We start from the raw sequence: 72,089 nt of genomic DNA, 5'->3' as shown, positions 1-72,089 counted from the left end.
AAGTGCTTAAAGGATCCCATAAGTTCCAGCAAGAACCTCAAATATTGTCAATGCTCCTCCAGTAACCCTACTATAGGAGAAAGAGCTTTGAGGCACCTAAATTACATTTTGAAGTTCCTTGAGTATCCAACAGGATATTTGAGGCTCCTTTAGTTTTTACAGTGTAGTATTGTTTAACACCAATTACCAGTGTGCACATTAACATTCTCATGTATCTCAAAAAAAAATAATTATTTATGTCCAGAGTTCAGATAGCTTTACTGCTTGAAAGTCTTTGTAAAGTTAAATTGAACTGCCGTCTTCCCTTGTAAGTGTAGCACTCCTGAAAAGGAGTATAATGATTAAAGAAAAATGAAATAAAAGAGAGTGCAGCAGTGCTTCTTTGTTGTTATATTTACTCAGAATGAAGTGCTTCACGGGCGCGCACCACCCACTGAAGTGTGCGGTGACCTATTTTTTTACAGTCTATGGCGGTGACGCAATCACGCTGGTATGCCAAGCGAAAATAATTAATTTAATAAATGCACATATCAAAGCACAAATAAGAAATTGAACAGTATATAAAAGTATTAGAAAAATAACATTTTAGTATATTATAATGGAATTGAAGAAATTGTACAAACATAAACAGCTTGTACCACGAGTCGCATTAGTGTGACGTCAACTCCCCTCTTCGATTGATTGGCTAGAGGAGTATCTGTCAATCTAGAACTAGCGGACCAAACGCTTAAGCCCGCCCTAATTTACATGAAACTCACACGACTGTGCAGCAGTTCACACTCACAATAAAAATACAATATAATTTAAAACAAAGACAAGCTCATTATACAAAGGAAATAATATTACAGATCTAGACAAACTGGGTTGCTTATAGTTAAAAGAATGTCAAGAACGATCATTTAGGCTAGATGTATTTTTCACATTTTTGGTCACAAAATATTTTTTTATGACACGAGTCAGTTTTGATGGCTTTGCAATATTGATAAAATGTTAGAATATTAATAATGAAAAATGACGCAGTTTTAATCTCCCTTTTGGTTATTTCAATACTTAATTGACGACAGAACACGACGTACATGCTCGTAGTTTCTTTTGCGTGATACAGGGCGCGCTGCATTTGCGCGTGATATTGAAGAGTGCACGCTGCGAGCACACGGCTGATACGACAGGAGAGTTTTACTGACATATAGCAGCAAAGCAGCAGCAATGCCAAAGCACAGTGAAATAAGGCGACTTATGATTTCGGGGGTTTACATATAGGCTATTGTCCAGTTTAATTTTTGTCAGTCAACTTTTCAAAAAACATTCAAGGCTACACTCAAAACATTCGGGGCTGAAGCCCCGGCAAAATCGTTAACGCATGTGCTGAGGGGGTGCTAGATCATTGACAGGGGGAGCTGCGCAATTATATATATATATATATATATATATATATATATATTGTTGAACATTGGTTACCTTGAGTGTGCTCTTATTATGACTATTGTCTAAGGGGGTGTGAACCTAAGGGGTGTGGTTCATTCATTGTGGCTGTTCAGGTGTTGCAACTTAATAAATGACTGCATGCCCCTGTGTGTGTGTGCACGCCAGTCAAACGAAACCCGATGGCTATGTGAGTTTATTCCTCCGTCATGTTTTAGTCGGCTTTCTACCCTTTATGTTACGATGGCAGCTTCAACAGGTTATGGGCCCAGAAAGGAGTTTGGAAGCCGGTGGAACCGTTTATGCTTTAACGGGGATGAGAAAAATTATGAACTGTGGGAAACTAAGTTTCTAGCGCACCTGCGTCTGCTCAGTTTGAAGAGCACCATACTGAGCGAACCACCTGATGATGACGGTGTAGAAGAAGACGTAGAGAAAAATGAGGATGCGTATGCAGAACTGATTCAGCTGTTGGATGATAAAAGTCTTTCCCTCGTGATGAGAGATGCAGCGGATGATGGAAGAAAGGCGCTGAAGATTCTGAGAGAACACTATGCTGGTAAAGGGAAACCACGAGTGATCAGCTTATACACAGAGCTTACGTCTCTCCAGAAAGCTGTCAATGAGAGCGTCACAGATTATGTCATTCGCGCAGAGACCGCTATTACAGCGTTGAGAAATGCGGAAGAGACTTTAAGTGATGGCTTGTTGATCGCAATGGTTCTGAAGGGCCTACCAGATTCTTTTAAGCCATTTTCCATTCATATAACTCAAAGTGATGAAACGATAACTTTCACGGAGTTTAAAACAAAGCTGAGGAGCTATGAGAGCATAGAAAGTGTTTTTAGTGCTGCTTGCTCAGAGGATGACAGCGTGATGAAGGTGAAAGCAAGAGACGGGTGGAACATGAAATTGACCTGTTTTAACTGCGGACAGAAGGGACATAAGGCTGTGGAGTGCACTTCTGCTACGAGCGAGCATAGAGAACAGCGACAGTGGTGTCATCTTTGCAAGAGTTCCACGCACAGGGATGTGAATTGCAGACGGAGAAAGCGGGACAACACGAAGCGGGTGGTGGATGAGGAGGACCACACCTTTGCTTTTAAGGTGGGCCAAGTGGATGCCGTCCTGGTCAGCGGAGTGAAGGAAAAAGGCCTTATGGTTGATACAGGAGCCACGTCGCATATCATTCGGGACATCACACAGTTCAAAGACTTTGACAAAGGTTTTGAGCCACACAAGCACATCCTAGAGCTGGCTGATGGAGAGAGGACCAGCGGTGTCGCCTTGAGGAAAGGTACAGCCAAAGTTCGCCTGAGAGACAACAAAGGTTGAGTGGTGGAAACGATGCTGATGGGGGCGCTGTACGTCCCATCTTTTCCACAGGACATCTTCTCAGTCAAGGCAGCGACGTCACAGGGAGCGACGGTCATTTTCAAAAAAGGTCAGAACAGACTTGTTCATAAGAACGGTGTAACATTTGACATCCAGGTGTATGATAGACTGTTCTATTTAAGCACTGTTACAGACGATGTTGATCAATGTCATGGATGTTATGATATATACACATGGCATGAAATTCTTGGTCACTGTAATTATGAGGATGTGTTGAAGCTGGAAAATGTTACAAAGGGGATGAAAATCAAAGGTAGAACTGAACTGTCTAATTTGAAATGTGAAGTGTGTACACAGGGTAAATTTGTTCAGAGTAGGAACAGGGAGGCGGATGAAAAAGCAAAAGTTCCTCTTGGACTTGTGCACACAGATCTAGCTGGACCCAGGGCCGGCCCGAGGCATAAGCGAACTAAGCGGCTGCTTGGGGCCCCCTCGCCACCAGGGGGCCCCCAAGCGAGTTTTTTTTTTTTTTTTTTTTTTTTTTTTTACATATTAATTAAATTAAACAAGTGACCTAAATTAATGAATGGATTAATAATTCAAGACAAGAAAATTCTGATTTCATGATCAATATACCTGCCTACAACTGCTGCTGTGTCTGCCAGTGTTTGAGTCATATGAGCATAACCTCGCGTGCATAGACAATTCGTGCGCAAAGTCACGGTAATGTTAAGCCATTTCACACAAATTTGATTTGATCAATGATTTATCCTTTAAATTTAATGATATTCAGAACAGAACAAGAATAAAAAAAAACTATAAACAAGCCAAAACGAAATAATTTAAAGCAAAAGTGAAAGCGGATCTCTCTCATTAGAATCAAAATGTTTCAACATTCGCGATGGATTTGGATGGTAAACTATTCTCTATTATAGGCTTCTTTGTACTTCATCCACGTTCCAATATCGAGGGAAAAAATCATTCTCTTCACATGCGCAAAAATGTGCTTGGAAACATCACAGTGGAGTGGTGCTTAGGCTATGCAGCGCTGAATGGTACGAATTGTAGGCTATACTGACTATTTAAAAAGAGCAGTGTAATTTTTATATGTTAGTTTGGCTATTTTATTATTATATTTTATTACGGCTATAACAAACAGGCTGCGATGTCAAGATTGCAGTGCTGGAATATGTTGTGTGTGTGTGTGTGTGTGTGTGTGTGTGAGGCGCGGGTGCGATCGAACAGTGGAAACATAAACACATACTCCGTCATGTTCATATAAGACATCATTAAAACTGCAAAGGGTTGCAAAACGTTGGAGGATATTTTGCAAATAAATTTTTTTTAATGTTTTTTGACAATTTGTTTTCAGAAGTTTCAAAGAGTTAGTAAAAGAGTAAAGAAAAAGTTAAAACATTTTTATTTAAGTATCTATTTTTTATTAAGTAGGCTATTTATTTTGTATTAATACATAACCTCATTGTATTCATTTATAATGTAACATTATAGAGTGACATTGTGTCAATAATCGTCAAGCACAGGTGACTCCGCTTGGTGGGAGGGGGCCCCCAAATCAAATTCTGCTTAGGGCCCCCAAAAGGCTCGGGCCGGCACTGGCTGGACCCATGGAGCCAATAGCAAAAGATGGTTTCAGATATATCTTGGCATTTACTGATGACTATTCAGGTGCAATATTTACATATTTTTTGAGAGCAAAGAGTGATACAGTCAAAGGAACAGAGAAGTTCATTGCTGATGTTTCACCTTATGGTAAAATTAAATGTATGAGATCTGATAATGGCACAGAGTTTACATCCAGGGAATTTCAGTCCCTGCTCAGTAAAAATGCAATTAGACACGAAACCTCAGCTCCCTATTCACCCCATCAGAATGGGACAGCTGAGAGGAGCTGGAGAATTTTACTTGATATGGCAAGGTGTATGTTAATCGAGAGTAACTTACCAAAAATCTTATGGACGTATGCAATCCAGACTGCAGCTGTTATTCGCAACAGATGTTTTAACGGACGTGTAGGACAGACCCCATACTATATGTTGACTGGAAAGAAGCCTGATCTTTCAAGAATGAAAATATTTGGGTAAAAGTGTTATGCATACAAACAGAACAAGAAAAAGTTAGACTCTCGGTGTGAAAAAGGGATTTTCGTTGGTTATGACAAGAATAGCCCTGCATATCTAGTTTTCTATCCAGACTCAGGAAAAGTGAATAAGAGTAGGTTGGTGGAGTTCATCACAAAGAGTTGGACAGAATGCCACACTCAGACAGATCAGTCAATGTGTGAAGAGGAAGTGCGTAGGGAGAGCGCTGAAACTCACCTACCAAAACCTGAGATAATGGAAATAATAAATTCCCAGGACATAAAGTCTGGAACGTGTGACCCAAGCCCCAATGCAGGTGAAAGAGAAAGTGTTGAGAGCAGACGTTATCCACAGAGAGAGAAGAGACCCCCACAATATTTGAGAGATTATGAGTGTAGAGTGAAATGTGATGATGACCATGCACTATACTAACAAGTATTGATTATTGTTATAGAGTTGCATGTGGTGTACCCCATACTCTAAAGGAGGCTATAAGTTCACCAGAGTCAGAATTGTGGAGTAAAGCTATGCAGGAGGAGATGAACTCTCTTAAAGAGAATGATACGTTTACCCTTACAACACTACCTGAAGGTAAAAATATAGTGGGAGGCAGGTGGGTCTACACAGTGAAGGAAAACCCAGTTGGAACAACATACAAAGCTCGGTATGTGGCGAAAGGGTATAGTCAAGTTGCAGGCATTGATTATAAAGAAACTTTTTCTCCAACTGCTGGCATGACATCAATACGTGGTTTAATGCAAATTGCAGCTCAATATGGTTTAGAACTGCATCAAATGGATGTAAAGACCGCATATTTGCATGCCCCTATTGATACTGAATTATATATGGAACAGCCGGAAGGATTTGAGGTTAAGTCAGAAACAAGGGAGAGGCTTGTATGTAGACTTAACAAATCATTATATGGTTTGAAACAATCAGGGCGGAATTGGAATAAAATGCTAGATGATTTTCTGATTCAAAATTTTTTTTCAAAATCCTGCTGACCATTGTGTTTACAGTAAACAAACTGGAGGTGAGAAAATCATATTGATAGTTTGGGTTGATGATCTTCTTATTGCAGCAAGCGATAGTCAGATACTCAAAAATGTGAAAAGAATGTTGGAGGAAAGATTTAAAATGAAAGATCTTGGTAAATTTACACATTTTCTGGGTATTGATTTTGCACAAGGAGATGGTGAAATAAAAATGAACCAGAAAAGGTTCATTATTAAGATCTTGGAGTAGTTTGATATGATTAATTGTAAACCAAGGTCAACTCCATGTGAAAACAAAATGCATTTTGATAATGACGGTGAATGTGTTGATCCAAAATTGAATCGAGAAGTGGTTGGTAGCTTGATCTATTTAATGACCTGTACTAGACCGGATCTAGGTTTCATTGTCAGTAAGCTGTCACAACACTTTTCTGAACCAAAGAACCAACATTGGGTAGCTGCTAAGCATGTATTGCGATATTTAAAGGGAACTGTGAATAAGGAATTGTGTTATAGGAGAAATGATGTAAATCTTAATCTCTTTGCATTCAGTGATGCTGATTGGGCAGCAGACCAAAATGACAGAAGTACCACCACTGGTTACTGTTTTAGTTTGTCTACCACTGGTCCTGTTATTTCTTGGAGGTCTAAGAAACAATCCACAGTTGCTCTTTCCACATGTGAAGCTGAGTATATGGCTTTGGAAGCTACTGTACAGGAAAGCCTATATCTTGTCCAGTTACTAAATAGAATGGACAATGAATGTATGTACACACCAGTGACAATTTATGAGGACAATCAAGGGGCAATTGCTTTGTCTAAAAACCCTATATGCCGACAAAGGTGTAAACATGTTGATATTAAGTATCATTTTGTTCGATCTGCACTTGAAGATGGAAAAATACCAAATGACCAAACCTGTAACCAAAGTCATGCTTGATAAGTTTGTGTGTTTTATTTTTGGTGTGATGTAAATGTACATGATAGCTGTATGTTATTCTGCCTAAGAGCAAGTGGGGGTGTTGAACATTGGTTACCTTGAGTGTGCTCTTATTATGACTATTGTCTAAGGGGGTGTGAACCTAAGGGGTGTGGTTCATTCATTGTGGCTGTTCAGGTGTTGCAACTTAATAAATGACTGCATGCCCCTGTGTGTGTGTGTGCACGCCAGTCAAACAAAACCCGATGGCTATGTGAGTTTATTCCTCCGTCATGTTTTAGTCGGCTTTCTACCCTTTATGTTACGATGGCAGCTTCAACATGTATTAATTAATAATAATGTTATAATATGTGTGCGTACAACAAGCAAGATGTGCATTTGTAAATCCAGTGACGCATGCATTGATTTTTATTACAGTGTCGGCTGCAAAGATGAAGTTGACGATCGCCATATTCGTAGTGAATGCGCCTATAGAGAGAAATGCACATCATGGATTACATAATCAGAGTAACCTTTTTCTTTTCGTTTTGAATTATTTCGTTTAAAGACATTTCAAGCTTTGTGTATTTGATGTATTTATCATGTCTGCGTGAGGCATACACTGAGTTTCGTTAAGTTAGGATGAGATGCGCTCCAGTTCACGTGCAGTGCAAATGACCGCGCGGGCGCCTCCATGATTATTGTCTGTTATATTTGCTTCATTAAATACAGGCAATTGGTTGATGAAAAAATGATTAAAATTAAGATACAATTTATACAAAACGAAATTCACTTTAAAGAAAGGCTTTCTACAAAACAAAACTTAATGAAGTGGTCAAAATCATGTCTGACCCGCTCCATGTCTCTCGATATATTACGCATCCCATCTTACTTGTGCTGTTCACTTTTCATAAATCAACATAAACGGAAACAAAATAACATCATAATATTTGAACAAATATGAAACTAAATGCGCTTATTTAATGGCTACAACAGTATAGTAGGCCTACAGACTCTCTGCAAATTGCTGCACATTCATTTAATTCTGAATTTTTCACAAACAAGTTGAAAGGCATTTGTTCAAATCAAGTTCACGGATAATTGTGCGTACATTTATTAATCATTATGATACTAAAATCATAACAAAGTAGGCTATGCAAATCAGATGAGCCCAGAATATGAACGCAACGTTCATGCAACGCAACAAATGCATACACGTTAAGCATTTTCCTCCCATAGAAAACCATTATAAGAACCCTTAATGTGGCTTAATGCAGATTAGAATGTCCCCTTATTATGGCGAAATTACGAGATATTATGTCGAAATAACGACTTTGACAGATTGACGTAATACAACAGAGTTTCTATTGGCCTAAAGTTAAAGCGGGGGGAGTGCTGATGAACACAATGCGCCTGTTTAATTGACTTTTATTCATTCATTAGCTGTGAGACGTGAAGTTAAAACCTGAGGGAAATGTTTTGGTAGATTGATGTAATGTAAAAGCCGAATGTTCATTGGTCTAACGTTACACACGCGGGAGTAATGAATGACGATGGGCCCTGCACTTTCTCCGGGTATGTTTATATTTTATAGCCAAGTCAAGTCAAGTCAAGTTTATTTATATAGCGCTTTTCACAACATAGGTTGTATCAAAGCAGCTTCACAGTAATAAATTAAAACAATACATCAATGTTTGTTTCTAGTGGAACATCCACGTTTGGTAATGCTGATCAATGGTATCGTTGATTGATTAATTCAATTAAATATCCCCAAATATCCCCAACTGAGCAAGCCAAAGGCAACAGTGGCAAGGAACCGAAAAACTCCATCAGGTGACCTAATGGAGAAAAAAAAACCTTGGGAGAACCCGGGCTCAGTCGGGGGCCAGTTCTCCTCTGGCGTTTATGAACTAAAGACCGGATTTAACTGTAAGATTAAAAGTATTATATACTGTAAATGCCTGGCTGAAGAGATGCGTCTTTAATCTAGTTTTAAACTGGGAGAGCGAGTCTGAGCAACGAACAGTATCCGGAAGACTATTCCAGAGTTTTGGAGCTAAATGTGAAAATGCTCTCCCTCCTTAGGTGGATCTGGATATCCTAGGTATGACCAAAAGCCTTGAATTTAGTGATCTTAAAGAGCGCGATGGATTATAGGGCGATAGAAGATCGGTTAAATAGACTGGAGCTAAGCCGTTTAGGGCTTTATAAGTCAGTAGCAATACCTTGTAATTAATACGTGACTTTATAGGTAACCAATGTAGTGATGATAAAATTGGTGTTATATGATCATATTTTCTTGATCTAGTTAGAACTCTAGCGGCGGCATTTTGAACTAACTGTAGCTTGTTTATTGAGGATGCAGGACAACCAGCTAATAAAGCATTACAGTAATCTAGTCTCGAGGTCATGAATGCATGAACTAACTTTTCTGCATCAGAAACAGATAGCATATTACGTAGCTTAGCAATGTTTCTAAGGTGGAAAAAGGCCGTTTTTGTAACATATGAAACATGATTTTCAAAAGACAGGTTGCAGTCTAATATAACACCCAGGTCTTTTACTGTAGAGGATAAAGTAACAGGACATCCTACTATGTTAAAGTTGTATTGTGAGAGGTTTTGTGAACCGATAAGTATTACCTCTGTCTTGTCTGGATTCAATAAAAGGAAATTGTGCGTCATCCAATCTTTTATATCTTTAACACACTCTGTCAATTTGGATAATTTAGCGTTTTCATGCGGCCGTGATGAAATATATATTTGAGTGTCATCAGCATAACAATGGAAACTAATTCCATGTTTCCTTATAATATTTCCAAGTGGCAGCATATATATTGAGAATAATAGAGGGCCTAAGACAGATCCCTGCGGCACTCCATAGTTTACTGAAGTTATGATCGATTTTTCTCCATTTAAATAAACAAAATGGTAGCGGTCAGATAAATACGATCTAAACCAGCTTAATGCTTGTCCTTGAACACCAGTATAATTTTGTAGTCGATCTAAGAGTATTGTATGATCTATAGTATCGAACGCAGCACTAAGATCAAGTAAAACTAGTATTGAAATACAGCCTTACAGCCTAAATCTAAATCAGATTTAATGTTATACCTTGACAAACTATACATCATTAAAAAGATATAATACTCAAGTTTCAGTATTTGACCACTATTGTATTCTGAGAAACTTATAGCGACAGTTATTTCTAAATTTCTGTCAGGAGTTATGAAATGAAAAAATGAGTCGATACCTTTAATATGAATTATGCGCGTCAGCCGCTTTCATTCATAAAAAACTGTCGTCATGACAGCGATACACAAAACAACTTCCCTCAGGGCTTTTAGCTCAAAAATGTGCAGATTTGGAGAAATATTGATAGATTCTCATAGGTTTACATCAGATTTCTATTGACAGGAATAATATTTATTGAATTTATACCCAAATGCGTCGATGTAATCTTTATGAGCGTTTGGCACTCTCATTTACTGGGTTTTCAATTCATACCAATAGCCTGAGGGCGCTATAAGCACAATAATAACCCATATATGGGACATGAAGAAGAGCCATAATCATGTGACATTCCAGGACGTCACTGATACACACAAAGCTAACAAGAGATCGCGCTGTATCATGCAGATACAGATATTTTGAAGACAATAAACATGATTGCAATGATATTTGAGTTACCTGTGTTTTTCAAGCCATGCCAGGTATTTTCATAATAATAGATTATATGTATAATGTAATGCTAATCTATAGACCATCATTGTGCAGAATATGATCAAATAGTATATTTTCTGTCTGATTTTTTTTATCTGATGTCAAATTAGATCACAGAAGATTATTTAAAACACTTCACTTGCGTTTTAAACTAAGTTTGAAGCACAAACATGGTTTTAATCTCATAAATTGTCATGTAGCCTATTGATGGTGTGCTAAGCTAACATGCTAGCTAGCTCTAGGTGCTTCTATCTTGAAAAAAATGAACTAAATACAGAGTTTTAGACATCATCTTCAGATTTTAAACATAAAATGTTTAGACATGTGGCTTTAGCTGTAGTGCATTTCTAGATTGCTACAGGGTCAACTTCAATTTTATTTTCATGAAGATGTTTCATAAAAATAAATTTCTAATAACTTTACAAAACTTTAAAGCTATTTATAACAATTTTTTTCATTATGACAATAATTAATTCTACATTTACAATAAACTGCCAAGTGTCAGCTTTCAAATGAGATCATACTTGTGCTTTTAGTGCAAAGGGTTCATGAACTGTATCTGTTTCAGTGTGGGTATGTCATTTCTGGGGATTTTTCAAAAGTGGGCTTGCATCTTAACAGGTTAACGAGCGCAGTTTCAGTGCTATGATGCGGCCTGAACCCAGACTGAAACTTTTCATAGATGTCATTTTCTTGTAAGAAAGAGCCCAGTTGAGAGGACACAACTTTTTCTAGTATTTTAGACATAAAAGGTAGATTTGAAATGGGTCTATAATTTGCTAGATTATGTGGATCTAATTGTGGTTTCTTAATGAGAGGTTTTATAACTGCCAGTTTAAATGTTCTTGGAACATAACCTAATGATAAAGATGAGTTAATAATATTGAGGAGAGGCTCTTCCACTACAGGTAACACTTCTTTCAATAGTTTAGTTGGTAAAGGATCTAATAAACATGTTGTTGTTTTAGATGAAATGATAAGTTTATTTAACTCTTTTTGTTCTATAGTTGTAAAGCACTGTAATTGTTCTTGCGGGGTGATAATTGAGGCTGAATAATAAGGCGCGATTGAGGATTGAACGTTTACAATTGTGGTTCTGATGTTTTCTATTTTCTCAGTGAAGAACTTAATGAAATCATTACTACTAAACTGTAACAGAATATTTTGTTCAGGAGACATATGTTTATTTGTTAGTCTAGCCACGGTGTTAAATAAGAACCTAGGATTGTTATGGTTGTTTTCTATTAGATTGCGGAGATGCTCAACCCTGGCCTCTTTTAGGGCCTTTTTATAACGTGACATACTGTCTTTCCATACGATTCTAAAGACCTCTAAGTTATTTTTTTTTCCATTTACGCTCTAAATTACGGGTTTCTCTCTTTAGAAAATGCGTAGTATTGTTGTACCATGGTGCTTTACTTTTCTCTCTGACCTTTTTTAGTCTAATGGGTGCAACAATATCCAATGTACCAGAGATAATGGTGCTCATAGTGCTAGTTAATTCCTCAAGTTCATCTGTTTGTTTGGGTTCACTGAGCAGCTGAGACAAATCAGATAAGCTATTTGAAAAATGATCTATGGTGGATGGAAGGATTGTTCTGCCTAATCGATAACGCGGCGCAGCATGATATATTACAGGGGTACGTAATATGCAAGTTACCATGTAATGGTCAGTGACATCTTCACTTTGTGGAATGATATCTATATCGGTTGGATCGGTTCCATGTGATATAATTAAATCGAGTGTATGATTAAAACGATGAGTTGGTCCGGTAACGTTTTGCTTAATCCCAAAGGAATTTAATAAATCTGTAAACGCAGCCCCTAGCGCATCATTTGAATTATCTACGTGGATATTAAAGTCTCCAACAATTAATGCTTTATCGAAATTAATTAATAGGTCTGAGAGAAAATCTGCAAACTCTTTTAGGAAATCAGCGTAAGGCCCAGGCGGTCTATATACGGTAGCCAAGGCTAGAGATAATAGGGATGTTTTTCTAACATCTAAGAGCGTAACATTTAGTACAAGTACTTCAAACGAAATAAACTTATAGCCCGTTTTCTGAGTAACATTGAGAATATCTCTATAGATTGTTGCAACACCGCCGCCACGACCAATCAGACGGGGCTCGTGCTTATAGGAGTATCCTGATGGAGTAGACTCATTTAGACCGAAGTAATCATTTGGTTTAAGCCAGGTTTCAGTAAGGCAAAGTACATCGAAGCTATTATCTGTGACTATTTCATTTACAATAACTGCCTTAGGTGTGAGTGATCTAATGTTTAGAAGACCTAGCTTTAGAAATTGTTTTTGATTACTAACAGCAACATTTTCTGTTTTAATAACAATTAGATTTTTTCTAGATCCTGCAGTAGATTTATTATTTGATCTCACTAAACGCGGAATAGACACAGAATTTATGCTATGTTCAACACTATTTATATCAGTTAATTTGGTGCAGCAGAGACTATGATTTGGACTTTTGGTTACTAGTCAAAAGGTATTTAACATTTTGGAGATGTTATCTGACAGAAGATCCGATCCGAATCTGCTTGGGTGTAAGCCATCAGCACGGTAAAGCCTAGGACGCTCCCAAAACAGATTCCAATTATTTACAAAGAGCAGTTTCTGCTCAGTGCACCATGACATTAACCATTCATTTAGCACGAATGATCTACTAAACTTTTCATGACCTAGTCGGTACGTGGGAAGCGGTCCTGACACAATGATCGTTATATCAGGCGATGTGCTGCGTACCGTATCGATCAGATTCCTGAAGTCTTTTTTCAGAACTTCCGTCTGGCGCAGCCTGATGTTGTTCACCCCTGCGTGCAGGACAACAGTTCCGACGCGCTCGTTCAGAATCTCGGGAACGCGAGCGGCGATTTCAGAGACACGAGCACCAGGAAAGCAGTGACTATGCACCTTACTTTTATTTAACGTAGGGTGTACGTGTCGAACGATGGAATCGCCGATGATCACAGCATCGCGTTCTGTTTCGCGAAGAGGGGAGAAGCGGTTTTGTGTGGATATCTCGAAAACCGGGAGGGTCGGAGAGAGTTTTCTTGGTCTAGACCTGACTCGCGACTTCCGCTGCGGAACTATCCAGGCTTCGTGGTGGCATGTTGGAGCCGGAGTGAATGAGACCATGGCTGATCGCGACCTTGACCTCGACGCTCGGGACCGATGTTGAGAAATGCACGGAGTAGACGAGGTCGGAGTCAGCGGGTTAGTAACGTTAATCTCTGATTTGTGTGCATCGGCGCGTGATGTTTCAAGAGCCAAACGCCGGTCTATCAGCTCAGCTTGTCTCACTAAAAGGTCGTGGATCTGTTTCTCAACAGCTTCCAGCTCAGACTGCACCGCGTGCAGCTCAAATGTGTCCTCACCTGCACCAAAAGGTAGACTACATACATCTGATATATTCGCCATTTTAACAGATGGACAGTACGTTAAGTTAGCAACGACGCTACCAGTGATGCTATCAATATTAATACTAATTTATGGCTTAAGTCTTGGAAATAATCCGTCTTTTTAGTGGTACGGGTGTAGAGTAGACGCACGATAGGCGAAAAAAAAGATGTTTGTTTGTAAATGAATGCGGAGAAGACGCATTCAGCCGTGATCCACGGACGTAACCTATAAGAGTATCCAGCGTTGGATCATTAGGCTTGAGACTCGTCTGCTCAACAGTCCGCGTTGTAACTATGAGGTGAGGTAAAGTAGAAAATGTTCGTTGTAAGTGAGTTTAAAGAGAAATCAAGAATTATAAATCAATCGATGGAGCTCCAAAGACAACAACGCGTTCAGACGCGACGCATGCGCATAGCGAACTTTCCACGGACCCCCAGGCAGTGCGCCACGGAACCCTAGGGGTCCGCGGACCCCACTTTGAGAACCACTGGTGTAAGCTAGCCCTATTGCGTCAAATATCCACCTGGATAGGCTCTGTTTCGAAGCAGCTAGTCCCTTAGAACGCCTGCTGAATGAAACAAAGAGCTGCTCCATCTGTCTGAAGGCAGACGAGCGAGACACATAAGCTCTTAATGCCCTGACTGGGCAGAGGAAGCTTTCGTCCTCATTTCCTTCAGTGACCGGTAGGGCAGACAGGGAAATGACCTGTGCCCTAAACGGTGTATTGAGGGATTTAGGAACATAACCGCGCTTAGGTTTGAGTATAACCCTAGAGTCATTAGGCCCAAACTCCATGCACATCGCGCTCACTGAGAGCAAGTGTAAGTCCCCTATGCGCTTCACTGAAGCGAGAGCCAGAAGAAACGCCGTCTTGAACGACAGGTGTTTAAGATCAATCTTCTGCAAGGGCTCAAAAGGATGACCTTTCATGGCTTCCAGTACCGTAGAAAGGTCCCATATAGGGACTGTGGGAGGTCTGGGAGGATTCAGTCCCTTAGCTCCTCTAAGGAAGCGAATGACTAAATCGTTCCTTCCGACTGGCCAAGCGACGCGAACAGGTCTGCGACGCGAACAGGTCTACTTCCGCTCTGCCAAATTTCTTCCACAGCAGCTGGACTGTCTGTGGGTGCAAAGACCATTCTCCTGTCAGAACGTGGTTCCTGGACAGTCTGTCTGGTCCTATATTCAGGAGCCCTGGCACGTGCACTGCTTTCAGCGAGAGCAGGTTGCTGCGAGCCCATATCAGGAGGCGTCTGGTTAGCCTGTACAGGGTCAGGGACCTGAGGCCGCCCTGGCGATTTATGTAGGATACCACCGACACGTTGTCTGAACGTACTAGGACGTGGTACCCCTTTATTAGGGGACGAAAGCGAGTGAGCGCTTTGCTCACTGCTAACATCTCGAGCACTACAGCGCCGCAGCGAAAGGAGCCGACTGCGCGCTGAATGTCCAGTGTGCGCTGGGATGACAGGCGTGCTGTCATTGACAACGAGTTCAGTTCTATTCCCAGAAAAGATATAATCTGTCTGGGGAATAGCGAACTCTTTTCCCAGTTTACTGTGAGACCGAGATTCTCGAGGTGATCGAGTAAAATGGTTCTGTGCTCCACGATCTCTGAGTGAGATTGGGCTAGAATGAGCCAGTCGTCCAAATAGTTCAGCACTCGTATGCCCTGGAATCTGAGGGGTACGAGCGCTGCGTCCATGCACTTCGTAAATGTACGGGGTGCCAGGGACAAGCCGAAAGGCAGGACTGTGTACTGATATGCCTGGCCCTCGAAGGCGAATCTCAAAAATCGTCTGTGACGTGACGCTATCTGTATTTGAAAATACGCGTCCTTTAGATCTATTGACACAAACCAGTCCCCTCGGCGAACATGCTCGAGGATTTTTCTGGTCGTGAGCATCCTGAACTGACGTTTCATAAGTGCTCTGTTCAGTTGCCGCAGATCTAGTATGGGTCTGAGACCCTGGTCTTTCTTGGGTACCAGGAAGTATCTGCTGTAAAGCCCCCCTTCGCTTTGAGCTTGAGATAAGGGTTCTATAGCCCCTTTGCTCATTAGTTTCAGAATTTCGGCTCGAAGTAGATGTGCTACTTTCGATTCTACCATGGTCTCGACGCGTGCCGTGTGGCGGCGAGGGCGTCGGCGAAACTGTAGCGAATAGCCTTCTTTTATGATGTTTGGCACCCATTTCGAAACCCCGGGAAGCTTCGCCCACGCATCTGCACGGGTAACTAGGGGCTGGGTGCGAAGCGCGCTCTGATCAGCTCGCGATACAGCGGCTTCGGTGAGCTGTGACATAAGCGTCGCGCTCATGACATCTGAGGCAGGGGGCACGCTTATAACAGCGGGCAGAATGCCCGCGCTCGACTCCTCTGTGGTGGTTAACCGAGAGGGGGAGGGCTGGGCGAGTTCCATTGGGACTGTCATGTCTGTGTGTGGACATGGGCGCAGGGTAGCGGGCACATTTACCACCTTTATAGCATCGCTCGCCTGAGCAGAGCGCCTGCATACTGGTTTCGTTTTTACAGAAACCGTGAGGCATGTAGGAAGTAGCGTTTGTGGGCACTGGGTCATGGGCACGTCTGCTACGTTTAATGCGCAATCGATCTGAGTCGATTTTATGTGCGCGAGCCCTGTGTGAGGGGCTGTGCTTGTGTGTAGGAATGGGCACTGAGTAGTGGGCATTTTTTCTACACATGAAACACCATCGGCCGTGGCCGGGACACCAGAAAATACACTCTTTAAGGGATTTATCTGGGTAGCCATAAAAACGGCTTTTGTGTGCAGGCAAGCGGGCAATGGAACCGGCTTGTTGGCTGGACCAGTCACATTTCTTGGAACTGGACGAGCGGCAAGCTTTGGTGGAAGTCCGGCCGCAGCGGGACTTGGACACCGTCGCTTTCCTAGGCGTGCTAGGGCGACTTCGGGGCCTCTGGCTTCAACGCAATCCTTGGCCGCGGGCCACGCGGGACAGGGCGGCAGCCGGAAGAGCGAGAGCGCGGTCTCGAGCTCTGGGTCTGGCGGCGTTGTGAAGAGGAGGCGGTGGGCGGAGGCTTAGGCTGTGAGCTCTGAGCAGACGGTTTCGCACGGCCTGCTGCAGAGCTGGAGCGCTTCGGGAGGAAGTGCTTCATGGCCTGGGTCGCTTTCTGTTCCTCAGCGAACCTGTCGGTGAAGTCTTTGACCGAGGTTCCGAAGAGGCCGGCAGGGGAAAGCGGCGCGTCGAGGAACGCGGTGCGCTCCGACTCAGACATGTCTGAGAGCGTTAGCCAGAGATGTCTCTCAGACATGGTGAGCGAGGCCATGCTCCGTCCTATGGCCTGTGCCGCAGACTTGGTAGCGCGGAGAGCGAGGTCTGTAGCGCTCCTCAGGTCTGGCACGCAGATTACGTCAGGTCCTTTCTCGTCCAGCTTGCGGAGAAGATCAGCCTGGTAAATCTGGAGCGTGGCCATGGTGTGCAACGCTGACACGGCCTGCCCGGTGGCGGAGAAAGCGTGGCGGAGCAGGGATGACGTCGTGCGGCAGGCTTTTGAGGGCAGCGCCATCTTAGCACGCTGTCCAGCGGAGGGCAGGCATAAGTGCGCTGCAATAGCCTCTTCGACCGGCGGCAGGGAGTGATATCCTCTGTTCTTGGTGTCGTCGACAGCGGAGAACGCCAGAGAAACAGAAGATCGTGTCCTGGCCGAAAAAGGGGAGCTCCAAGACTTAGCGACTAACCCTAATTGGGGGGGGGGGTCTCTAGAAAAAAATCATAGAGTTTTTAAGAGTTTAGAGATAGCTGGCACTCAAAGGAAGATGGTCTCTAGACTCCATTTGTCTAGAGACCATCTTCCTTTGAGTGCCAGCTATCTCTAAACTCTTAAAAACCTTATTACCTTTTGTTTTACTTATTTGAAAATGAGACATTTGTACCAGTCGCACTGAGACATTTCAAATGATACCAAACATGTATAATATTCAATGACGCTCTGTTTGAAGGGCCGTGTCTGTATGAGACTTCAGTGTAAACGCCCACAGCTGTGATTGGCTGTGAGTCTTCAGTGTAAACACCTACAGCTGTGATTGGCTGTGAGTCTTCAGTGTAAACGCCCACAGCTGTGACTGGCTGTGAGTCTTCAGTGTAAACACCCACAGCTGTGATTGGCTGTGAGTCTTCAGTGTAAACACCCACAGCTGTGATTGGCTGTGAGACTTCAGTGTAAACGCCCACAGCTGTGATTGGCTGTGAGTCTTCAGTGTAAACGCCAACCGCTGTGATTGGCTGTGAGACTTCAGTGTAAACGCCCACTGCTGTGATTGGCTAACAGCTTTGCATATGAAATAGCTAGTATTACATGTGGAACTCTCTCGAAAACTGCTCTCAATGTTAACTACTTGTGAAAAGTGATATTTATAGCATTACAATCAGAGCTATGGCATTATATTAACCCTATGGGGTCGGCGGTCGCGCTGGCGCGAGTAGCTCGCTTTTTTCTTATCAGTGCAAAAGAGACTCAAAATATTCTGTTGATTTTGATCTTACATATAAGTGTTGTACATCATTCGATTCTGTTAAGTGTGTATTTTTTTTGTGTATACTCATAATAAAAACAAAGTGTTGTGCTTTCGCCAAATAAAGAAAAATAAACATGATGCGAGTTCTGTCTTCTCTCTGTCAGTGAAGTCAAGTCCGAAAATGAACTGTACCTCAGCGAATACTCAGTCACACAGGCATACAGGCACACAGGCATAAAGCTTGAATGCTCTTCTTTTAAATAAAGTAATTTATATAAAAAACTAATATTCTCAGTTTATGTAATCTGTATGAAAAGAGAGAGATGTCAGTCGCTCCCATTTCAGCTCATTATTCAGCTTATTATTCAGCTCATTATTTTCTGCTAATGTGAACACGCCCACGGAGAGCACACCCTATTCAACTGCAAATGATCGAGGCAATCCATGCAAACGTGTCAACGCTCACATCAGCTCGATAAAACACATCAAGTTTAATCAGACTAAGATCATAAGATCAATATGTTACAGACTAAATATGAATGTTTAGACAAGATTTCGTTGATTAGTTTCGGATAGATTATTATAAAGTGTTTACTGTAAAATAACTATACTATACTGTCACATCAAATAAGCTTTTGTTCGCCAATTTCTGCTCATATGTTAAATATATAGTATGGGATGTTTTGTCAAAAATAAAGCAGGTATATTTAATCATCAACTAAGATGTTATAATAGTATTTGTTCCAATATTCAAATTAATGAATCCTTAACTTTGAAATACGTATGATAAAATGCATACTTTTTACAGAGAAAGATTACACTTAAAATATTGTTAAAATTGTAATTGTTGTTGATTTACATGTGAAAACTTTTTAATAAAATAGCAAAAAATATATTTACAAGGTAGATGTAAGCAACATCTTAATAGGTCAATATAAGCCTTCTCATTCAATTATTTATTATTGTTTTTTATTAGTTATACATTTGGGGAGAGGATATATTCCAAAAAATTCTGAAAAGACAGTATGAGAATTAACTGCATAGTTACTATTAATGTTTACTTTGGTTATTATACAATTTGCATGCATACAAAAGTCCTCACATTCTTTACTTGTGGTACTCTCAGTGACAGACCTCAATGAAAGGCTTATGATGCAGCTCATTATGCGGGTCATTGTCTTCTCAGGTGTGAATCACTTCATTGTTCATGATCATTCACGCCCACACACATATTGCCTTTCCAAACAAAACGTGTCTTACAAAATTTAAATTTGTATTGTTTTATTTGAATGATTAGGCAGGATGATTTTCAGATAATTTTGAAGCAAAAACTCTAGGTGACAACATCCATTAGTCAAACGTCTTGTGGACACATATTTAGTATGTGTTTTTTGGCCTTATTTCAGAAACTTTCATTTTTAGTTTTTTATTTAATAACTATGCATAAGCATTATTCTCTCAAAAATACAAACATGTACATACATGTTGCTCACATATTATGGTAGCCCTGTTTGTGCTAAATAGAGTTCAATTACACATTTGCCATTAATATGTTTATTTGTATATGGTATTTTAAATACGAATTTATTGTGTGCTGTATTGTTTTATTGTTATATGTGTGTTTGAATAATTGGGCCGCCTATCTTTGCCAGGACACTCCTGTAAAAGAGATTTTAATCTCAGTGAGGTTCTCTCCTGGTTAAATAAAGGTATACTACTACTACTACTAATAATAATAATAATAAGCAGCAACTGAAAGAAGCACAAATGTCAGGGCATGTCAAAACATCTCAAGGATCCCAAAAACAGCTTAGATCCCAGAGGGTTAATATTGCAGGAATGTACTGATTTATGTCACTAGATGACAGCAAAGTTGTAAAAACATATCTCAGAACTAGTCCAGTCATTGTAAGCCAAAATGGGGGTCAACCTTGAACAAATTGCAACAGAAGCAAACTCAATTGATTTTGTATCCTAAAATGTCCTGAGTAAGGAAAAAAGGCCACGAAGAATCCCATTAGGGGAAAGTTTCGAAAAAGACCTAAATATAGCCTATTTATACACTTATTCATTCTTTTTCTTATGTGAATAGGGTAAAATTTTTAACCTTTAGATATCACCATGAAAATTACTGAGTTGATTACTTACATCAAGACAAACAAAAAATGTATTACACGTTTTTTTTAAATAGTTTGTTAACATGGACAAACAGTGCACAATCTAATTACGTATGTGCTAATTTGTATAAATACCACAACAGATCTAAACATTGTGTATAGTCAGGTGAAAATGTCTTGTTGAATCTTGGTGACACATAACAGTAAAATACTTAATATTAAGGTCTAAGTGGAACCCATTAGGCTACCCATGAGCATTAATACATAGAGGCAGGAAGAAGTACTTTAGAACAATTTGTTCAACCTTTTTTTATAAAATGACTGGACTAAACCCACATATTAAGCAATACCTTTTCTTCCCTGAAATCCAACATCCATGACACACTTTGATTATTTTTTGCTTTGGTCTTTATTGTGATTGACAAAGCTATTAATAGAAAGACAAATGTATTAAGAAGGACTACTGTATCCTTTCAAATGGCTACACTGTTGTCCACATTTTTGGGGTTCAGATAGTTGTAGGGAAGCTCCAACTTCTTGTTCCGCTCCTCGATGAGATCTGACAACTCCCTCAGATCCTTTTGAAAATCTTCAATGAGCTTGCAAGGGACCTCTTCATCATACAGATTTTCTGGGAAATATCCCAGAGGGTACTACAGACAGGGTATCAAGATTGTAATCGTAAATAGCATGTTGATAAGAAACATGTTTATAACAATGTTTAACACACGTATGCGTATGACAGCACTAATATTCTGTTAGAGCCCACTGCAACACTATGCTTACTGTTTGCTAATCTGCTTTGTAATGTAACAGTCAGGTAATGCAAACTAGAGGAATGAAAGCAGTGTAAGTAAGCCATTGTCATCTGGAGTAAGGCCTAGTCCACACGGACACGGGTATTTTTATAACCGGAGTTTTTCCTCCTGTGTTTTAAAAAAAAATCCCGTCCACACATGCTCGGTTTAAAAGAAATCTCCGCCTACATGAAAGCGCAAAAACACGCTATCAAGCGCTGTCAAGAGCATGCCACACCAGCAGGCAGTATATAACCCTGATATAACCCTAATCATAAAGCCACGTTGGCCAATCAGAAGCCTGAATCAGAAGCAAAAACCCCGGTTTTACTGTCTACACGACAATACTGCAACCGGCGTTTCTGAAAATCCTCACCCTGGCAGGGGTTTTCAAAAATGTTCGGTTTCAGTGACCTGATACTGCGTTTCCATGTGGACGAACGGCCGAACCGCGTAAAAAAGTCACGGTTATAAAAATACCCGTGTCCGTGTGGACAAGGCCTAATATGATGGCATTCACAAGAACGCCATTCAGATTGTTAACTTTTTCAAAACAAAATTGAATTGCAGTCTTTTAACTAGTGCTGTCAAAGTTAGCGCGTTAATAACGCGTTAACGCAAAATCATATTAACAGCATTCATTTTTTAACGCGCGATTAACGCAGCGCGTATTTTCTGTTTGATCCGTGGCCCAACCCCAAGTTGGAGAAATGGAGATACACAGTGTTGCCAACTTAGCGACATTGCAGACCCCTTTAGCGATTTTTTTTCCCTTCTAAAAAGCGCCCAAAACTTATTTAGTTTCTGAGAATCTACCGGTACCGCCGGTACTGCTCTCCCAGCACGCGCGCGCACCTCTCTCTCTCTCTCTCTCTCTCTCTCTCTCTCTCTCTCTCTGCGTCTCGTGCTGCAGAGAGCAGCACTTTAATTCAGTTAAACACAGATATTATGTTGCTTCTCTAATTTTACATGCAAGTATAGCCGAAATCACAGCACATATATTGTCTTTATCTAATGCGTATTTGATTTCATCAGATGACGGCTCGATTATCAGGATTTTTGTGCAGATTAACATCTTGGAAGGGAGAGCTGGTTATGTCTTAATGGGTTGCGTTTCAGTCACCATTTCATATTCATTCCGTTGTTTGACAACAGAAACAGTAAAATATACCAATGAAAACAGTTTTATTGAGAATTTAGCTTCATCAAAATGGGCACAGAGAGAGACAAACTAATGTAATAATAAATAATAAATGTACATTTAGCATTTTCAGAAGAGCTGCCCTGTCATGCAAAAATCTAAACATGTTTGTGTTAGTAAATTGCTCAGTGCAAAGAAAGAGAAGTAATGGGAACCTGGTATTTCTTTGTTCTTTCTACATGTGTCTAATAGACATGAACAAGTTCTTTGAAAAACATCTATTACCTTTGAAACATGTTCATGCTCTATGTTGACTATGGTTTCAATAATAATCATACATTTGCATTAAGCATCCATATTTATCCATGCCCATGTTGATTAGAGTATTACAAACTTGAAAAGTATTAATTTAAGGTACATTTAGAACAAATAAAAAATGTGCGATTAAATGCGATTAATCGCGAGTTAACTCATGACAATCATGCGATTAATCGCGATTAAAAATTTTAATCGATTGACAGCCCTACTTTTAACATGTGCCCTGATGGTGTAAAACTCACATGGTCTGCAGAGTCCTTGCTCAGGAGTCTCAGGACAGCCATCCCATTCACCGTGGTGCTCACATCAGGTAGGGTCTCCAGGATCGTGTCCTCAGTGGTCTGGCCTTTCTCCTTGGGAGGGGGCTTTCTGAGGGCAGTGGGGTAGTTAGGCATCCATCTGCCAAAGTCAAACTGGGGGGAAAGAATTGGTGAAAAATGTGAGATATAAGCTAAATATTCATAAAGAATAACAAGAGCACATAATTAACATTACTCAGGCCATGGAAAGTGGATATGGACAAGTTTTTTCTTGTCATCATGGGCTACTTACTCTAGGGCAGTGGTTCTCAAACTATTTTAGTCATGCCCCCCTTAAAGGAGCATTTCACCTGTGGGAACATTATCTTTATTGAAAGTGGGTCATGTAGTCATTTGTATGGAAGACAACAACACCACACCACATTGCACAGCTCCGCAAGCCACTCCCACTAATCCAGTTCACAACACAAACGTCTGTGTCCTCGTCTGATTCAGAGATTTCATCCAGGAGAAATTGGCATCATTGAAATTCTTTGCAGTAGACGGACTCCATCCTTGGAGCAGCAGCCACCTTCTGTTCCTCCATCATCCTCAGTCGCTATATTGCGGCTCGTAAAGATAGCCACGAACAGCTGATTCGAGCATCAGACTTTCGAAATCCTCTTCTTCCATATCATTCTGAGTACCTTCTGCCATTGTCGTAACTTCACATCTGGCTCCACAGCGCCTGTTAGCTTAGCTTCCAAACACGATGGCTGATATTGCTTTTAGTTTCTACGTCCCACCCACTGATCTGTAATAGGGCTGTAGCGTAAGTGGGTCCCACCCCCTGGAAGAATGAGGAACGAGTGTTTGTAGTCTCAACCCCTCTAAGAAGATATGGGACTTCCTGCTTAGAATGACAGTATAGATGACAGAATCATTATAAGCAGGAACTGCAACACTGAAATCCGTATTTCTCCCGTCTCAGAGGAAAATGAGGGAATAATGCACGACCATTCAAAAATATGACTGGGTTTCTAATGATACAAAGCTTAATGCAAATGGGTGAAGTGTCCCTTTAAACACTTTAAAAAATCTGGTGACAAGTCAACAGTCTTAAGAATGATTCAGTGGAATTGGTGTTCAGTACGGCTCTATAAAGGCAAAGCGCCAACCGCTATTCACGCACTTGAAAGCCATTGTAACGGCTGTGTTCTGTTTTTCTGCTGATCTCCTTATAATAATTCTTTACGATTGTTGCTTGTCAGACTGTATGAACATGTTTCTCGCTGTAAGATCTCAGTTGATCAATCAATGACACGTTCGGTGATGTGAGCTGCATTACATTTTGGTCATGGCTTGTCTTGCAAAACAAAGACATTTTGACGGTCGTTGTAGGAGAAGTCACACAGCAGGACTGAGATTCAAATCTTCTGACACTGCCAGAATTTCGTCAGAGGTAAAATGTGATCGGAACGGTCATTAATCGTCTTTCTGTGAACATGTCAAACTAACGATCGAAGACTTCAGATTTTAGTCAAGGATCAGAGGAATCTTTTAGGATTTGGTAAATTTGTATCAGACTTCCAAATTGTGGCCAATATCACAGTGTGCACTTGGCTTAACACACAGATCACAAAACCGCCGCGGTTACGACTGTAACCTCGGTTCCCTGAAGAGGGAACGAGCATTGCGTCGAGATTGACGCTATGGGGAACGCCTTGCGTGATGATGTCTTGAAGCACATGTAAAATCAGTCCAATGGTGTGGCGGAACGTCAGAGGCGGGTGACGTCACGTACCAGGAAACTATAAAGCCTGCCCGAAAACAGAAAGCGAAAGCTTCGTAAAGTCTGAAGTAGCCGCTGACAGGCATGAAGGAGATATGGCAAGGTGACGCAACGCTCGTTCCCTCTTCAGGGAACCGAGGTTACAGTCGTAACCGAGGCGTTCCCTTTCAAGGGAACTCGCTTTGCGTCGAGATTGACGCTATGGGGAACGTCTATACCAACGCCACCATAGCTACAAATGTCTGTCCTGTGTGGAATCGAGTGAGCAGCACTAGGAAGACAAAACCTGAGACCCTGGTGTAGAGTTCAAGTCCAGAGAATAAAATCTGACGAAGGTGTGCGATGAGGACCAGCCTGCCGCATCACAAACATCCTGAAGTGAAACTCCTGAAATAAGGGCCTTGGAGGCCGCCATACTCCTTGTAGAGTGAGACCGGACAGCCATAGGGGAAGGCTGTCCGGCCGCCTCATAAGCAAGTGAAATGGCTTCGACCACCCACTTGCTCATAGTCTGCTTAGATGCCGGGGACCCCTTGCTTGGGGACCCGAAACACACGAACAGTTGATCTGTTTTACGCCACAGGTCAGCTCTGTGGACATAAGCATCTAACGCCGAACTGGGCAAAGCAAATTATTTCTTTCCTGGTCCGCATTCTGAAAGGGAGGAGGACAGAAGGCCTGCAGAATGATGGGTCCAACCACATTAGTGGTCTTGGATAGAGAAATGCCTTGACCATACCAGGTGCAAACTCTAAGCATGAGGGGGCAACCGACAATGCCTGTAAATCCCCTATTCTCTTAAGAGAAGAAATGGCGAGGAGGAAAAGAGCTTTCAAAGTTAAAAACCGGAACCTACTCTATGGGTTCAAAGGGAGCCAGGGAAAGACCTTGCAAAGCAACGGCCAAATCCCAAGTGGGCACCCTGGAACGAGCTGCAGGCCTCAGCCTCAAAGTGCCACGGAGGAAACGAGATACCAAAGGGTCCTTCCCCACAGACATTCCACCCAAAGGAATATGGTAAGCACCTATGGCCGCCACATAAACCTTCAAAGTGGACGGGGTTAGACCTGCAGTTAACTGGTCCTGCAGGAACTCCAGCACTGTACCAACTGGGCAGTTAACTGGGTCCAACCGACGGTCACTACACCAGGAAGTGAAAACTCTCCACTTCAGGGCATAAAGTTTCCTCGTGGAGGGAGCTCTGCAATGTAGAATGGTCTCTACAACCTCAGTCGAGAGACCTGACTCTATGAGCTGGGCCCCCTCAGAAGCCAAGCCCACAGCTTCCACAGTTCTGGTCCGGAGTGAAATATCGAGCCCTCCGCTTGGGACAGCAGGTCCCTCCTGACGGGTAGCTCCAGAGGTAGCCCGTCAAGGAGAGACACAAGATCGGGGAACCAAACTCTGCCCGGCCAGTGCGGGGCTACAAGAATTAGGTGAATCTGGTCCCTGCAAACTCTTTCCAGAACTCCCGGGAGCAGAGCAATCGGGGGAAAAGCGTATAGACGTAGCCTCGGCCACGTCTGTACCATAACATCGAGTCCGAGAGGAGCTGGATGCGTGAGGGAGAACCAAAGTGGACAGTGAGACGTCTCTCGAGACGCAAACAGATCCACTTGTGCTCGGCCAAACACCCTCCATATCTGATCCACCACCTCGGGGTGGAGCCTCCATTCGCCTGGCCTCAGCCTCTGTCTCGACAGAATGTCTGCTCCTAAATTCTGGTCCCCAGGGATGTAAGCTGCTCTGAGCGACAACAGCTTGTCCTGGGACCACAAGAGGATGCCAACTTGTATAATGGGCGTGAGCGCAAACCCCCTTGATGATTTATGTAGGTGACTACCCATGTGTTGTCTGTGTGAACTAAAACATGGTGTCCCCTGAGATCTGTGAGAAAATGCTTGAGAGCCAGAAACACAGCCAACATCTCCAGGCGGTTGATGTGCCATGATAGATGATGGTCTCTCCACAGACCCTGAGTTGAACGACCCTGGAAGATCGCTCCCCAGCCCGTGAGGGAGGCATCCGTCGTTAGCAGCTTGCGACGACAGGGAGCTCCCAGCACGGGGCCTTGGGACAGGAACCAAGGTTTCTTCCACATAACCAGGGCACGTAAGCAGCGCCGCGTGACCTTGATTTTGTGAAACGGGTTGCCCCTCGGGGAAAACCCCTTGGTCCTGAGCCACCACTGCCGGGGCCTCATGTGCAGTAGTCCAAAAGGTATCACGTTGGAAGCTACTGCCATAAGGCCCAACAGTCTCTGAAACTGTTTGACAGTGAGTGACTGGCCTAGCTTCATGCTTTTTACAGCTGCAAGGATGGACTCTATGCGTGGCGGTGACAGGCGCGCCTGCATCGACACTGAATCCCAAACTACACCCAGAAAAGTGGTCCTCTGAAGTGGAGTGAGCACACTCTTCTTGGCGTTTAACCGTAACCCCAACTCTTTCATATGTGCGAGAACGACATCTCAATGCCGAACCGCCATCTGATGCGACTGAGCTAGAATCAACCAATCGTCGATGTAGTCCATGATGCGAATACCCTGAAGGCGCAGGGGCGCCAGAGCTGCATCCACGCATTTGGTGAAAGTGCGGGGTGATAAAGCTAGGCTGAATGGAAGAATTCGATATTGGTAAGCTTTGCCCCCGAAAGCAAACCTCAGGAACTTCCTGTGATAAGGACGGATGGAAACATGGAGATATGAGTCTTTGAGATCTATCGTGACAAACCAGTCCTCGGACCTGATCTGTGGCACGATCTGTCTCAGTGTTAACATTTTGAACTTGAGCTGCATAACTGACTAGTTTAGAACTCAAAGATCCAGAATGGGACGCAATCCCCCGTCCTTTTTTGGAACTATGAAGTACCGACTGTAAAACCCGGCTTCCCTGCTGGAGGGAGGTACATATTCTATGGCCCCTTTCTCTAACAGAGTGTTCCCTTCTTGTTCCATAACCAGAACCTGCTCGGGGGCCACCACTGTGGATAGGACCCCCATAAACCGAGGTGGGCGGGACCCAAACTGTATTTGATACCCTTTTTCTACGGTCTGCAGGACCCAACGAGAAACATTTGGCAGTAGCTTCCACGTTGTCAAAGATTCTACTAGAGGTACCAGTCTCACAAGACTTGAAAAAGGGCTGTAGCGTTGAAAAGTCGGTTCGTCGCCCTGTAATGGCGCACCAGCAGGGAACGACTGAACGGACTGCTCTAATACCCTCCCCAGAGGGGGCGGGCATCTCGAGGCCACTACGTCTTCGGGTGGTCCTTGAGATATGTGCTCGCCGGAGACCGCTGCGCCCTGAAACACCATAGGTGGCAGGGTTGGCAGAACGGTCCCCTGAGGGCACCGAAGAGAGACGGGCACCGTAAAAAGAGGTGTTGACCGCTCTACTTCAGGGGGGACTACCCTCATTTTCCTGAGCCCTCGGGCGTCAGGGTTTCTTCCCCGCAGCCTTCTTGGCGATAATAACGGTCCGCAGATCCGTTCTACCCCTCGAAGGCTGCTGGGTTTGAGAGCGCCCTCCGTGTCCCCGTGATTTTTGTGGTGGAGCACGGGAGGAAACGCTCTGTTTCTGAGTGGCACGATGTGATGCATGTGAGCTCATTTTGGATGTGTGAGGCTGCTCCCGCTCAGCAGCCTCTTGATAAGAGCAGCGGGGAAGGAGTTTTTGAAGGGCAGCTGCCTGCTTAGATGCTTCTTGAAATTTCTAAACAGCAGTACTGACAGCATTACCAAAGAGACCTGACGTAGAAACAGGCGAATCCAAAAGAATATTCTTTTCTTTCTCTTTGATGTTACTGAGGTTGAGCCACAGATGCCTCTCAGTGGCCACCAGGGCTGCCATAGACCGCCCGATGGATTTAGCGGTCTCCTTGGTGGCCCTGAGAGACAAATCTGTGGCTCTACGAAGTTCACAAACAACCTCAGGACCAATCCCCCCGCCCTCATCTAGATCGCTCAATAATTCAGCTTGATAGGCTTGCAAAAGTGACATGGTGTGAAGACACGCTGCAGCCTGACCAGAAGCGGAATAAGCCTTACCCACCAGAGAGGATGTCACTCTGATGGGCTTAGTGGGCAGAGCTGGAGCCTTTAGGGAAGATGCCGTCGCTGGAGAGAGATAATTCGCGAGCGTCTCCTCCACCTTCGGCATTTCCCCATAACCATACTCTTTATAATTAGAAATGGAAGAGTAATTAGATGTTTGTGCAGTGTACACTCTGTATGAAACCAGTTTCTCTCATCGGGGTAAAATGGCAGGCTCTTGCGCTGAGGCTGTGATCTAGTAGACAGGAACCGTTCGTCGAGCTTACTTTTAAAACGAACGTCCTGCCTATCAGCTGGCCACTCAATACATAATCTTTCAACTGCTCTAGTCACCACCTCTAAGAGCTCTTCAAATGCTTGAGACTGAGGTGGCGAATCCTCAGACTCAGCATCAATACTGACAACATCCAGCTCCTCAGAACTGGATAGTTGCAATATTGGTGCCTCTATCGGGGCGGAAGGAACCGCAACGCGTGCTTCCGAACCCCGAGAAGAGACACTAGATCTATCAGGTGAAGGCTGAGATAAGGCTGAGCCCGTCTCAAACCCCGCTGATACATCCATTTGCGAACTCCAGGTCTGTGATCGGCGCCGTGCCTCGGCAGTGGCGGGACCAGAGCCCTGGGAAACGCGAGCCTGAGCGTCCTCGCTAAAGAACGCCAGGCGGGATTGGAGCGTACGCAAAGGGAGCGCGTCACAATGCTCACAGCCAGCACCCTCGAGTGCTGACTGGGCATGCTCTTCACCCAAACAAGCAACACAAAACATGAGTGTCCCCACCCATTAAATAACGCGGGCAGGGGTGCACACACTGTTTGAACTGCTGCTTGCTCGCCATGACTTTATATATATGTGACCCGTCACGGAAACCAAGGACACAAGTCGGCAGCACAACTTTCGAGCAAAATGAGAAAGAAGCGGGTTTTTTTCAAAATTGGTGATTTTCGTTTTTTTGCAGAATCTGTAAGTTGAGATCACGAAGAAGCCTCTCCATGTTTGAGATAGCAGTATTGGTATATTTAAAAGCGTACATTTTGATGTTGAAATCGCCTTGTTTTTCGGAGATTCTAGCACGCAGTAGGGGGCGTGTCATTGTCGGTGTGCATTTCCATACTGAATTGCCGGCGTGGCTACTTATTATGCAGCGCTCGGGCCGGCTCTATCTGATTTCAAAATTCAATGAAGATGGACATCGATTTAAATAGTAGCTTACATGGGGTTAAAATGGGGTTTAATTTGTCGTTTAATGAGATGTAGCCTAATACATGTTGTCAGTGTCAACACATAGATCCGCCAATGTAGTCAACGTGCATATGAATGGTACAGTGGTAGAGCATTCGCCAGCCGTGTCAGAGGTTGAGAGTTCGAATCCGCCCTTGAATAAGTTTTGTTTTTCTCGTATAGTTTTTTTTCTCTCTTCAAAACGATTATGTTCATCAGTGGTTGTATATCAAGCAGGGACATGCAAACGTTTGAATTATTTTGTTATTTCAACAGAACAAATAGAGAGTATCCGCAACGGATTGAAGCGCGCGTCGAGTGAATACAATGCAGTGTGCGCGCGAGCCACACGAGTAAACACTGTATCTGCACCACTGATCGCAGCAGCAACGAGCACTTTGATCACTTGATAAAAAAAAAAAAACACATTTCAGCGCTAGTATCTTATTTAAAAAACGAACTAAATGAATGCTCTGCCAGTTAACTGGAGATGTTTTATTTAGAGAATTTGTAGAATTGGTACATTCAGGGGGGAGGGGGAGACGGGGGAGCTTTACAGGGGGTATAACTTATCTAAATGAGATGTAAATGAGCCCTATTGTCATTCCCAGAAGCGTGAGAACTTGCCAATCTTTAGAAGCAGATTTCTACCATTTCAGTTTTTTTGAGTGCCTACCTTCAAATGGCCACAACTTCTCCAAATATTATCAGATTTCCATGTGTTATACATCGTTGGAAAGCTGGAATACTACACTTTCAGAATATGTAAATAACTCAAAATGCCCCAGAACCGACTTGTGTCCCTACTTTCCGTGACTGGTCACATATATATAGATATGATATAAAGACAAACAACACCAAATAACGGGACAGTTTTCACATAGAGCGCTACTGAAGACAGAGAAGCTTTCGCTTTCTGTTTTCGGGCAGGCTTTATAGTTTCCTGGTACGTGACGTCACCCGCCTCTGACGTTCCACCACACCATTGGACCGATTTTACATGTGCTTCAAGACATCATCACGCAAGGCGTTCCCCATAGCGTCAATCTCGACTAGGGCTTGCATAGACTAGTCGAGTAGTCGATAGATCGACTACTTCAACCACTAGTCGACGCTGTCGGAAACAATCGACTACTCGAGCGTCCATTAACCATAAATGAATTAAAAATTGCGAACGTCACCAACAGACACCACGCGTCAGATGTGTGGAAGTATTTCATCAAGGATTACAAAAATATTGTAATTGGCCAACTCTGCAAGAGGCCGTTCACATATATTGCGTCTAAAACGTGTGGAAAGCGCGTGCGGCCGTGCCGCTGTCTCCTACAAGTGCTTGCGCTCCCGTGGCGTCTGTCGTCGCTATGCAACCAAACTGCGCTCTCCATGATGACGACGAAGAAGTTATCATTCAGCAAAGGATTCATTTATTTCTAGCCCTTGCATTACTAGATCTATTTCTGGAGATGAGAAGGAAAAACCCGCCTGGAAAAGCTAGCGCACCATGTTTCTTTCATTATGAGCGCGCTCACTGCGCGCCTACATTTGAAATAACGACCTTGAGCGCGGAAAAGACGCGATATGTGAACGGCCCCTAGAAGCAGACGTCTGAAATGAAAGGCAAGAACGGCTATTTATTTGGCTTTAGACTGTTACATGAAAATTTAAAAATGAAATGTCATAATTATAATGTTTTGAGAGTTTACTTATGTAATTGTTGCATTAGGCTATAATAAATGTTTATTGATAAGATCTAGCTATTTCATTTACAGTAGCATGAACGACGAGTAGTCGAGTAACTCGAGTATTGTTTTGATAAGAAATCGACTAGCAGAAATCAGTAGTCGTGCAACCCCTAATCTCGACGCAACGCTCGTTCCCTTGAAAGGGAAACTAGAACATAACTATATACATGAATCAAAGCACATGAACACGTGACACTAAATATACAGCTAGAGGATTGTGTGGAGCAATTCGCTGGATTTGAGAAAAAGTGTATGAGATTAGGATCACGGACTACAGCTTTAATGGCTCTGTGTGATTGGAAGTGAATTGACTTGTACTAACTGACCTGTCCATTGTTTACAGCGGCATGTTGGGCTGATGCAGTGAAGATCACCATGGTAACAAACTTGATAAGCTCTTTCAATGTCTGAAAAGATGATGGTATTCCTGGGAAGAAGAATGAAAGGCTGTTTCTCTGGGGAACTCCGTTTAGGATGTTTATACATAAACACTCACACACACACACACACGCACGCACACACACACACACACACACACACACACACACGTACACACGCGCGCACACACACACACACACACACACACACACACACACACACAAACACACACGCACACACACGCACACACACACACACACACACACACACACAAACTGAAATGGAGAGTGGAGCCATAAACCAAACTACTTTTGACTATTGACCTGGTTAAATTATTTTCCATAAAACAGTGAATTACAGTGGGGGTGAATTACAAAAGAAGGTTGTGCCTCAAAGCAAAAATGTCTATCTTATGCTGTGCAAATACTGAGCTGAACACAAAATAAAAAGAAAGGAAACCTTTGTTGGAGTAAATGTCCTAATATGGCAACAATTCCGTTGGAAATGCATACTCATTGGTCATGACGCTTTATTTATTCTACCAGAAATCACACTTGCAGCATCTTCAACTGCAACAGCCTTGATAACGGACTGATAACAGACCTGAGGAATCTCTTTCCAGGAAGCCATTGGTGAATATCTCACTGATCCAACGGTGCAGCTCTGTGTCCTTCTGCACGTGTGCATCACTTTGATAGTAGTGTGGCAAGAAAGCTGCAACAAACCTGTAAGCAAACTCACAGTCAGATGTTTTTCAGGTTTACATTTTTTTGTAGATTTGCTTTGCATTTATTTTTTAAAGTCCCTGTAAAGGCAATTCTAAAAAAAAATCTAAACACATTATAAATGTTAGAAATGTATTGACAAAGACATTACAAAGACTGTGAACTGTGAATTACTGAATTGTGGAGTTAGACCGTTAAATGGTAACTAAACCCTAAAACAACTTTTTTTAGTTAATGATCTGTAAGACTGGGGCTTTATTAATGCTGTTCATTGATTCAAGTAATTTTTTTGACATTTGGGTTTAAAGTGTTTTAATTCTACAATATATGGTGTAAAAACATCTGAGTGCTGCCCTCTTCAGGTTGAACAGTGGCTACTGCAGTTGAATTTTCCTATTGGAAGTTGTGGAGGCCTGTGACTTCAGAGGGAACCAGTTAACCACGCCCTTGCCTACAGAGAGATGCATCTCAGATGCACGCCACCTCTCCGCTGGGCTCTGCCTACTTTTCCAGCATTTTTCAAATATTGCCAGTGGGTGGAGTCAGGCTCTGACCAGGGGTTTAGTTACCCTTTAAACAGTTTTTCACCGTTGCTGTGTTCAGGATTTTTTGGGCGGGGCTAAAACGGTGGCTCAATGATGCACTGGAGACGCTGAGCACCTGGCCCCGCTCCTACTGTCGATGACGCACTGGAGCCACTAAGGCTGCCCCCTCCCCTATCAGTTCGCCGCTCAATCGCGAGTTACAGTCAGTATTATTTACTACAGCCTACAGTTTGCTAGCTAGCTATGCCTTTGTCACGGAAATGCGTATTACCTGGATGTGAACACTTACGAAACAGATCGGTGTACTTATTTAAATTCATGAACAATGATCATATCAACAAGAGGTGGATTAATTTTGTGAAGAGCCACCTTGATGGAGAGCTGAGGATCACCACCAACACCCGCCTCTGTAGTGATCATTTTACACGGGATAGTTTTATACACTTTCGTCGGAGACAACTGGAATTCTATAATCCGCTGTTACTGGTGAATGGGGCAGAACCGACTATCTCCCACCTCTGCCTTCATCCTCCCGTCGGGCCGACAGCTGGTGCCATGATCGGCGGTGCGTGTCCCCGAGTCAACTTTCCCGCAAGTGGGTGTGGTTTCAGTGCAGCCAGTGGACACGCCCCCAGCGTTTGAGAGCAGAGACCACTGCTCATTTTTTCAAGATTTTGATAGCTTATTTTATTTACTTGGCTGCTTTTTTTATCATTCAAATTTGCCTGGGTGGATAGTAACACATTTTTCTGTGGTGTGACAATCTCAGAACACATACTTAATTTTGACTTTACAAAGACTTTAAGCAGGAATTTATTCAAAGCGGTTTACAACACGGTATATTTACATTTTGCTTACTGAATAAACCCATGAACGACACTATATTTAGTTGACACGTATAATCGACACTATACTTGTTGAAATTTGAACCAGAAAGTGCACCAGGATGCATTAGTTCAGCCCTAAAACTGGATGTATTATGTAACACACACAGAGAGACAGAGTGAGAGAGAGAGAGAGAGAGAGAGAGAGAGAGAGAGAGAGAGAGAATCATAATGCCTTTAAATAAAACACTAGACTAAACTCCACTGGTAGTCATACTTGTTGATGATATTCCACAGTTTCATCCCGTCATCTCTGTAGTAGTAGTGGGGTACATTCTCCAGGCCTCTCTCAGAGATGTTATCAGGAAGACAGAGGGCGCTGTAGGTCAGGGAGGCAGTAGCACGCTTCAGCAACTTTTCCAATGACTCTCCACCTACTCCTGCATACTAAGAGTAGTATCATTAACGGAGAGAAGACATGACATAAAGTTAGGTTAAAGGTTACGGTAAAAACTAAGTTCTGTCACCACAAATCCCATAATAATTTCCCCAAAAATTAAATAAAAAATAACAAACGTAGTAAAAGAGTAGATTGTTAAAGAAGTCAGTCATTACAGAAAACATTAAAGATCCATTTTGTATTTTTTTTTTAACAATCTCACAAGATATATTTGCAGGTACTGTAACTGATGTGTGGCTGAGGGAGACCAGGACAGAGGCTTGGGCTTGCCTCTCAGGAGGTTTGTTAATGGGAAGACGATGGAGCTGAAGTTCTTGATGAAGCATTGATAGAAATGGGAGAAACCGCTGGAGTTCTTTGATGGTTGTGGACCAGTTTCGAACAGCATCTACCTTGCTCTGTTTAAGATGATATAGTTGCTCACCAATGGTTGAAACTCCTTGTGGTCGACCAAAGACCTTTCGGAAGTGCCTTGTGAAACTATCCAGGGATTGAGTTACAGGTCCTGCTTGAGTCCAGAGAGTTTCGGCCCACTGTAAAGCTCGCCCCAACAGCAGGGATGTTGGCAGATGTTGTGGCTGTGGAAGCGCTGAGCGCGCAATTGAGTCCGTCCACGATCTCCTGAAAAGGATCTGGAGAACTCATGCTGCGTTAAAGTGGGTCTGGTCTTCTGTAATGGATTGACTCAGATAGATGGAATATAATCAAGAAAGGGTTTATTGCAGTATAGCGAAATCAGTGGAAATAGATGGGAGATGTCAATGGAGATAATCACTGAAGAGAATGGCTTGGAACTTTACTGCAACATGGACGATGCAGAGAATATGCAGGGGTGGTGACTTTAGAGTGGGATGAGGAGCACACAAAGAGGAGACAGGTAGGTAAAACAAAAGGAAGGACACACGGGGTGAGGAGAAGTGAGACTTGGAACGCAGGAACATAGAATATGCAGAGAATATACGGTTGTCCCGATCTCAGCCTGTGTTCATGTCTTGTGTGAGGACTTTTTTGTTATTTCCTGTCTTGTGCCATGTTTTGTAGTTTTTCATGCTGATTAGTCTCCCGTGTTGTATTGTTAGTTCCCTTGGTTACCCTTGTATGTTCCCATGACAATCAACCACACACCCCCTTGTTACCTTGTTAGCCTGTGTATAAATTGCCCTTGTGTTTCTCTTGTGGTTTGTCAGTCGTTGTTTGCTGTACCATGTTCCTGTCCTGAGTTTATTTGTTTGCGCTGTATTACCTGTTTGTATTGTTATTAAAGTAGTGCTTGCATGTAGATTCTTCATCCCTGCCTCTCTGTTACAATGGTGTAGACTGTGTTGACAGTTGCCATGGTTACGGCTATGACGTGATGATGTCAGGGGCGCGGGGATGGTGAATACGTTACCATAGTCTGTATTTGTTATTGCTGGATGTGCTAAGCTACAATAAAGGCTAGTGTCTTCAACACGGAGATTGTTATTTCACACACGCACATCTACATGGTGTCAGAATGGCTCAAGGACTCCGCCGGATCGACCCGCTCGTCTTCAATGAGGATATCGCTCACAACTGGGAGAAGTTTAAGCGGGAATGGCGCGTTTACAGCAACGCCGGACTATCAACAGCTAGCAAAAAGGTGAAGGCCTACACGTTTGTCAACCTTGCCGGCCCGGAGGCGCTGGATAAATTCGACACGTTTGACTTCGAGAGGGACGAAGATCGAGAGGACCCCGACGTCCTCGTACAGAAGTTTGAACAGCTATGCCTGCCAGTAAAAAACGTAATTATGGACAGACATGCATTTAACACAACCAACCAGAAACAACATGAGTCAGTCCAATCTTATGTTTCCACACTGAAAATAATGGCCAAGAAATGTGAGTTTGGTGCACTAAATGATGAACTGATCAGAGACCGTCTGGTCTGTGGGATCCACAGTGACCCTGTCCGTGCACAGCTTTTAAAGGAGAAGAAGCTGACATTAAATTCTGCCATTGAAATCTGCATGTTACATGAACAGTCTGAGAAGGGCAACAGAGAGTTAAAGAAGGAAGCAGAGGTGTGCACAGTGCAATTCAACCCATGCCCAAACTGCGGTGGGCAACATGCACCTGACCGCAGCAGATGTCCAGCTTTCAACAAGCGCTGCAACACCTGTGGGAAGCTCAACCACTTCTCAAGATGCTGCAGATCAGGAAGACCATCCACCGCCACCAGACCAGCACAGCTCCCGCCCCCCACTGTACGTAGGGGCAGATACGCACACGTGAGTGAACTGGACATGCAACCAACACAAGAACCGACTGATGTGTTCCACTGCGAGAGCATAGAAATTTTTTACTGTGAAAGCATTGACCAACCACAGGATGTGCGTGAGCGAGATGAAAGGTTTGCTCAACTATCTGCATGCAACACTGGCAGACAATTGATTGTGAAGATTGACACTGGGGCCAAATGCAACGTAATATCCAGGGCGTTGCTACAGCACATTGATCCTACTGCTCACATTAATCTCAGCAAGAAAGCAAACCTCGTCGCCTATGGGGGTCACATCATCCAGACTCTTGGTGCAGCAGACGTGAACTTTATTTGTGGTTTGCTGCAATTCCAAGTCGTGGACAGGAACGTTAAACCGCTGCTGGGTCTCAGAGACAGCGTCAGACTTGGTTATGTAACTTTTGCTCCAGAAGTGCATGCCGTCATCCAGCATGAAACGCCAGAGCTGTTAGAATACAAGGACCTGTTCGACAACAGCACCATTGGCAGGCTGCCTGTGGTCTACCACATGCGCCTGGATGACACTGTGCCCCCCACCATATGCGCTCCAAGACAAATGCCGCTGGCCATGAGGGATAAGATCGTGGCAGAGCTCCACAGAATGACCAAGTTGGGAGTTATCACACCGATTCAGGAGCCCACTGAGTGGGTATCAGCCATGGTGGCCGCGAAAAAAAGAGACGGCAGCATCAGGCTGTGCATCGACCCTGTAAACCTCAACAAAGCCCTCCTCAGGCCCCGTCACCCCCTGAAGACCGTGGAGGAGGTGATCGCCGACATGCCAGATGCCAAAATGTTCAGCATTCTGGATGCTAAGTGTGGCTTCTGGCAAGTGCCGCTCAGCAAAGAGTCCTCAAGACTCACCACCTTCATGACTCCCGTGGGCCGCTATGCCTTCCTCCGAATGCCCTATGGCATCACCACAGGGAGTGAGGTTTTTCAGAGGTGCATGGAGCAGCTTTTTGAGGGGCAGCCATGTGCAATTGTGATAGACGACATCTTGGTGTGGGGCCGCTCAAGAGAGGAGCATGATCTGCGCCTTCGCCAAGTCATGGACAAAATACGGGCTGTCAGCCTCAAACTGAACCCTGACAAGTGCCGGTTCAGGGTCACAGAAGTCCCCTATGTCGGTCACCTACTCACCGACCAGGGTGTTAAACCTGATCCTGCCAAGACAGCTGCTGTCCGCCTGATCCCCCCCCCCAAAGGAAAAGCACAGCCTCCAGAGGTTCCTAGGTATGACCAACTACCTGGCCAAGTTCATACCGGGTTACAGTGAGCTCACTGCACCCCTGCGTGAGCTCTTGCGTCAGGATGTGGACTGGTGCTGGCTGGAGCCCCACACGGCGGCATTCACCAAACTAAAAGAGGTCATCGCCAACCCCCCGGTGCTGAAATACTTTGATGTTCACCAACCTGTGGTACTGTCAGCTGACGCCTCGCAGCATGGACTGGGTGCTGTCTGCCTCCAAAACAACAGGCCAGTGGCTTTTGCTTCAAGGGCCCTCACAGAGACTGAATCGCACTACGCTCAAATTGAAAAGGAGCTCCTGGCCCTTGTCTATGCCTGCACCAAATTCCATCACTACATATACGGACGGGCTGTGACCGTTGAAACTGACCATCAGCCCCTCATCACCATACTGAAAAAGCCACTACACACTGCCTCTGCACGCATCCAAAGGATGATGCTGCGCCTACAGCGCTATAACCTCAATGTCACCTACAAGAGGGGCAGGGAGCTCTATGTCGCTGATGCTCTTTCCTGTGCATATCTGCCCTCCACTGACCAGGCTGAGGAAATGGAGGACTACGAGGTCATGGTGGTGGACGTCCTCTCCTCGCTCAGGGTCGAGGAACTGAAGCGTGAGACGCTGGCTGATCCTGTTTGCCGGCGTCTCTCAGAAGTTGTTACCGCTGGCTGGCCCACTACATTTAAGGAGGTGGCACGTGACCTGAGGCCATTCTACGCTATGAGAGAGGAGCTCACAACTGTCGATGGCTTGTTCCTCCGTGGTCAGCGATTCATCATTCCACACTCGCTGCAGCGCTACTATGTGCAGCAGCTGCACCAGGGCCACCCTGGTCTCGAGGCCACCAGGCGCAGGGCCAGGGAGACCATGTTCTGGCCCACCATCTACAGTGACATTGAAAAAGAGGTCTCCAAGTGTGGCCCCTGCAATGCTCTCAAGCCACACCAACCCAAAGAGCCCCTCCAATCACACGTCGTCCCTGACCTACCGTGGTCCCTCACAGCAGCGGACGTTTTTGAGTGGGAGGGAAAAGAGCATCTGGTGCTTGTTGACTCCTACTCGGGGTGGTTCGAGATAGACCGGCTCCCTGGAACTACAAGTGCCATACTGATAACCAAGTTTAAACGCCACTTTGCCACTCACGGAGTACCACAGCAGCTCATGACAGACAATGCCACCTACTTCACAAGTAGAGAGTTCCAGGAGTTTGCTTGCAAGTGGGATTTCTGCCATGTCACCAGCAGTCCCCAGTACCCTCAGTCAAATGGACTTGCTGAGAGGGCTGTGCGCTCTGCAAAGCACCTGCTGGAGAAATGTGCACGAGACGGAACAGACATAGATGCAGCCCTCCTCAGCCTGCGTAATACACCCAGAGATGGACTGCCGTCACCAGCTCAGCGCCTGCTTTCCCGGCGCACCAGGGCCTTCATTCCCATGACTAAGGCCATGTATTCACCTAAAGTGGAGGTACATGTTCAGACGGCCCTGACACAGGCGAGACAGAAAGGAAAAGCCTACTATGACAAAGCTGCTAGGCCGCTGGCTCCACTGCGACCTGGGCAGACAGTGAGAATGCAGACACAGAGAGGCTACGACAGACTGGCGACAGTGATAGGAATGGCACCGCAACCCAACAGTTACCAAGTCAAGGCTGGAGATGCCACATATGTCAGGAACAGACGCCACCTACTCCAAACGCCTGAGACCTACGCCTCTGCCCCCTCAGCAGAGGACCCGCCTGCTGCCGCTGAATTCGCACCTCCCCTAAGTCCACGACAGGTTGCTGCGGAACCAGAAATGGCACAGGGTCAACGGCCTCTGACTGTTACTCGCTCAGGGAGAGTATCAAAACCCAGCTCTCTCTACGATGACTTTGTCACAGACCAGCTCTGTGACATGCAGGTGCATTGACACTTTACCCTTATTACAGCCTGTTCAGGTGGCTATGTGGACTGTGGACACTGCTTGTCATGTTGGTTCTGTTTTTTTTTTGTTGTTGTTTTTTTTGTTTTTCTCCTTCCTCCTTTCAAAAAAAAAAAAAAAAAAAAAAAAAAATACAGGATAGGAAAGGAAATGTAAAGTTAAATAGAGTGCTGCATGTTCTGCGCATACGTTTCATATGCTTAACCCACATGTTCATTCCACAGTTTATCGAAGTTTCTCTCTGTGCAAGTTTGTGCCCTTGTTCACTACGTGTCACCACGTACTTTCCCTGAGGGAGACATTTAACTTACGAAGGGGGATGTAGACTGTGTTGACAGTTGCCATGGTTACGGCTATGACGTGATGACGTCAGGGGCGCGGGGATGGTGAATACGTTACCATAGTCTGTATTTGTTATTGTTGGATGTGCTAAGCTACAATAAAGGCTAGTGTCTTCAACACGGAGATTGTTATTTCACACACGCACATCTACAAATGGGTAATCAGTCTTTACTCAAGTACGAGACCAGACAACTATGAGGCTCGAGGTGTGTGCTTAAGTATGTGCGTGGTGATGAACTTGAGAGGTATTAGGTGTGTGTGATACTCCGGGAATGGTGCTATCTGTGATTGGCTGGTGACAGAGCCTGGGTTAGGCTTGTGTAAGGACAACGCCTTCCCCCAGACAACCTCTCCTCTCCTGGTTATCCGGTTTAGATTAGGAAGGACACAGAAATGCACTGGCCGGAGCATGTTTTTGCTGAGGCTGATCCATCCATACCAACAGGCACACTTTCCAATTGTTCCTGTATGTCTACCTCAATCCATTTCCTTATGATTGCTCAAAGAACCGGGTTAGCCCAACCTTGTACAAAATTAAGTCTACCTCCTCTGAGGGGTAAGTTTAAGTATATAAAATTATTTTTGTCCTAATCCCCTGTAAGGGGTAGGTTTTAGTGCTTGTGCAGATACAGGGATAGTCCAATTGTATCCTAATTAAATCACCCTCCTGTGAGGGGTAGGTTTAGGTATGTTAAGAATTTAGTCCTGATCCCCTGTAAGGGGTAGGTTTTAGTGCTTGTGCAGATACAGGGATAGTCCAATGGTATCCTAATTAAGCTACCCTCCTGTGAGGGCTAAGTATATTAAACGGGTAAAAAAAACTTTTTCATATAATTTCTAAGCAAAGTTTTTATTAATTTTATCTCATATTCAACCCTTTTGGAAACCATGTGTCCAGTTTGTTGATCCAATACCACTCCCTCTTCAACCTATCTCTCTTCCCCCATCCTGGATTGTGTTCCAGCCCGAACACCTTGAGGTTCTGGATTCCATGCCTCTGGAAGTGAGGTACCAAGTGCCCCTTCTGTTGTGTCCCTCTCCTGACTGAATACCTGTGCCCCCACATCCTGGTGAGTATGGAGTTCTCCCCCACGTATCTTCTCCCACACCAAGCGCATCTGGTCAAGTAAATGCAGTTTCTGTGGTTCAAGGGAATAACCTGAGAAATTCTGTGTACCGTTCTGCGTTCTCCTCTCACTAAGGTGTCATGGGCTTTGGATGGAGCTGATCTGTTAGCTGGACCCAACTTGCTGTCCACTAGGATGTCCTGTAAGTTTTTTCTGCATTTGTAGGCCGCCACCATCCTGTAACGTTTGCCCAGTGCCTCATCCTTCGAGAGCCTCGCAAAGTTCTTCCTAAGTCCCGTCGCTAAGCCTTGGGCCGTCCTTGAAAACTTTACAATAAAGGGAAGGACCTTCTTATTTGAAGTCTGGACCCCCACCCCTCTCATGCTCCTCTCCCCTTTAATTGCCATCCTCAGAAAGTACAGCGAATATCCCCTGCCCCTAAGGGCCTTCACCAGGATTTTGACTGCCTCAACTCTATCCGTTTCCCTCTTACAGATCCGCCGAAACCTTAAGAGTTGAGCCTTCACTATCCTCATGAATACATGCGTGTCATGGTGGCTCCCTCGATGGAGTAGAGCGTGGGTGTCTGTAGGTTTGAAGAATACTTTAACATCCAGCCTCCCTGTGTCCAAGAACTTTGGTCCCTTATAGACAGTCGTATCCAAAAAGTCGATCTTATCCAACTTCAGCTCCCACTTTACCCTGATAGATGGGTGGTGTGAATTGAGGGTCTCTACAAACTCCAACCAACCCTCATCAGTGCCTTCCCAAACCCCCCACACATCATCCAGGTACCTGTAGTATTGGGTTAGGGTTAGGGTGTCAGGGTTAGGGTTAACCCTAACACGCGATAAAAGGTATCTTTTCCATGTTAAAATAACAACATTTTAATATTCTCTTTCCATGAGTTTTTGTCCTAACCAGGCGTGACTGCGACACATGAGACGATTCTATTTTATAATCGGTTTCTATTTTTCTGTGACGTCGCGCTGGAACTACAAACACAAAGTGTGGCAATGATAATCTCAGGTACTGTTTATGTTCTTTATTATTTATATTAAAAGCGTGTAATGTGACTCTGAATATTATTAAGTGCTCCAGCTTTGTAGCTGTAAAAGCAACAATGGATAATTCACCTCAGGTCTTGAAATTAAACAAATGGAAACAAGAATGTTCAAACAGTGAACAAACAAGTGTATTTTTTTACCTAGATTGTTTTAGTAACTCAGTAGCCTATGCATTTTTAATAAAGTTTAAATGGTGTAATATTTGTGAATTTGATTATGTAGTTCTCTCTGATTTTCATCACTTCAGCGAATCTCTACGCATCGCTGGACTCTGAGAGAAGCCGCCGCCGTTGAATTCAGCGACCAGCAAGCTTAGGACAGCGCCTGGAGAAGCCGGTCGTCTTCGCCGTCTTCAGCCTGCCGTGCCTGCTACGCTATCCGGCGTCATATCCTTTTTCTGCTGTGTGTGTTCGCCGCTGCGACACACATTCTGTCTAAAAGAGAAATTTCCTACGAGGCGTTGTTTCAAATGCCTCGCACCTCTCTCCCCGCTCTCTCTCTCCCTCTGTTCGAGCCGCGCAAACTGCGCCGCTCACAAGGGATGTTAGAAGCGGACGGTCACGGGGCTAGCTTCCTCGCATTCTCTCCCTCTGTTCGAGCCGCGCAAACTGCGCCGTTCACAAGGGATGGCAGAAGCGGACGGTCTGAGCTAGCTTCCTCGCGCTCCCCCTCTGTTCAAGCCGCGCAAACGACGCCGCTCACAAGGGATGTCAGAAAGCGGATGGTCACGGACTAGCTTCCTTTACGTTACAAGAAAGCTACCCCGCCCTCGCGCCCCATTCGCGCGCTTCACTCACTGGCGAAAGGAGAAAAGAGTGTTTTAGTCCCGCCGAAGCCGGACCAACCTCCAGTTCTCACATATTTCTCAGTCCCGAAATATGTTCAGGTGACTGGAAACATCAAAATTGCAGTAAACGAGCCTGTTATAATACATGCACGCCTGCAAACAAACGTCGTCACAAGACATGATGGCGCTCTCTGGCTATTCGCCTATTACAACCATCTTCCCGCTCTCTCTCCCTTTGTCCGAGCCGCGCAAACTGCGCCGTTCTCAAGGGATGTCAGAGCGGACGGTCACGGGCAACGTTCAGCACCCCGCGTGCCTCACTCACCGGCGAAAGGAGGAAGAGAGAATGTTTTAGTCCCGCCGAGGCCGGACCAACCTCCAATTCTCACACATTTCTCAGTCCCCTCTAAGTTCAGGCGGCTGGAAATACTAATATTGCAGTAAACGAGCCTGTTATAATACACGCACGCCTGCAAACGAACGCCGACACAAAACATTATATGCTCTCTTATATGCTCGCGCTATCCGAAAGCTTATGTGTTCTCCCCCTGTGGCACAGTGTTCGAATCCTGGCTCTGGCGGCAGATAAAAATTATGCTTTTCGCTTCTCCGAGCTTGCGGCCAGCTTTCTTACATACAGAAAGCGAACCCGCCTCTCGCACCCTCCCACTCACAGGATGGTGCTTGAGTATTTATGAGTGTCTAAACAATATGAGCCGTCAAAGAATTTCGCTCTGTCAGTCCCCTTAAAAAGGCGACTGCAGATGTGTATTTTGCAGCCAACAAGCGCGTTGTACAACCTGCTCGCCTGCACCCAAACACCGTCTTTACGGCAGCCCAGAGAAATCTCATAAGAGTACAATTCTGGTTATCCGGCTCGCACCGATGGTGTCTTGAGTGTAGAAAATGTGCCCGCTTCCCAGCGTTCACCCCTACACACAAGCACGGTTCCCCCTGTGTCATTTACTCATGCAGAGCCCACTCTAGAGCTGGCATATGCCGCTCGAGTGTTAAAGGAAACCTATTATGCAAAATTCACTTTTACATGGTGTTTGAACATAAATGTGTGTTGGCAGTGTGTGAGCAAAACCACCCTAGAATGATAAAAATCCACCCAGTGGTTTTTTTACAATATCAATAAATCATAAGCACTGTCTCAGAATGAGCTGTTCTCAGATTTGGTGCAATGTGACGTAGAATTGCACAGGCCCCTCCCACGACGGTTGATTGACACTTCAGTTTGAGCATAGACCCGCCCTGAGTGAGCTGGACACAGAGTCTGCCATTGTTTGATGCTTGAGCAGCTGTAGAAGAATGACTCCTAAGCGATTGAGGTGTGTTGTTATTGGATGTAAGAATGAACATAGCAGTCTTCATTTACTCTCGTTGTTACTCGAGGATGGATCTGTACTGTTCGTGATCCAGCTTACGGTCTCCAGAGCGACAGGCCTAACGTTACTGATCACGGCAGAAATGAAAGTGAGAGCGCGCACTTTATGAAAGCTCATCGAGTCGTTTTACGGATATAAGGTTTACCAGTTTATTTAGCACCCACTGTAAAGGTGTGTATATATTTGTTTACTGTTAGTTGTAACGTGTGTTTTGTGTAACCTACTTCGCTATGTATGTTGATGATAATGAAAGGGAGAGAGAGAGAGTTTATGGATAAGACTTTAATGCTCACTTCTTATACTGTGTTTATTCAGCTCTTACTGTGATTCTCTGGAGTAAAACTAACGCTCATCCTTTGTGTGATGTACAATAAACTTCACTGAATTCATCAGTATATTTTGGTCATCATTCGGATGGGGTTTGCTACAGCAGGCTTGTATTATAGTGGATAAAAGCAGATGACAAATAAATTATAACCATAATTAAACTAAACTGTACATGTTCTATATCTATACAGCATATATTCTCTGGCTCTGTGGGCATTATTGTCCGACTCCGAGTCGAAATGAACAACGCAACTGAGAGTTTCTGTTGAGATTGTCCTTCTGGTTCTTCTGAGCGCGAGCTCGTGAGGCTCCGCCCTCTGGGGATAAAAGGGATACACACTAAAACAGCACGTTTTTCTGAGCCCCAAAAAATGACAATTTAAACATGCTGTAAAAAATGATCTGTTGGGTATTTTGAGCTAAAACTTCACATACATACTCTGGGGACATCAGAGACTTATTTTACATCTTGTGAAAAGAGTCATAATAGGTGCCCTTTAAATGTAGGAAACGTGCCCACAAAATAGTGCCCACACCTACTCACTGCCCGCTCTGCTACACTTTTATCCAGGGGACGGAACCTTAATGCCACATACCGGCCATGCACACGAGCGCTCACACTTACTGATAAACACTGTATCCCCGGCGCCGCTCACGCGTCCCGCTTTTCTTGCCACAGAATGTTCTCCGTCCAAAGTGATCGAGTCATTGAGTGTAAACCGCCCAGCTATCGCTGTCAGCGAGCCGCCGTATTCAGGCATCGAGTGCGCGCGCGCTGCACCGATACCTCTGATACAGGTTCTCGACCCCAGGCAGTGCGGTGATCGGAACCCAGAGGCCATTCTACCCCTAGCTATACATGCAAAAGCATGGGAAGCGATTCCGGGCGTGTCAGAATTGGTGCTGAATACTGTAAGCAGGGCTATTACCACAGTTCGCTCGCCGTCCCCCGTGCTTTCGAGCACAGACTGGGACGAGAGTGAATTTGGAAGAATGCACACCTACTTCGTGCAGAAATAGCAAAGCTGCTGTGCAAGGGGGCATTAGAACCGGTACATCCTTCTCTGAGCGAGTCAGGCTTTTACAGCCGTTACTCCCTCGTGCCCAAGAAGGACGAAGCTCTCAGACCTATCTTAGATCTGAGATATTTGAACAAAGCTCTCATAAGGCGCCCGTTCAAAATGCTCACGACCAGACAAATCCTTGTGCAAATTCGCCCGTGGGACTGGTTTATTTCTCTCGATCTGAAAGACACATACTTTCAGATCCAGATTATACCCCGTCACAGGCCATTCTTGAGAGTGACTCAGAGCTGCGTTTCAGCACTGAGACCCTGGTTCGCGGCCAACTGGTACCAGCGGGGAGTGACAATGGGAGCCATCTCGCACCGAAAAGTTATCTCGACAGACGCCTCCAACTTAGGTTGGGGCGCTCTTTTCTAGGGCAGACCGGTCTTTGGCCTGTGGTCAGACCAGGAGAAATGCCTCCATATAAACTGTTTGGAGATAATAGTGGTCGAGAACGCACTCAAACGTTTCCTCCCACACATACGGGGCCACCATGTTCTAGTCCGTTCGGACAACATGTCCGTGGTGTCCTACGTGAACCACAAGGGCGGTGTCAGATCCAGGAATCTCTGCAACTGACAGAACGCCTTCTTGTGTGGGCTTACCACTCGTTGCGCTCACTGAGAGCCGCGCACGTACCGGGCCACATGAATGTCGACCCAGACAGACTGTCCAGAGATAACATTCCCCTGGGAGAATGGCCTCTGCACCCTCAGACAGTCCAGTCACTGTGGCGCCTTTTCGGCAAAGCGGAAGTCGACCTTTTTGCGTCAAAAGACAACGGTCATTGCCCGAGATTCCTCTTGAAGAGCGAGGACGTGCTGGCCCAAACCTGGCCCAGTCGCCCGCTGTATGCTTTCCCTCCGATCTCACTGCTACCACAGGTAATCAAGAGGATCAGGGAAACACGCCACTCAGTGCTCCTCATTGCCCCGCGATGGGAGAACCAAACCTGGTTCCCAGAACTGGTGAGGCTGTCGCACGTAGCCCCATGGCCGATCCCGGTGAGGAGAGATCTTCTCTCTCAAGCCGGTGGATCAATTTGGCATCCCCATCCAGAGCGCTGGTCTCTGCATGCGTGGATAATCAACGGATACCCACTGATCTGCCAGAAGGGGTCGTGAACACGATCACACAGTCTAGAGCTCCTTTCACGAGAAGACTCTACGCGTCTAAATGGTCAGTGTTCTCCAAATGGTGCGCTACTAAGAGCCTGGATCCACGCACGTGTGGGGTTTCGTGCGTGCTCTCCTTCCTGCAAGAGCTGTTGGACAAGGGCAGGTCCCCTTCCACGCTCAAAGTGTATGTCGCGGCTATTGCAGCGTTCGCAGAGACGACGCGCAGACGTGCGATAAGAAGGAACGAGCTCATCATCCGCTTCCTTAGAGGAGCCAGGAGGATGAACCCCCCGCGGCCACCTTCAGTTCCTATGTGGGATCTTTCTTTGGTCCTAGAGGCCCTGAAAGCTTTTCCCTTTGAGCCGTTAGAATCCGTGGATCTGAAATACCTCTCGCTCAAAACCGTTTTTCTGATAGCTCTGTCATCAGTAAAACGTGTGGGGGGTCTACACACGTTTACACGCGTGGGGGGGGGGGTCTACACGCGCTATCCGTTAGCCCCACATGTCTCGGGTTTGGACCAAATGACTCTAAAGTCATCCTCAAACCGAGACACGGTTACGTCCCCAAGGCGATTGGCACTCCCTTTAGGGCGTAGATCATCTCCCTATCGGCTCTGCCAGCATCCGATAGCGAGGACAGTGATAACCTCCTATGCCCCGTCAGGGTCGCTGAGAGCTTACATCACACGCTCCACCGCCTTCAGGCGTTCTGAGCAGCTCTTTGTTTTGTTTGGTGGGCGCACTAAAGGTCTTGCTGCCTCGAAACATAGCCTGTCCAGATGGATAGTGTACGCTATCGCAGCAGCTTATGCGTCCAAATGCCTGTTCCCGCATGTTGTGTACCCCGGGCTCTCCTGGGACTCATGCAATGGATGCTCGGCGCGCACGGCGTTGACAAGGGGTTCCCGTAGCGTAAGCTACTTACGCAATACGAGAGAACCTCTCGTAAGAGAACATACTCGGTTACCTAACGTAACCTCGGTTCTCTCTAGAAGAGGGAACGAGTATTGCGTAACCTGCCGTGTCGCGCCACGAGCTTATTCGCTTCACTCTATGAAAACCAGATTTCCAGCCTGTGAGCCCTTCCTTTATACACGCTAGCCACACCCATTCTGGCGGGCTGTGACGCGTGAAGGGCGCGAAGCACCCTCACTGGGCGTGACGTCACGCAGGGCTCACCGATAGGCTGCTGCAGTTGCCGCAGGTCAGCCAATGAGCACGCTTATACAGCCTGCTATGGTCTGCTGGCTGCCGCACTGCGTTGACAATAAATACAAAATTAAGGATAATTTTTGACTTCAGATCTCGAGAAAAGATGACTTTACCCATAGCGTAAGCAACTTACGCAATACTCGTTCCCTCTTCTAGAGAGATCCGAGGTTACGTTAGGTAACCGAGTACGTTACTTATCCATTTTCTTGCGATTGCCTTCAAGATTACTCTCTGGTGCTGTGCACTTGCTGCGAGACTCCGCTCACACGCTGTTCTGATTGGCTGTTGGTTTTGATAGATTGACGCATCTCCCAGTCGCGTCACGTCTAGTGTGGACAGACAAATTATTTGTCCTGGAATCTTATTGCATCGCGTCTGGTTAGGACATGGTGTTAGTGCCTCTGCAACCATGACATATGCATACCATTGTAATTGCCCCATCCTTGGATATCAGCTGATTCCGGGCCATGATGTTGATCTGGAGCGTGTATCGGATATGAGGAAAGAGGAGCTACAGAAGGAAAAGTAAGTAAGAGATTAGTATTCCCTGCTTTCAAATTCTTTGAAGATAAAATATATGAATGAAGAATGAATTTTTATTTATTGTCTGTGAGTGTGTGCGTTATTGCACCTGCGTGTGTGTACCTGTACACCATTCCAGTTATTTTTACCTGAATTACAGAATTATTACATTTTTTAAGAGAATTGTTACAGGGAGGTGAATGGGTTTGAGTAAGACATTAGTGACCCCTCATGAACTTAATGTTCTGTGTAGTCTGTGTTCATAGGCTATAGATGAGTCAGCTCTGCTCTCCAAAAGGCCTGGCGCTCATTATCAACGGAATTGTGGTGTTGTAATAAAAGTGATGATTTTATTAATGTTTCACCACTGGTTACTCCGACGACACTTATAACTATCTTGAATGTTGTAGTGAACCACTACAAATGAAGTCAAAAGCAACAAATATTTAATTAATAATCATATTAAATAACACACAAAAAAAATCTACACAATTTCATTATAGTCATTAGAATTTTTACGAACAGAAACTAAAAATGGTAACAAAAAGAGAAAAAGAGGTGTGATTTTGTCTCTCCGACGAGTGCCGTGGAGACACCAGTGCCTGACGTGGACGTGACGGCTGGCTGGATGGAGATTGGGACCGGGCATGGCGTGTCTACCTGTGTGGAGCTGCGTGCACTTCCTCTGCCACGAACGTCTTCGGGAGTCGGGATACCAGCGTGCTAAGCGCTCAAGATGCATCGGATCACCAGAAACTATAATTTTTGTCAAATACTGCAAGTGATAGCTCACAAACTCTAACTCCAAAGGGATATAAAGCTAATCCAAACAATAGCTCAATTATACCCGGAAGACAAACTTGTCAACACGGGAAATGGTCTACAAAAAAACAGGAAATGGAATGTTTTTCAGATTTTGAGATAAAGGTCTGAGGCACTCAGGAGGATGAAGATTAAAAAGCCTTTATTAATCCATGGCTAGTATAAAAATAAAAACATGCCTACGCGTTTCAGCCAACAAGGCTTTATATTTTTATTAATTTTTGTAGAAATGTATTTTTTGTAGTCAGATTTACTAGTTTAATGATTAAAAGTTTTTTGTTTTTTTTTTTTTTTTTTCAAATCTTTGTAGAAATGTATTTTCTTTGTAGTCAGATTTACTAGTCTAATCATTTAAAGCTTGTTTTTTTTTTTTTTTTTTTTTTTTTTTGTAGAAATGTTTTTTTGTAGTTAGATTTACTAGTTTAATTATTTAAGGCTTGTTTTTTTTTTTTTTTTTTTTTTTTTTCTTAGTAGAAATATATGCCTTTTCTCTGTAGTTAAAATTTAACAGGACTAATGATTGTAAGTAATTATTGTGACACTAATCATTCAATCATGTGACTTCTTACCTGCTCAAACTAAGCAGCTGTTATTGATTACTGGTCTTAATAAGGAAGTGAGCTGTTTGTCAAAACACTTCAAGCCCTGACGAAAGCCTTGTTGGCTGAAACGCGTAGGCATGTTTTTATTTTTATACTAGCCATGGATTAATAAAGGCTTTTTAATCTTCATCCTCCTGAGTGCCTCAGACCTTTATCTCAAAATATATGTGGATCCCTTGACTGAAGAGCACCGGAGGTATATATATATATATTTATACCCAAGAAGCACTCTCAGCATTCTCCTGCCTTTTGTATCATGTTTTTCAGATTGTTCTAATCAAATTCAGTATATTTTAACAGAATCGAATCTAGATTATCTTTGCTTGTCTGAAACCTAGCTCCAGGCTAATTCACCACCAGCTGCAAATATGGTAGCAGACCATAATTACCATAATTATCATTACTACCAAATCTACAGACGTGACAGAGTGAAATCTAAAGGAGGGGGAGTTATGGTGTATATAAAGAACAGTAGTCAATGTGAGGAGATAAACTTGGCAAACTGTAAATAATTTTATCACCACAGATGTCTTTTAGCCTCATTGTAATTTACCGCCCACCCAACTCAAATACTGATTTCTATGAAAAGTTACAAAATATGCTGACAAATTGCAATTTTGATAAATAGGTAATAATAATGCAGGATTTCAAAGTTAACTGGGAAGACATAGAACAAATAAAGATATAGAACAAATAAACAAAGATAAAAATAGCAAAATAGCTCTCGCAAGTAAGGGAGATCTGGAAGGTCTTGTTCAGTCTTGTCTTTTGAGGTTCCTCAATGTGGCACACTTGAATCCAGCAGTGGGTGGGGAATGTAGGATTTGTGGTGAAGAGGAGGATTTGAAACATTTGTTTTTAAGATGTGCAAGACTACAAAGTCTTTTTAAACTTCTTAAGGAATGGTTCAGGGAATTTAGTGAGGATTTCTCAGATCAGTGTTCATTGGAGGGTTAAAGTATGGATTTGTGATGAGGAAGAAAGTGTGTTTATTAAGTTATCTGATTGGGACTGCAACATTGGCAGTGTGGAAGACTAGAAAGAACAAAGGCTTACAATTTGCATCTACGGATCCTTAAGTTATGTTTAGGAGATTAGTGGCAGGAAGGCTTAAAGTGGAGTATGCATATTATAATACTGTAAATTATGTTAGTTGTTTTATTGAAATATGGTGTGTTAATGATGTTTTTATGCACCATTTATGATGATGTGATGGTTCTGATATATATATATATATATATATATATATATATATATATATATACTGTATATATATATACGTCTGTGGGTTTATATATGTTCTAATTTTATAATGTAATGTTTGAATACAGTATGAGTGTGTGAGTTTTGAAATGCAAAAATTAAAGAATTTTGAACCTCACCGTTCACACGTCAAACCCACTCATGCACGACAGATTCAATACCTTGTAGAGAGGGTGTGGAGAGGGAAGATTGCGCAGCGTGGCCACGGTGAACACCTCTGCCAGCAGGTGAGTCCTCAGCAGGTGAAAGTCCACCTCGTGCACGCCAAACTCTGCGTTTCGGACGAAGATCTTGGCCAGTTTCCAGTCGGCCTTTGAATCCGTTGGGAGGAAGATGGGATTGTCTTTGCTGGGCTGTTGCCTTAACTGTGCAGATTAAATTTGAACACCCGTGAAAATGGTACAAACAGTTTCTGAGGGAATCTGGGTTATTGTTTTTCTCTCTTTAAGAAAATGAGAAAGGATTTCCATGGCTTCTGTCATAATTACTCTATAAAGACGCTGACATCTTTAAAAAGGTTTATTTAATGTTTAATCACTCAGACATTTTTGCCAACTCTTCAGTTGTACATTTCACCTTTTCTTTGTTTCTTTGTAATAATTTGGTCATTTACCTCGTCTTTCAAGATTTATTTATCTGTATTTAATTTAATAAACCCCCCTCCCTTGCTTCTTGAGCATTTCCCAGCTGAAGCCAATTCTAATCCCTCTACATGCTCAAGGAGCGATGTCCCATACAGGGTGATGTCTTGTGTTCTCCCTCAAAGAGCCAAGGTTATATTCATAACCCGAGGATTTCTGCACTTCGAATACAAGATACGCACCTGAATGGCGATGGGCAGCATCATGCCATGAGGGTTGCAGTACAGCAGGACCAGGGGAGCCGTGAGATACTGCTGCCTGCCACTGACAACATTCCCCACCAGCCCGTCCATCATCTTATAGTCAGACAGGAAGATGTTCCCTTTCTGTGTATGGGGGTAGATCACACCAAATAATGAAAAAACACAGGAAATTAGGCAAAATCAAAGCAAACCAGACCCAATCATTCCAAATCTCGAGAAGAACTCGCCCATCATTGCCAGAAGCAAGTAGCGTACCTTCATCTCCTGCTCCAAGCTGCTCCCTCTTAGTGAGTCTTTGACCATGTCATCTGTGATGGGGAAATTCGTGGGCAGAGCTGAGCAGCGCTGGATCATCATGGGATTGAGGCCATTCAGAAACTGGTAGCCAAAGAACTCGTCCTCATCCCAGTGCTCCTGAATGTAATCTGCAAAGCATGCTGTGTCAGAACTTATGCTACAGTACAGACAGTAATTTATTTGCAATAGAACAGTTCATTCATTTAAGATGACTACCAATGGTTTTCACTCTGTTTCCACAAAGGATTGCTTCCAGTTGGCTGATGTTTTTCCACGATTTTCTGCTGTCAGCTAATCCAGTTAGTTTCAGAGCAGCTAACCTGCACACAAAATACACAGGTACACAGTGCAAACATTAATAGTGTATGCCTTGACATACTACCTATGGTCCATCCTAGCGGATTAGAGCCCATCCGACTAACTGTAGCTTGTTTATTGAGGTTGCAGGACAACCAGCTAATAAAGCATTACAGTAATCTAGTCTCGAGGTCATGAATGCATGAACTAACTTTTCTGCATCAGAAACTGATAGGATATTACGTAGCTTAGCAATGTTTCTAAGGTGGAAAAGGGTTGTTTTTGTAACATATGAAATATGATTTTCAAAACACAGGTTGCAATCTAGTATAACACCCAGGTCTTTTACTGTAGAGGATAAAGTAACAGGACATCCTACTATGTTAAAGTTGTAGTGTGAGAGGTTTTGTGGGCGGTTTTTTGAACTGATAAGTATTACCTCTGTCTTGTCTGGATTTAATAAAAGAAAATTACGTGTCATCCAATCTTTTATATCTTTAAGACACTCTGTCGATTTAGATAATTTAGCGTTTTCATCCGGCCGTGATGAAATGTAAATATTGTTTGTCACCTCGTCTTGTCTTTGTCAGATGGTTGTGGAGGTTCTCAGGCTCAGCTCACAGTCTTCTCTCCCTTGCTCCAATTCCTGTATTGAGATTCGTCTGCCTGTTCCGAGGATCGGACATTAGTTCCTGTATTCCTGTTCCGAGATTCGTCTGCCTGTTCTGAGGATTGTCTGCGGTTCGTCCGTTGCTGTCTGCCCACTGAGTCCTGCGTTGCCGAGCCTGTTATTCTACTGTTGCCTGATATCTCTACCTGCACTTCATCTTCTATTGTGTTAATAAACACCAGTATTCACTTGCTATTGAATCCTTGATTTTCCTTCGTGCCATGACAGAACCATCTGACCAGATCATGGATTCAGCGAGTGCAGCCACATTGGAGCAGATGTATGCCGGTAATCACGCCCGCATGGACCGTCAGGATGAACAGATCGGTGCCTCGGGTCGGGCGATACAGGCTCTGGTAACGCAGGTGTCCGAGCTCACCTCTCAATTACAACGTCTGAGAGGTCCCACTGCGCCAGCACCGCCCCCGCCTGTTCCCCCGGAAAATCTCAACATCAACCGGCCAGAGCCGCGCATCCCCACCCCCGAGAGGTATTCTGGAGAACCGAATATGTGCCGAACTTTTCTAACCAAATGTTCGATTTACTTCTCTCTTCAGCCTGTGACGTTTTCCTCTGAGGAGAGTAAAGTGGCACTAGTGATGACACTGTTATCTGGACGCGCGGCTCTGTGGGGAACAGCGGTGTGGAAGAATCAACATCTGTGCTGCTCCTCGTTCCAAGCACTCGAGCAAGAGATGAGCCGCGTGTTCAATCGCGCGGTCGCCGGACGCGAGGCGGCTCCCCGACTTGCCGATCTCCGACAGAACAACAACTCGGTTTCCGACTATTCCATCCAGTTCCGGACGTTGGCCGCCGAGTGCAAATGGAACGAGGAGGCGCAGTGGGACTTGTTCCTGCATGGGTTGGCTGATCGTGTTCAAAAGGAGATCTACACGTTGGATTTACCCAAGACTCTTGATGAACTGATTGAACTGGTGTTACGAGTCGATGCACGATTACAACAGAGAGCTAATCGGTCGTTCCGGACTCCAGTGGAGGATTTCGCTGAGTTTCCCAGTTTCAGGGGAGTGAACACGGTCAGCCCCTCGAACGATCCTGAGCCCATGCAGGTAGGTCAAGCTCGGCTCTCCCGGGAGGAGAGAGAACATCGCCGTTCGAGAGGTCTGTGTCTCTACTGTGGAGAGGCCGGCCATGTCTTCTCCAACTGTCCTTTAAAAGGCCAAGCCCGGCGGTAGGACGGAGGCTACTGTCGGGCGGGATATCCTTGACCAGACCCTCGAACGCCACCCTCCTCCCGGTGAGACTCCAGTGGGCAGACCACGCCTTCAACAGCCAGGCGCTGGTGGATTCGGGAGCGGAGGGGAATCTGATGGACTTTTCCTTGGCACAGAAACTTCACATCCCCATCACACCTCTGGAGCACAGTATCACTATCCACGCACTAAATGGACAGGAACTTCCGGGCATCACTCACACCACTGGACCAATCACACTTATCACCTCGGGTAACCACCCTGAGAGGACCTCACTATACCTCACTCAGTCACCTCATGCTCCCATTGTCCTGGGTCATCCGTGGTTGGTGAAACACGGACCCAGGATAGAGTGGGGTCAGAACTCCGTGTCCACTTGGAGTAATCAGTGTTATGCCTCATGTCTTTCGTCTGTTGTTCCGTCTGTTTCTTGTTCTGTGTTGCAGGAGGAGCCAGTGAATCTGTCTAACGTGCCACCAGAGTATCTCGACCTGAAGGAAGTGTTCAGTAAGTCTCGGGCTGCTTCTCTTCCTCCGCATCGTCCCTATGACTGTGCTATAGATCTACTGCCAGGTACATCTCCGCCTAAGGGCAAGTTATATTCGCTTTCTGTTCCAGAAAGGGAGGCTATGGAGAAATATATTTATGATTCTCTAGCAACTGGATTCATCCGCCCTTCCTCTTCTCCAGCGGGGGCGGGATTCTTTTTTGTGGGGAAGAAGGATGGTTCCCTGCGACCTTGTATTGATTACCGGGGGTTGAATAACATCACGGTAAAGAATACTTATCCTTTGCCGTTGATGTCTTCAGCCTTCGAGAGGTTGCAGGGAGCATCAATCTTCACAAAATTGGATTTACGTAATGCATATCATTTGGTTCGCATCAGGAAGGGGGATGAATGGAAGACCGCGTTCAACACCCCCAGGGGGCACTTTGAATATTTGGTTATGCCGTTCGGGCTTTCCAACTCCCCAGCGGTCTTCCAGGCACTCATCAACGACATGTTGAGAGACATGGTAGACCAGTTCATATATGTTTACCTGGATGACATATAGATTTTTTCTTCGTCTCTCCAGGAGCACGTTCAACACGTCAGACGAGTGCTTCAGAGGTTGCTAGAGAATGGTCTTTTTGTCAAGGCGGAGAAATGCGCTTTTCATGCACAGTCTGTTCCTTTCCTAGGGTACATCATTTCGTCTGAGGGAATGCGAATGGATCCTGAGAAGGTTAAGGCTGTGGTGGAGTGGCCAAGCCCAGATTCCCGTAAGGCCCTACAGAGGTTTCTGGGGTTTGCCAATTTCTACCGGCGTTTTATTCGCAACTTCAGCCAACTAGCCGCACCTCTGACTGCCTTGACCTCCCCCAGAACGGCGTTCAGGTGGTCAGACACAGCTGAGGCTGTGTTTGCTAAACTGAAAGGCCGCTTCGTTTCAGCCCCCATCCTTATAGCCCCTGATCCGTCACGTCAGTTTGTGGTGGAGGTCGATGTGTCAGACGTGGGGGTAGGAGCAGTGCTATCCCAGCGTTCTCCCACAGACGACAAGATGCATCCCTGCGCGTTTTTGTCCCGTCGTTTATCGCCTGCCGAATGTAACTACGACATTGGTAACAGAGAGTTGTTGGCAGTTAAGTTAGCGTTGGAAGAATGGCGTCACTGGTTAGAAGGGTCGGGGGTACCTTTTATCGTCTGGACCGATCATAAGAACCTGGAATATATCAGAACCGCCAAAAGATTGAACTCCAGGCAGGCTCGGTGGGCACTTTTTTTCGGTCGTTTTGATTTTTCTCTCTCGTACCGCCCGGGTTCCAAAAACATCAAACCCGACTCTTTATCGCGTATTTTTGACCATTCCGATCGCCCGTCTACTCCCCAGTGCATTTTACCCGAGACCCTATTTGTCTCCACACTCACATGGGAGGTCGAGTCGAAGGTCAAATCGGCCTTAGAAGGGGTAACGCCTCCGCCCGGTTGCCCACCGAATCGTTTGTTTGTGCCGGAGGGATTACAGTCCGACGCCATTCAGTGGGGTCATTGTTCCAACGTAGCTTGCCATCCAGGAGTTAATCGCACTAGTTTTTTAGTCAAGCAACGGTTCTGGTGGCCACTGATGGCTCGTGACATTCACAGGTTTTGTTTTGGCTTGCTCGGTTTGTGCCACTGTTAAGACTTCCAATCGACCCCCAGATGGGTTACTTCAACCGCTGCCTGTCCCTTCGAGACCCTGGTCCCACATAGCGCTAGATTTTATCACCGCCCTCCCACCCTCTCAGGGCAATACGGTCGTTTTGACTGTGGTGGAAAGGTTCTCGAAGGCGGCTCATTTTATTCCCTTGCCCAAATTACCCTCAGCCAAGGAGACAGCGTTGACTGTTGTTGATCACGCCTTTCGCTTACATGGCCTCCCGATAGACGTGGTTTCTGACAGAGGACCCCAGTTTGTGTCCAAATTTTGGTGAGAGTTTTGTAAGTTACTGGGAGCGACTGTCAGTCTGTCCTCAGGGTTTCACCCCCAGAGCAATGGTCAAACCGAGAGAGCCAACCAAGATTTGGAAAGGGTGTTGCGGTGTTTGGTCTCCAAGAATCCTTCCTCCTGGAGTCAGCAACTTTCTATGGTGGAGTACGCACACAATACGTTACCAGTGTCGTCCACGGGCCTATTTCCGTTTGAATGTAGTGTAGGTTACCAGCCACCAATTTTTCCCAGTCTGGAATCCGAAGTCGCTCCACTCACGCCTTCGTCCAGAGGTGTCACCGCACATGGACTAGAGCCCGTGAGACTCTACTCCAGGTGGGGGCGCGCACCAAGGCTAAAGCCGATCGCCACCGGTCCAAGCCCCCTATATACGTCGTTGGTCAAAAAGTGTGGCTTTCAACCAGGAACATTCCTCTCCGCTCCGTTTCTAATAAACTTGCTCCCAAATTCATTGGCCCGTTTACCGTCACCAAGATCATTAGTCCGGTGGCAGTCCGCCTCAACCTCCCTCCAGTGTACAGGAGGATTCATCCCGTCTTTCATGTGTCCAAAATTAAGCCCGTATTTCGTTCTCACATTAATCCGCCTGCCCACATTAACCCCCCCCCCCCCCCCCCGCCGCGACTCGTAGATGGGGAACCTACTTATTCGGTCAATCGTATACTGGACTCAAGGCGGAGGGGACGCGGATTCCAGTACTTGGTGGACTGGGAAGGTTACGGTCCGGAGGAGAGAAGTTGGGTTCCTGCTAGGGACATCCTGGATCACTCCCTTATCGATGATTACAATCGACAGGTAAGGGTGTCTGGGAACGCCAGGCGGCGTTCCTAGGAGGGGGGGTACTGTCACGGTTCATGGATTCATTGACTCGCCCTTGCTATGTGTGTGTGTGTTGTATGAATGGGCGCGGCTCATCAGCACGGCTCGTTATCGCTGATGAGCTGATCAGCGCCAGCTGTTTTGAATGAGAATGTCCTATATATTGTTTGTCACCTCGTCTTGTCTTTGTCAGATGGTTGTGGAGGTTCTCAGGCTCAGCTCACAGTCTTCTCTCCCTTGCTCCAGTTCCTGTATTGAGATTCGTCTGCCTGTTCCGAGGATCGGACACTAGTTCCTGTATTCCTGTTCCGAGATTCGTCTGCCTGTTCTGAGGATTGTCTGCGGTTCGTCCGTTGCTGTCTGCCCACTGAGTCCTGTGTTGCCGAGCCTGTTATTCTACTGTTGCCTGATATCTCTACCTGCACTTCATCTTCTATTGTGTTAATAAACACCAGTATTCACTTGCTATTGAATCCTTGACTTTTCCTTCGTGCCATGACAATAATTTGCTAGATTATTATGATCTAATAGTGTTTTCTTAATAAGAGGTCTTATAACTGCCAGTTTAAATGTTCTTGGAACATGACCTAAAGATAAAGATGAGTTAATAATATTGAGGAGAGGCTCTTCCACTACAGGTAACACTTCTTTCAGTAGTTTAGTTGGTATAAGATCTAATAAACATGTTGTTGTTTTAGAGGAAATGATAAGTTTATTTAACTCTTTTTGTTCTATAGTTGTAAAGCACTGTAATTGTTCTTGCGGGGTGATAATTGAGGCTGAATAATAAGGCGCGATTGAGGATTGAACGTTTACAATTGAGCATCTTTTGAAGTTACTATTAGATATTATATTATTACTGTCTTCAAGAAGACAAAGCTATTTTGTGAATGCCATCCACTTCCATGCAAAATACACTGTATATACATGGATCATGTTTTTAAATCACCACAGTTCATTTTTAACTAAAGCATACTTAAAATTAAATCTAGCTATAAATATTTAGCATTTCCACCAGTGCAATCTATCACTAAAAACACACCATATTTAGGCTAACCTACAAACAGAAAACATTGATACAGTCCATTGTCCTAACAATAATGGTGAAATGGTTAAGCTTGCTGTCGTGGGCTTACTACTTATGAACTCTCTAAATGCATCTCTCGAGTTATGATTACATTGGCTATCCTACTTTTAGCTGAGTATACATGGTGAATCCTTGAAGAATTATTGCAGTTAATTTTTGAATAAAGCATACTCCAAAGTAATCTGACATTGCCTCTACATTACCAATATAACTTATCTCTCCTGTGGTGCTTGGGTCCATGGAATCCTGATGCAACAGAAATGTGTAAATCGTAGGTGAGAAAAAATCTGTTAATCCTATACGGGAAGCCTATACGGCAAAGAGTAACCATGAATATGCCTACTGTCCATATTGCTTGTAATTGAAATTAAAATAGAGTTGACGTATGTTCAGTTGTTTCCCTAAATTCGTATGGTTGTGTTGTTCTAAAAACCCAATATTGGGTCCAGCAGGCCCGTCAACACTGAACAGTGTGTAACAAAGAGATGAACACTACAGGAGGGTTAAAATGACTTGGTCACTTACTGCTTTGCTGCACTGAAGTAAAACTCGGTTTCCTTTGTGTAAGAGAATCGGACTTCAGCTGGCAGAGCGAGGGGAGTGTCGTAATCGATAACTTGAGGTGTGCCCTCAGCGTACACACGCCACCTGGGAGTAGAATATTCAGCTGTACTTCAACTGAAGGAATTTAATTTCACTTAATTTATTTTCATATAAGGCAGACACTTTACTGTCACACCCGACTTGTATTGGTGTGCTGCCCACAAACCTAAATAACTTTTGTTGCTCCTCTAGCTGCCTCATCCTCTGTCTTTGGGCTATTGAGTTGGTGTCCTGGAACACAAGTGAAGCTGAAATGCAAATGCCAACATTAATTCACAATCTAACTTTATGTTTGCAAAAGAAAACATTTTGAAAAATGTAGGCTATATTTTGTATATATCGTTTCTTAAAGCTCCAATATGTAGGGATTTTGTAATAAAATTTCCAAAAATAACTTGCACAGTGTGATATATTTCCTCCAGTTATGTACTTACAATATCTCAAAAGTCTCCAAAGATTTTTTATTTCAGAGAAATTCCGATTTTAAATAACTGGCCGTCCCGGAAAAGAAATGTCGCGCCTCAGTGACGCAATGTCCGCTCTCTCTATCCTTCTTTCCGGTGTGGACCATGTGATAGGATATTCCACCACACCGGATTTTTTTTTTTTTTTTTTACAACTTTATTGAGGTTTTTTTCTTATCACAATAAACAATAAAGACATCTGACAAAGAATAAAAAAAGGAATAAAATAAAAAATATGACCCACATCACCGGAATATCGCATGGTAAAATGCGGAAGTGGTGGTTAAAGCGTTATAGCCATAGACTGTATGGTTATAGCTGTTATGGATCACGAACTCTTTGGCGAGTATTGAAGTGCCAACAAAACGAAAGCGTCCATATTCGGATACACGCGGAGTCACGGACTGTGTGACAAACGGAGGAATAAAACCCGGATAAATATCGGCAGGCGTTTTCGAGATGGAGAGAGCTGCGCGTCTGGACTTGTCAGAGACTCTCTCGCGAGTGTATTGAGACAGGTAAGACATGCAACTGTCAATAATAGCACTTATAAACAAAGTTATATTGCTCTTTGTACTTTGGTAAGGCTTTTTATCACGTGTGGTGACCGAGATTATGGCAGTACAATTACAATCGGAGATGATGTTAAAAAAAATATTTAGTCATTACTTGCAAATGTTCGTTCAAATTTACTTTTAGATATTGGTTTGAACACGTTAAACAACACGGCATTAACCATAAAAAACGTAAAACTGCACAACATTAACCAAACAAATCATTTGACAAATAGCTGTATGTTGTAACGGGATAGCCTAATATAGCATAACATTTCACGTCCCTTGCAGTTCATTAATTATGATGACATAAAATAATACGATAAGACATACAGGTAATACAAAAACGAATAAATTACCTCATCCGTGATCATGATTCATTAATTCCATTTAGATACATCGCTAGATGGTGAAAACGCATTATAAACCACATCTCCCATCGTCACCTCCTTCATAGCGTCATCAAGCTTCGCCTTTGTTATTGTTGGAAACTGCGCCCTCTTGTGGTCAAATACCAAAGTCACATACTGGAGCTTTAATCATAGAACAATGACTTGTCATCCATGTAATTTTGACATGACATTTTAATTTGAATACAAATGATGTGCTTTATTTTAAAAAGGCTAATGGTAGCATTAGCCTATAGCTAAGTCACAGTCTTCTGAGATACATTGAAATGATGTCTTTGTAAAAACAAGTAATAAAAACTCGGTGAGTGTTTTAGCGCAATTTTCTCACCTCATGGGATCACAACACTAAGAGATAGTAAATCTTTTCCTGGATTTTTTTTGTGCATTCCCGAGATTAGACCTTCCTTAACATAATGCCAAAAACCCGAAGTCTCTAGGTGGTCTGGTTGAGGAGTAGATAGAAGTGCAAGATTGGTGCGCACAGACGCACAGAACAGAAATCATGAGTTAACAATCGCAATTTGTCCGATGGAAAATTGCGCAAAAAAAAAAAAAAACTACAATGACAACTACGTATGCAGTACATCTGCAAGCCATCACACAATGAACATCACAACAATGACAGCCAACTGACCCTGTGCAGAAGATATACTTTATTAGAGCATCTGACACTTTCAACATTATCTCTCCATCATATGAAGAAATAAATGTTTGTTTGAAGGAATTCTTCTACAATATAGGCTACAAAAGTATGTGTGTGTGTGTGTGTGTGTGTGCATAGCTTACATAGCGTGTGCATAGCTTACATAGCTAGTGGACCTGTCACAAAGCATTAAAAATATGCATAAAGTAACAATAAAAATGTATAAACGCTGTGCTGTACACATGAACTGGTTCATTAAAAAGTATATAGGCAATAACTCTCTGTGGGATATCCCAAACAACCCAGACATCACCCACATGATTATAGTAAAACAGGGCTCTCAAGTGTCACGCATTGAGCGTGACAGTCACTCATTTCGGTTTTTTGTCACACACCCCGCCACACATTGTATTTCTCATGCGGAAAAACTATTTATAATATATTTAATATGCCGCAGCGCCCAAAATGTCTCTGGCCGCGCCGCTCTCACTGTGGAACCGGCAGGAATCAAGCGTGTCTCCCCTGGAGTTCTGAATCGAGTCTGCCACTTATCAGCCAATCAAAAAAAAAGAAAGGCGCTACACAATAGCCAAACAGAAAATAGCACTATTGTATCTGGGTAAGATTTAACGCAACAACCAATGACATATTGTCACATTATAAACATCTCTCTCTCCAAATAGGCTTAATAATTTTATTAGCACTAAATAAATTAAAGTGTATTGCATAGTCGATGTTATAGGTCACTTTTAAAATCATGTCATATTTTATAATTATATCCTGGCCATGGATGCATTAATCATTGCATATGTCTTTCTCTTTTAAAGATGTCAGGTAAAAAGCAGTTAAACATCCTCTCATTCGTCCTGAGAGGAAAGCCCCCTAAAAAGGCCAGGTTAGAGGATGCTGGCCCAGAGAAGGTGGAGAAAAGGGGTAGGCCCATTAGAGGAGGGGACAGAGGAGGAGACAGAGAAGGTGGAGAAAAGTGGTAGGCCCATTAGAGGAGGGGACAGAGGAGGAGACAGTGCAGGTTGAAGGCAACAAGTCCAAAAAGGCAACAAACACTTTCAATAAGCAACACCAGTAATAATCTCTCTCTCTCTCTCTCTCTCTCTCTCTCTCTCTCTCTCTCTCTCTCTCTCTCTCTCTCTCTCTCTCTCTCTCTCTAACACACACACACACATGCACATGCGGAAATTAAATAAATACTTTGTATTTGGTAAATGAGCAATTATTAATAACAACAACAAAAACACTAATAATAAGAGTATTAATGAAACACCCCCATTCCCGCTACCCGTCCAACCTGCCCCCCCTTTGACCCCCTGATTGGATGTCACTCTTGTCTGTCTTCAAAACTTGAGAGCCCTGGTAAAAAAGCCCTGGTTAGGATGCTCTAAATGTGAACACTCGTTTCACCTCCAAGTTGCTAATATATCAGCCACTATTTGGCATTATCACAAGCCTGGGTTTCCACTGCCAACTAATTGATCTTGTATTCTGGGGTCTTGGGCATGTACATAAACTTGTTTTGCATATAGGTTGCAGCTGGGTGGGTTAAGCAAGCCCACTGCAAAAAGATTATAAAAAGTATTGAACGTGTGTGTGTGTGTGTGTGTGTGTGTGTGTGTGTGTGCACATGCAGTATATTAGCAAGGCATCACCACTGAACTTTCAAGTACACTGGTAAATGTGAATTTTGGCCATGACTTGAAATAGAAGTGCCTACCTTTAGCAGGTCTTAAAACGAGCCTCTCGTTCCAGTCAAGCCAGCAGTAGCACGGAAACAAAATCTTGTCACCTTCTGGAGTGTTGATCAAGATCTTATCACAGAACCACTGGTTGTAAAGAAGACCCATAAACGGCTTGGAGTAGAGCTTGACAGATATGAGCTCTCCCAGGGACGCTTTACAGTGAATCTTAAATTCTCGCTTCTGCACAGACAGATGTACAATGGCGTATTAGCGTCTTTGTAAGTAAATAAAATAATAATAATAATATGCAATTGGGGGAGGGAAAATTCAGCAAAGAAACTCTGAGATATTCTGAGATTATAAAATAACAAGTTTGCATAAAAAAAAACAACACAAATTTGCACCAAAAAAAGAAGAATATTATGTGATTATAAAGTAAAAAAATGGCAAGAAAAAACTCTGAAAAATATTGTCAAGGAACCCCATTTCTTTATATTGCAAGGATATAGCCTAGCTCATCACACCACAGACGGCCCCGTAAACACAGATCCCACAGGCACACGTTAGTGAGGAGGTGCAACTAGTATGAAACACTGAAGCGTTCCTGGCCAGTAATGGAACCACATTGCTCACTTTGCATTCGACCTGAACCTGATCCACAGCCCGCATCACAAAGGCATCATCCGGAGAGCACACAGGGGCAGCGTTCTTTCTGAACCAGTTTCTTGATAGCTGAGGCTCAGGCAAGCTGTGAATGGAAGAAACAGCCTATAGCCTACCCGATTAATCTATTGACACTGTTTTGCTTTGGATATTCATGATAACCTGCTATGAATTTAATGTAATAGCTAGTCTTTATTACTGGCCAAGCATGTTTGACAGCCATATGTTCCATAGTTGCACTTCCTCACTAACGTGTGCATGTGGGAAACATGTTTATGGTGGACTGGTGTGATGAGGCACAGCTTTGTGAAGTGACGTGGTACCCTCACACTATTTTTCCAAGTTTTTTGTGAGTTTGTTCTCGCAAATTTGTGACTTTATAATAGTCTAGTTTCAATTCCGAGTTTTTTCCTGGAATGTTACGACTATACATAATATTAGAGAACTAGTGCAACTAGTATGAAGCATATGGCTGTCAAACATGCCTGGCCAATAAAAGACTGGCTTTTAGGCCTAAATTAAATTGATAGCGATTATTATGAACATCCAAGGCAAAACAGTGTTAATAGATTGATTGGGCTATAGGCTGTTTCCTCCTTTCACAGCTTGCCTCAGCCACTGAGAGATTGGGTCAAAGCTGTTGGCCCTGGTGCTCTCTGGATGATGCCTCGTGACACGGGCTGAGGAGCAGGTTCAGTCTGAGTGCAAAGTGAAGCAATGTGGCTATTTTTTCACGGATATTCTGAGTTTTTTCCACCTACAATGTCTCTAATACGCTGTCGTACATATGGGACGATAATTTTAAGGTTTATTTATTCACACTCTTTCTAATATCTTCCATTAATTGTAGTGTTGACTGATGGTTTTTAGTCAAAAACTCCCTAATGTTGGTTTAATTGGGTGCACTCACCGATCCTTGCCAAAACCTCTGAATGCAATTTAGGTTCTGTTCCTCACTCTCAGCCTCAGTGCCATACAGTTGGATGTAGATACGGCTACTGGTGCCCGCCAAAAGCCCCTTTCCTGTGTACGCCGTTACTCTGTAGATCACCATGGCTTTTCTGCAAAGTAATGGACAATGATTTTTAAGAGAAAATCTAAACATGATGAGACCACCAAAGAATATCACCAAGTCCAGAGAGGGAGAGAGAGAGAGAGATTCTCACCTTTTTCTGTAGGAGAACTCACAATGTTACTGCTGTAAGAATTACAACAACTGTTGTAACTAGATTGATTGTAAAAACAGAGTACTTAATGTCATGAAAATTACCATAGAAATGAATACATTGTAATTGAACACTGTAGCAAAGATCTTTAAAGTTTTATTACCAGGTTTTTGCCAAAACAAGGACCTTGTTCCTTTCAAAATGACCTGAACAAGAAGAGGCCAAGAGCAGAAGTCTCCAAGCATTTTATAACTTTCTTGTAAATTATTCATTTCCGTGACTGTCATGACACCCAATCTAAAAATGCATTCCTTCCTTTGTACAAATAAGGAAAGTCTTCAAACTTAAGTTTATGATTGGTTGCAATGTTTCATGATTCATTTAATCATGATTTCATTTAATCTTTCAATTCGCCTCTGGTCATTTCTTGCAATATCATTGCAAAATGATACTGAGCAACTTGGTTTGTCTTTGGCTGAGTCATCATACAAGCACACATTCTGAGGGGGGAGGCATATTTATTATTCTCAAGAAAAGGAGTTTTCCTATAGCCTTACGCAATGCGAGAGACCTCTCGAAAGGGAACTGAAAGTGATGAATGATTACCAATTGTAAATGACAGATCTTTCTTTCTTATAGATCTGCTGTACAGCAGAAACTAACTTTGTTGCATTAGTTTCCTGTTATCTCTGGAAAGCTGCTTTGAAACAATCTGTAAAAAGCACTATATAAATAAAGGTGACTTGACTTGACTATGCTATCACAAGTCATGACCAGTTTGTGAGCCAGAGGACTAAACTACTAGACTGAGGGATGCTACAGCTATAGCTGGTACTAGCCAACTGTCCTGCAAAGCATTGGATTAACACACCGTTAACGCTTCAATGGGTAGGACACCACTGATCTTTGGCATTTTACCGTTTATTAGGCACTAATAACATTTAGGACTGACACAGATGGCAGGGAAAGCAGACATCTTATCCGTGGACACAACATGCAACACAACATTTCTACACCACGCCACTAACATCTGCATGTCTATGTTTGCGTCACTTCTTTTTCTGATAACTGTACAGGTTGGGTTAGGCAGTTGAAAAAAAGAATAAGTCTTATCTGACCACAGCTCAACTTTTGAGCTCTTTATAACAAAGTTCACTGCACTGTGTGTGACCAGCAATTCACTCACTGAGTTTTACTTTTTTCACATTTATAATGACATGAATAGTTTTCAATAAACAAAATGCAAATTGCATACAAAAGAATGTTTGGTAACCCTTCCTTTTACAGTCCCCTAATTACTAGGTATTTACCTGGTAAATATATGGTAAGTTATAGTTGGTTATTGGTAATTACCACAGGTAACAAGTATGTAAATGCAGAGAAACTACAAACTAATTACTAAGTATTTACCTGGTAAGCATATGGTAAATTATAGTATTTTAGTGTGTAATTACTTAAGGTGATTAGTATGCAATTACAGAGAAACTACAAGGGAAAAAAACACCAGTGTTAAATATCAACTCAACAAAGTACTGTGTACTTGTTACCTGTTATGAATTGGAGGACGCAGAAGAATCCATTTGCAGCTTTATTAGAATATTCAACAGGCAGGGTAAATCAGGGGCAGACAGAACAACGGAGATAATCACAGAGCAGAAGTAGATAACAGGCGGGCGGGCGGACGTGACGTGAAGCTCAGTCTCTGGAACAGGATCAGCGTGCTCTGAGCTTGACAGGACCAGCGGCGGCGAGGGCTTTGAGCTGGGTAGGACCAGCGGTGAAGAGGACTCTGAGCTTGTTAGGACCAGCGATGAAGAGGGCTTTGAGCTGGACAGGACAAGCGATGAAGAGGGCTCTGAACTGGACAGGACCAGCGGCGAAGAGGGCTCTGAGCTGGGCGGAACCAGCGATGAAGAGGGCTCTGTGCTGGACGGGACCAGCGGTGAAGAAGGCTTTGTGCTGGACGAGACCAGCGGTGAAGAAGGCTCTGTGCTGGACGAGACCAGCGGTGAAGAGGGCTCTGTGCTGGACGGGACCAGCGGTGAACAGGGTTCTGTGCTGGACGAGACCAGCGGTGAAGAGGGCTCTGTGCTGGACGGGACCAGCGGTGAAGAGGGCTCTGTGCTGGACGAGACCAGCGGTGAAGAAGGCTCTGTGCTGGACGAGACCAGCGGTGAAGAGGGCTCTGTGCTGGACGGGACCAGCGGTGAAGAGGGTTCTGTGCTGGACGAGACCAGCGGTGAAGAAGGCTCTGTGCTGGACGAGACCAGCGGTGAAGAGGGCTCTGTGATGGACGGGACCAGCGGTGAAGAGGGCTCTGTGCTGGACGAGACCAGCGGTGAAGAAGGCTCTGTGCTGGACGAGACCAGCGGTGAAGAAGGCTCTGTGCTGGACGAGACCAGCGGTGAAGAGGGCTCTGTGCTGGACGGGACCAGCGGTGAAGAGGGCTCTGTGCTGGACGGGACCAGCGGTGAAGAGGGCTCTGTGCTGGACGGGACCAGCGGTGAAGAGGGCTCTGTGCTGGACGAGACCAGCGGTGAAGAAGGCTCTGTGCTGGACGAGACCAGCGGTGAAGAAGGCTCTGTGCTGGACGAGACCAGCGGTGAAGAGGGCTCTGTGCTGGACGGGACCAGCGGTGAAGAGGGCTCTGTGCTGGACGGGACCAGCGGTGAAGAGGGCTCTGTGCTGGACGAGACCAGCGGTGAAGAAGGCTCTGTGCTGGACGAGACCGGCGGTGAAGAAGGCTCTGTGCTGGACGGGACCAGCGGTGAAGAGGGCTCTGTGCTGGACGGGACCAGCGGTGAAGAGGGCTCTGTGCTGGACGAGACCAGCGGTGAAGAAGGCTCTGTGCTGGACGAGACCAGCGGTGAAGAGGGCTCTGTGCTGGACGGGACCAGCGGTGAAGAAGGCTTTGTGCTGGACGAGACCAGCGGTGAAGAAGGCTCTGTGCTGGACGAGACCAGCGGTGAAGAGGGTTCTGTGCTGGACGAGACCAGCGGTGAAGGCTCTAGCTTGGCAGGCATGTCGCTTGCTGTCTCAGGCGCGGCGGGCATGACGCTCTCAGTCTCAGGGGCGGCGGGCATGACGCACACTGCCTTGGCTTCGGCAGATTTGGCGTGAAGTCTAATGCCAACGTGGAGTACTTCCCTTCTGGCGCGGCTCTGCTGGCGACAGGGAGTAGGGCTCTTGCTGCATTTTGTTTGTTCGTTTGTTATGGCGTCTGTTATGTCCCTCTCTTTTATTTTGTACTGGCGAACTCAGTGTGCATATTTGCTGTATATCACTTGTGTTTTGAACTGTATGCTGCGTGTGTGCAAAGTGAATTGGATGAGAATGGCACCACTAGCACTAGCATGGCTAATCCTGTTTGGCCAAGTCGTCCAGAGCTCCGCGGACGGGTTTACCAGCGGCAGCGGCCTCCTAATGTATAGCCGGACCGAGCTGCTGGGACTGCGGGACAGCGGAGTGCTACTACCGCCTGATCTGCTACACGAGGTGCCCGGGGAGCTACGACAACATCATGGACCGGGCCTCCGTCGAGGCAGGAAGGCCAGAAAACGGGGTAGGAGAGGCGGCCTTAGACAGCGCATCCGAAGAGCTGCCAAGCTGCCGCTACCACCAATGCTTCTCTGCAATCCACGATCCTTAAAAAACAAACTGGATGATCTGCGTCAACAGGTTGGAGCCTGCTACGAATATCGTGAGTCTGGTTTAATGGCTTTCACAGAAACCTGGTTCAGCGACGAAGTGCCAGACAATTTTATTCAGATTGAAGGTTTCTCCCACCTACGGTTAGACAGAGATGTGAACTCGGGCAAGACACGGGGTGGTGGGGTGTGTATGTATATTAAGGACAGTAGGTGTTGTAATTTTGCAGTGAGAGACAAAATATGCAACCCCAACCTGGAGCTGTTATGTGTTACCTTGCGGCCACATTATCTGCCTAGAGAATTTACCAACATATTTGTGTGCGTTGTGTATGTTCCACCAAGTGGAAACGCCAGCATGGCAGCTTAGGGAATTACAGACTGTGTCCATCGCCATCTACAGAACAAACCTGATGCTCCTATGCTGATACTTGGCGATTTTAATCATTGCAGCTTCGATAAAACTCTACCCGGATTTCATCAATATGTCGAATGTAACACTAGAAACAACAATATACTTGATAAATGCTATGGCAACATCAAGGATGCTTACACAGCCAGAGCCAGACCCCCTCTGAATAACTCTGATCATAATGTTATCCAGCTGCTACCCACATATCGCTCAGTTTTTAAGTCCAGCAAACCACAAATCCAGTCTGTGAAAGTATGGTCTAGTGATAAAAAGGAGGAGCTGCAGGGATGCTTTCTCTGCACAGACTGGAATATCTTTTTTAAGGATGCAGATATTGACAGTGCTACGGAATCAATTACAGCCTATATTTCTTTCTGTATTGACTCTGTCATACCTCAGAAAACGGTTAAACGGTATCCTAATAACAAACCCTATATCACAAAAGGTATTAAGGATTGTATCAACAGGAAGAAATTAGCTTTCAGATCTGGGAACAAAGCAGAAGTCCGAGCTGCTCAAAAAGACCTTAATTTGCAAATGAGAGCAGCCCGGCAGCAGTACAAGGAGCGGGCAGAGCAAGAGCTGTCAGACTCAAACACAAAGTCACTTTGGGACTCTATCAGAAAAATGACTAATATGGACACTAAGAAGAAGTCCCTGTTTGCCCAAAATGAAATTGCAAAGGCAAATGAATTGAATACTTTTTATATGCGTTTTAATTCAGATAATACCCGGGAATGTGTTGCGGTGCTAGAAAATGTATTTTGTAATGTTGATTTGGATAGAATTGTAATTGAACCACACACTGTTATTAAGGTGTTTAAAAAATACAAACAACTAAAGCAACAGGCCCGGACAACCTGTCTGCTTTTCTTTTAAAAACTTTTGCAGAAGAACTGTCACCAGCCTGGCATAAATTATTTCAGCTTTCCATAGATACATGCACAGTACCAAAACTCTGGAAAAAATCTATCATTATTCCAGTACCCAAAAAAGCATGCCCCCAGGAGAATAATGACTATTGGCCAGTGGCCATTACTTCTAATGTTTTTAAATCTTTAGACAGGCTAGTGATAGAGAAACTCCACATAGATGTGGAAAAAAACTTAGATAAATACCAATTCGCTTATACAAAAAAACGTAGCACAAGTGATGCTATATCAACAATAATGCACCTGACTTTGAAGCACCTTGAAAGTCCTGTTGCATATGTTAGACTGCTTTTTGTTGATTTTAGCTCTGCCTTTAACTCAATCCAGCCAGACATCATCCTTAGCAAATTAGCTCAGTTAAAAGTAAATCCTTTTTTAATCAGATGGTATCACTCCTTTTTGTCGAACAGGCCACAGCAGGTGAAGTTTAATTCGTCTCTGTCTGATACAGTGATGTGTAGCACTGGCGCCCCCCAAGGGTGTGTCAGTTCTCCTCTCCTGTTTACACTGTACACCAATGATTGTATCAGCTCTTAGCCAAACCAATATATAATAAAATTCTCGGATGATACTGTCCTTCTCAGTTTGCTTACTAAAGAAAGCAACACAAACATTCACCAATTTGCTGTGGACAAGTTTGTCAATTGGTGTGATTTACACCAACTTCATATCAACATAAGCAAAACTGTGGAAATGTTGGTAGACCCCAAATCAGTTGGAGATCAGAGCCCTGTGGCCATTCATGGTCATGACATCAGGCAGGTGACATCCTTTAAATATCTAGGAGTGTTTATTGATAATGACCTGAGTTGGCGCACACATGTTACAAATGTCTGTGCCAGAATCCATCAGCGCCTCTATTTTTTGCGCAGACTTAGAGTGTTTGGGGTCTGTAAAAATATTATGTTAATCTTCTATAGAGCAACAATAGAGTCCATTCTTCGGTATGGTATCACCAGCTGGTTTGGAAATTTGACAGTTAAATCAAAAACTCAGATTTTTAATCTGGTCAAGACGGCCGGCAAAATTATGGGTACTCCAGCACCCCTCAACCCGCAGGAGCTTTTTGACCAGACAACGATCAGACAGGCTAAGACCATTACATCTGATAACTCTCATGTGTTGTTTTCAGAGTTTGAGCTTTTGAACTCAGGATTGAGGTATAGGGTTCCTCTGTGTAAATACAACAGGTATAAGCGTTCATTTGTTCCTCTCTCAATTAAGCTTTTAAATGATAAGCGATGAACGTGTGATCATGAATTTATTAATGTACTGTATATCTGTGATTAAATGCTATGTACAGACATGACATGATATTACTTTTCCACAAGCAGTTTTTAGTAATGGTGATTTGCAATTTGCACAGCTCTTTGAGTAGCCTTAATGTTTTATTTACTTTTTTGTACTGTTTATGTGT

General features: G+C 44.1%; 1 protein-coding gene across 1 annotated transcript; it reads right to left on the bottom strand.

Annotated features, from left to right (window-relative positions):
- Positions 1-20,992: 20,992 nt before the first annotated feature.
- Positions 20,993-65,569, bottom strand: LOC308693231 (hydroperoxide isomerase ALOXE3-like; the record flags this gene model as incomplete). Its single annotated transcript, XM_081370024.1, has 14 exons — positions 20,993-21,172; positions 23,018-23,188; positions 32,150-32,250; positions 32,805-32,926; positions 34,573-34,742; positions 48,998-49,084; positions 51,944-52,147; positions 52,606-52,749; positions 52,882-53,051; positions 53,140-53,243; positions 60,010-60,132; positions 60,254-60,335; positions 63,888-64,092; positions 65,426-65,569. 14 exons carry the CDS (start codon positions 65,567-65,569, stop codon positions 20,993-20,995), a joined length of 2,007 nt encoding a protein of 668 aa, XP_081226150.1.
- Positions 65,570-72,089: the final 6,520 nt, after the last annotated feature.

Source organism: Scardinius erythrophthalmus (assembly GCF_964197995.2).
Source record: "Scardinius erythrophthalmus genome assembly, chromosome: 7".
Classification (NCBI taxonomy): domain Eukaryota; kingdom Metazoa; phylum Chordata; class Actinopteri; order Cypriniformes; family Leuciscidae; genus Scardinius; species Scardinius erythrophthalmus.
Note: the sequence above shows the minus strand (reverse complement) of the source record. Positions and strands in the feature narration are given on the sequence as shown.